A 72089-nucleotide genomic window follows, 5' to 3' on the forward strand; every position below is an offset into this window, starting at 1 on the left:
CTACTTATTAAATAAAACCGCATCAAAATCCGTTGCGTAATTTTAAAAGCATACAGACAGCGGGAAGCGACTTTGTTTTGTACTAGGTAATGATATTTACGTTATTTTAAAGAATTAATTTTTATTATTAGTGTAAATATAAATTTCTTAGCATTCGTATGACGTGTTTGTTTTTTAGTTCAAAGCTATTTGGGTAATTACGGAAGGTACGGAAGTACATGAGGATAAAAAAAAAAAAACAAAATTATCTCACATCGATCATATATGTATATACTGTAAGTACGTGTATGATCCGCGTATACAGGTAATATTCAAAATAATATATGTTAAATAAAATACAAACGCATTGTTGAGGAACCTAAACAAACTATAGACACAGTCATGCTATTGGGAGAGGTTTGATATAAACTATTGTTTGGTGCGACATATGCGTAAATATAATTATGTATATTATACTACATAGTCTATAAATATACCTTTTTTTTACGTGGGGAAAATCCTTCATGGGTTAATAAATATACCTGCCGCAAGGTATCACTCATAATAATAATATCGATTTAAAATGGAATTGGCAAATATTTAATACATATGTATTAGACTACTACTGATCTAGCTACTGAAATACACAAAAGAACCTTTGTTTTTTATTATTTTTGTGTGAATAATTTTATTTACATTATTGTAAAATTAAATCTAATAATACAATTATAAAGAGGTATAGTTTATTAATTTTTTTTGTAGGTTTGTAGAAGCTAGTCTTGTACTACCGAAGCGATGGCATTATTCTTAAGTTCCTTAATGTTTTACTTTTGTAAATCTAGAAGTAAAAGAACTACTGCGTCGTTTTATCTGTTTGTTTATTTTGACGTAATATATGATACTCTAATATGAGGTATAACAAAAATGTTAGTATTCGAAAAAAAAAAAATAACTACACTACTAGGTAGGTAAACCACACGGAATTTTATGTGAAATGTATAAAAAGCAGTAGTTATAAAGATAGTGATTTATGTTGTTCGAGCACATACTCGTAGTTTAAGAGATACGGAAAGATGAACATTGACGTGGGTTACGAGGTCACCGGAAACTACAGTATCTACCGACTAAACTCGGAATAAACCCACAGTAAAATAAGTTTGACGCCCAGTGAAGTGGGCAAGGGTCAGGTGGTACGCTATACAAAGAAAAAAAAAAAAGAAATGATAAAGTGTATTAAGCCAAAATTACACACTTGAATACAGCTAATAAGTAAATATTGATTTCATTATCTATTATAAAGGGTACCTTCTATATTCTTACAAGTTTTATAAACATAAGTATATAAAACCTCCCTCGAGGTTATAGTCGTGTTAACATGCATAAAATAGGAGAGGAATAATATTTATATGGGACATTACAATTAGATATTACAAAAAAAAAACAACAACAAATAAGTAAATCAGACACAGAACAAGAATCGATATAATAACACAAACAAAAAAAAAAAAAACGAATTGAACACAATAATTAGAAACTGTATAGAAAACAATTAATCTAAAATTTAAAGAAAGTCTATCATAGGTGCAACGGCGTCTTGTTTCAAAAAGATACACCACTTAGTTTAAAACTGGATTAAGGAATCAAAAGGCCGACTTCACGAGTTGTTGATAAGGTTTATCCAGCAAATAAGATCCGACGACGGCAAAAGGTGGAATAGTCCGTGAGGAACTGTTTCTTCTCAATAATTAAACTACAAACCTTCAGATTCATATTTACGAATAGAAATATCTTATAGACATAGTGGAATTGGATGGTAAAAATAATAATACATGATAAATTGTCTTTCGGATACCGGTGACATAGGCCCCAAATCTGCATTGTAGTTACGACAGTGAGGAATATAGCCACCCCCTCTCTTCCCGTGGGTGTTGTAAGAGGCGACTAAGAGATAACACAGTTCCACTACCACCTTGGAATTTAAAAAGCCGACCGTTGGCGAGATAACCATTCAACTGCTGGCTTTGAAATACACAGGCCGAAGACGGGCAGCCGCGTCTTCGGTGTGACAAAGCCAGCCCTGCGATCACCAACCCGCCTGTCCAGCGTGGTGACTATAAGCAAAATACATGAGTGTTTCCTTGTAGAGGCCTATGTACAGCAGTGGACTGCGATAGGCTATATCATGTGCCATTTCTAGATGATCTGATCTATTATAGTTCTTAAAAATATTATACCATTATGAACACCAAGAATACGTGAAGTGTCCAACAATTGAAATGACATATTTGAGAACTCTCTTAGAGTGCAATTTTTAAAAAGTATTTTAAAGCGAAAATAATTAACAACAACGTTTACACGACGTGAAACAAAAATATAACATAGAATATTTGGAGAATGTTTTAAACTTATTGTGATCAATATTTCAAAGTTATCTTCAGACAAACAATTTAACAACAATTTTCAACTGCCAGGATCAATGTCGTGTTAAAAGTTACTACTTAAATAACTTTTAATAAGACAAAACAAGTATTATTGTTTATATACTTGAATTTTGTTTGGTATGGAATGAATAAGCCATATAGGCTTTTCTACATACTCGTACAGCAAGAAATAGTTTAAAAAGAGTCAAACTCATAACTATAAACTATTTTACGTACATTTATTATCTTTATTAATAAATTTGAAAAAATGTTTCATCTATTTTACGATCATTATTATGTTCCTTTAATTAATGGCTTTTACCATCTTAAAATGTTCTGGCAAGTAATATTTTATGGAACAAAAAAAAAAACTAACAAATGGGCATTTTTATTGAATTGTTCTGCGCTCAGTAATATAAAATAATTACTGTTTTTTCACAAAGCTTTAAGTGTATTTTAAATTCATTTGAGGAAAACCATGGTATGATGAGCCAGGAAAAATGAAGGAAATAAGGTTTTAAACAGAACCGATTCATTTTATTACATTATGTTCTAATTTCAAGCATAAATCTCGGAAACAATGTTCAACATACAAATTGCTAAAAACTTCGATGTTCGACGATGTAAACATAATTTTATTGTTTTTATTGTTATTGCTTTTCGGTTAAGGAATATGATAAAAGAAATGGAAATTTGTAATCAAAGAATTTCTTTAATTCAGTAGGTCGGAAGAATTTTGTATATAACTAAGGGTTATGTTGGTATCCCACGGCCGGCCAGGTTAAATTAATGGGCCTTTAAATTACTTCCTCTGAGATTTTGTTAAAAGCGTGAATTCCTTCTCTAAATTCTCGCAGCTGGTAAATAAATGTAGCATTTTCCATATAATCGATACAAATGAAATTTATTCTTTGGGAGGTTGACGTTAAATAAATTATTATTAAACAGGAAATATACTGGCTGATTCTTTCTCTTATTCTATGCATTATTCAGGATGATTGATGTCGTACGAGTTATCCTTTTATTTCACGTGTAATATGATGTTACTTCCATTCTTTTATTGTCGTAATATCGTATCGAACGTTCAGTGATAAATGACAATAGTAATAGAACATTGTTTTATTATGTTTCCTTAGAAAGGAAATTCTGAAGCCTGTGTGTTATTGAGTTGTAAATTATGATTGTTCGAAGGTAAAGTTTACATTTAAAAATATGAAGATAGTGTTATGATGCATTTTTTGTGCTCATTATAGTTCAACGTAACGTTATAGTTCAAAGCACTGGTTTGTGGCTATTGCGCTGGCGGTTGCGAGTTGGATCCCCGCACATGAAAAATATTTGTAATGGCCATGCAGATGTTTGCCGTGGTCTGGGTGTTCGTGAACCCCTTCCCAACGTGCTTCGGAGAGCACGTTAAGCCGCCGGTCCTGGTTGTTATCATTTATACCTGATAGCGATCGCTACTCATAGTAGGGGGAAAATATCACTGCCAACTTAACTAATGAAAATCTTAAATATATCGGCCAACATGGATATATTCCCTACTATGAGTAACGATTGCTATCAGGTGTCTATGAAGGCAACCGGGACTGACAGCTAACACGTGCTTTCCGAAGCACGGTGGGGACACCCACAAGGGCAGACCGGAAATAAATATTTGTACGCTGCGAGAAGGAATCGAACCCATAACCGCTGGTGATTAGGCGCCTATGCATCCACGCATGCCACGCATCACTACACCAGAGCAGTCGCTGTCATGTTATAATCATAAAATAGCAAAAAGTTCGTTATATTGTAACAACTTTTAATGTAACCTACTAATTATATTACTAAGACGGGCAGCAGCGTCTTCGGTGCGACAAAGCCTGCGGAGTACTGCGGTCACCAACCCGCCTGCCCAGCGTGGTGACTATGGGCAACACACATGAGTTCACGCATTTTTTGCGCGAACTTGTGGAGGCCTATATCCAGCAGTGGACTGCAATAGGCTGGAATGATGATGATGATGAATTTAAAAAAATCTGAAAACATAATTTTTATTTTTATTTTTCGCTCCTGACTGTTCGAGAGACATCGTGTGTCGGATCAAAAGGTAAATAATAAAAAATCTCTATGTATAAACAGGGTTTAAATATGACTGACATACAGATATATATATATACAAATGAATTGCTGTACGTTTGTCTCGCTTAAACTTGAGAATGGCTGAACCGATTTGGCTAATTTTCTTCTTGAAATATTTGTAGAACTTCAGGCATGGTTTATACGGTGAGAAACATAAATAATAATTAACGTGAAATAGTAAAAAGAACAATTTAATTTTCCAGTAAAAAAATTTCCTAGCTGTGAAAAATCTGATGTCTTTTATCAAAAAAATTGTCACTTGGTTGTCAAATATTTAATAGATGCGTTCAGAAAGCCTTTTGTCCATATTTTTCACAAATATATGTAGGTGATAAGAAGTTCATCGGGCTATTAAATGGTCGAATAAATAAAATTCAACATAAGATAAGAATAACGATAGAAAATGTGAACGCAACGTTGGACATGTCACTGGATGCTAGATACAGAGCTACAAAATTCTATTACTTTTTACCACTAAATAAAGATTTAATTCTTTCGAAGCTTACATTTTTACGACCCAAGAAACCGGTTTAAGGCTTTCCGAGTTGACCTTCTTTTGTTTGTCGCTTCATACTTCAGATGAAATATATGACCGCCATTCCTTAGGTATTGTTTCTTTTGAAGTGTTCTGTTCAAAAACGAATGAAATTTATGATTAGTATTTTAATTTCGTGAAAAGGATAAATTCACTTTTATGTTTTTGGTGATTACGTTGTAAATTTGGTGCCTATATTTGAATACACATTATAATATACGTTTGACACAGGGCATAACAGGAAATATTTTGCGCAAAATCTGGAGCAGCATGTCTTGGTATGTATTTATTTATTTGCACACCAGTTCATAACTGACAAAATATAGAACTTGTGAGTAACACAGTCGCCTCAGTTCTTCTAGGCAACCTTTGGGCAGAGGACTGATGTAGAAAGTGTGGAAACTAGCATTATTGCACGAAAGACTACAACCGAATATCGTTCTCAAGTAGTTTTCTGTTGCTGTGATGATTAAAGTAGTCAAAACTCCTGGGAATACACTGTGTTGAAAACGGAGTAAATCCAGTAACGGGCTAGTGATTTTTATAGGGTTGCAGGCGTCCATAGGCTGCAGTTGCCACTTAGTATCAGCTGGAACGTATACATTTTTACCATTTACGTTTAACGTTAGTGTTATAAAAAATAAATACAAAATAATAATTTAATTTTTAGTTTATAATATGAGTTAATACTGTATGCCCTGACCAAATCACGATAGCGTATCCAGGATTATTAAAAAGTTTTATGCGTGTTAGAGGGTTAGTTCATATCGTCATGTTTCCATACTAAAAATTTTATAGCGACTGTAACTCTGTTGAAGTTTTACGTGGCTAAACTACGAAAATATTAGTATAATGTTTTGCACATAAATAGAGATATTGGGCGTATACTCTAGCAGTTATAGAAGACGAGAGTTGAACATCAGACGGTCGTAAATTCTGAGCCGGAATGACAAAAAATTAAATCGTTTTCGGCTGTAATGAAAAATACCATAAAACAAGTTGCGTGTTTCGAAAGAAATTCTGAAATGTTAACGTATAAATTGAAGTAGAATTGCGTTGCGGAATATTCTATCGAATAATTTAACTTATGGAAAACTATATCTATTTTCAAGTTACTATTGTGTGTACGATTTTTATTTTTGTGTTACCCACACATTAGGAATTCTAAATATTTTTGAATTTCATATCAAAAATTGACCGCTCCAGCGGGATTCGAACCCGCGTCTCCGACTGACCGTGTCGGCGCTCTAGCCAATTAATAGGTTAATAGCCAATAATAGGTTCGCTTAAACCGAAAATAAAAACCATAATATTGAAAATTTCGCTCTAGCGGGTATATCGTTCCATAGCTTAATTGGCTAGAGCGCCGACACGGTCAGTCGGAGACGCGGGTTCGAATCCCGCTGGAGCGGTCAATTTTTGATATGATATTCAAAAATATTTAGAATTCCTCATGTGTGGGTAACACAAAAATAAAAATCGTACATATTAAAAATAGCATGGTGTCGTCTCCTGTCAAAGATTTTCATTGTAATATGAAACTTTGAATAGTTACGGGTCTCTGTAAAGAACTCACTATAGACGGCGCCACGGTTCGCTTAAACCGAAAATAAAAACCATCATATCGAAAATTTCGCTCTAGCGGGTATATCGTTCCATAGCTTAATTGGCTAGAGCGCCGACACGGTCAGTCGGAGACGCGGGTTCGAATCCCGCTGGAGCGGTCAATTTTTGATATGATATTCAAAAATATTTAGAATTCCTAATGTGTGGGTAACACAAAAATAAAAATCGTACATATTAAAAATAGCATGGTGTCGTCTCCTGTCAAAGATTTTCATTGTAATATGAAACTTTGAATAGTTACGGGTCTCTGTAAAGAACTCACTATAGACGGCGCCACGGTTCGCTTAAACCGAAAATAAAAACCATCATATCGAAAATTTCGCTCTAGCGGGTATATCGTTCCATAGCTTAATTGGCTAGAGCGCCGACACGCTCAGTCGGAGACGCGGGTTCGAATCCCGCTGGAGCGGTCAATTTTTGATATGATATTCAAAAATATTTAGAATTCCTAATGTGTGGGTAACACAAAAATAAAAATCGTACATATTAAAAATAGCATGGTGTCGTCTCCTGTCAAAGATTTTCATTGTAATATGAAACTTTGAATAGTTACGGGTCTCTGTAAAGAACTCACTATAGACGGCGCCACGGTTCGCTTAAACCGAAAATAAAAACCATCATATCGAAAATTTCGCTCTAGCGGGTATATCGTTCCATAGCTTAATTGGCTAGAGCGCCGACACGGTCAGTCGGAGACGCGGGTTCGAATCCCGCTGGAGCGGTCAATTTTTGATATGATATTCAAAAATATTTAGAATTCCTAATGTGTGGGTAACACAAAAATAAAAATCGTACATATTAAAAATAGCATGGTGTCGTCTCCTGTCAAAGATTTTCATTGTAATATGAAACTTTGAATAGTTACGGGTCTCTGTAAAGAACTCACTATAGACGGCGCCACGGTTCGCTTAAACCGAAAATAAAAACCATCATATCGAAAATTTCGCTCTAGCGGGTATATCGTTCCATAGCTTAATTGGCTAGAGCGCCGACACGGTCAGTCGGAGACGCGGGTTCGAATCCCGCTGGAGCGGTCAATTTTTGATATGATATTCAAAAATATTTACTATTGTGTTCTAGATCTTTTGATACATAATAGAAACCGTAAATATAATTGGAAACGATCCACTTGTCTCAGATGCAATAGGCGCTTGGTTGCAATATCGGTTACATTACAATATTATCATCTTCGTCTAGAAGCAAGTTTTTTTTAAGTCAACGAGCTAGCAGAATTTGAACACGGCTTTATTTTTATTGCAATGTTTGGTACAAATGTCCTAATTGAGCCTCCGTAAGTAACTCTGTTCAATTTAATTTTTTAATCGTAAACTAAGTGATCTTATCTTGTACGCTTCCTTTATATAAGTGACTATAAAATTAAATGCTCGGAGCTTCTTATTAGAGGTTGCGACTTGCACTGGTCTTAAAAACAACCCCAAATTGTTGTAATTTACTGTAATTTTATATCACTTTTTTGTCCTTTACTTTGTTTACCCCAATTCGGTATGGATTTAACTTTACCACAAAATTCTTTATCTGCTAATAGATTATTAACTGGTCTCCTAAAAAATCACGTATACGTCTGGCAGATGTTGAAATGGAATTAAACCTTTGGCTTTATTAAATGTTACAACAAATAAATTAAAGTGATGTCCCTAGAGTACCTACATCGAGAGAGAAAAAAGTCGGAGAAAAAACCCTCGGATGATTTACTGTGTTGATTTATGACTTGATTGATTACTATGTGTTTGTAAATTAGTTTATTTTTCATTCTATTATTATAATAAATATTTTTTCACGTAATAAATAACTTTAATCATGCAAAAATGTTTTTTAGCCTATTAGCAATACGCCATTTTGACGTTTCATAGACAAAGTTGCCATATCTATTTTAAATTTAATTACAATTGACCTAAAGATTTTGACTGTGAATACATCCAAAAATAGACATAGATAGAGACTTATTCTTGTATATATAATAATATAGATTTATTTTAATATTTTCGTTGAATCCTAAATTGTTCATATAAAATATCATACCTAATACGGCGACCCTCTGCGACTGGGAAATTGAAAATCATCGAATACGATTTCGGATTTCAGCTGAGGTCATAAAATATATCCGGTGCCGGCACTACGCTGAATAAAGCATTCGATGCCGTAGGAACTATTTGTTAAAATGTTTGTTTGTCAAGTGGATGTGTGGTAAGCGCTGATTGTGTTTACGACTCTCGATTCGATTTTAAAGAGCCGTTGCTATATTCGTTTTTAAATGTTTTATTCCATACGTAAATGATTTTAACTTTATTTAAGATTATTTAGCAAATTTGAGATTTTTAACGCATGCAGTGTGTCAAATTTCTATTTCTAATAAGTAATAATAGGAATTGATAGTGTAACTTTTAGCCTTTTATATTATTTTCCAAAAAAAAAAAACTTTAGAAGACCTAAGATTAACACATATCTGAGAAATTCCTTTCAGTGGAGTAATTCAGTCTTTATACTTTTTATATTGTGTATTTAAAATGTTCAGTACAAGGGTTTTTATTCTTTATTTGTATTTATTAATACACTAGTTGTGCCCACGACTTCATCCGCGTGAAATGGTGACTTTGGACAGCATTTTTTGAATATAGGCTTTTGGTTTATTTTGGATTATAAACACCGTCGTTTAGGTAAATACCCAAACGACGGAACATGTAAATACATGTTCAACGTGATTCTTTACATTGAAATTGCTGTTTTATTTACGAACCAATTGACATGAAACAAACAATGCTAATGTTAAGTGAAGCTTACCACAATATATTAGTGAAAACCGCATCTAAATCGGATAAGCTGTTTCTGAGATCGTGCAAATATTACATTTACATTTTATTATATGTATTGATGATTATGAACTTAGCCTTCGGTGTCTACTTAAACTAATCATTTTATTATTTTAATAAAAAAAAATAATAAAATCAAAAGTAACCACAAAAAATAATAATAACAAAAAACAGAATCCAAATGTATTGTTTCAATCAGCGCAATTTCCATCTTTATTTTTGTTTTTCAATCCATTTAATTTATTACCGAAATTAATTATTCCGATCGCTTTATAATAAAATAATATCAATGACACCGTTATCGTTCTCCAAATATCATAAATTTATTATCAATTTGTGTTATTTACTATCAATTTTAAGCTGCAAACTAAAGCATTTGATGAGGGTCAAATGCTTATTAAATTATTATTTCACTCTGCGGTCAATATATGCGGTCAAATGAGAATAGCGAATCTATAATTTACATTTTCATAATATAATTATAGAATTACAATAATCATTTAACTGTTTATAAAATGTACTAATTAAATTAAGCCATTTATGTCCCTTACTGTAAATGTTTATTGTGATTTGTATGTGTAAATTATAATTCTTTTAGAATTTTAAGTATTATTGGTTGATTGGTTATGTAATTAATTTACTAAAATCATCAAGACTTAAATAGTAGGACCAATTCTTGAGAACTAGAAGAATTAGAAGTCTTCTTTCGCAATTGATTATTGATACACTAAGATTGAAAACTTGACCATTGTAGAAGGAATATTAGGTATATGCTTTTATTAAAAAAATCTTAAAGTAAATATAAAAATCATAGTACTCAAAGGTAAATAACGTATACATACGTACATGATATAAATAAATCAGAAATATTAATTGATTTTTATTTACAACTAATGTTTTTGTCAAATATTTAAGATGGGTCGTTTGTAAATGACGATATTATCAAGTTATATTTATATTTTATTTAGTGACGCATTTGCAATCGTTATGAACGTTGTAAAAAAGAAATTGAACATTAAAGGACGGTCAGTAAAAAAATCTATCAATAAATTTCCATCTGTTGCAAGGTTTAATGAATAAGGTAATTTGAAAGGGTCTTATATTGGAAGCATACGAACTGGATCGACCATTTTGTAAATATTTGAGAAATAAAACCTAAATTTAAAGATAAAAAAAGTTCGCGCTATTATCATCATTCATCATAATTTCAGCCTATCACAGTTCACTGCTCTACACAGGCCTCCTCAAGTTCACGCTAAAAATAGCGCGAACTCGTGTGTTTTGCCCATAGTCACCACGCTGGGCAGGCGGGTTGGTGACTGCAGGCTGGTTTTGTCGCACCGAAGACGCTGCTGCCTTAACGATGATGTGATAAGACGTTTCTGTCGTAAAGCCTTCAAAACATTTAGTATCATGCCAGTACGACGTATTTAAACGTCAAGTCTATCTATATGATTTTTTTTATTGTGTCATTCTTGAACAGTGTTGTGCTGTGTGGCTACGGCACTAAAGAATTTAGCCACCCCCTCTCTTCCCGTGGGTGTCGTAAGAGGCGACTAAGGGATAACAAGGTTCCACAACCACCTTGGAACTTAAGAAGCCGACCGATGGCGGGATAGCCATCCAACTGCTGGCTTTGAAATACACAGGCCGAAGACGGGCAGCAGCGTCTTCGGTGCGACAAAGCCAGTACTGCGGTCACCAACCCACCTGCCCAACGTGGTGACTATGGGCAAAACACATGAGTTCACGTTATTTTTGGCGTCAAATTGTGGAGGCTCATGTCCAGCAGTGGACTGTATAGGCTGTAATGATTGAATGATTGATTCTTGAACAGAGATTCCCATGATACTGTCCGCGAAGTTGTTAAGATTAAGGCTTAAGTTAAAACAATTTAAAATATCGAAATATATGAAATTATGACAGGAAGTAGAAGCGGGATAGTTAAAATATCAGTCGAATAAAATTTTTATCAAAAGGTAATGCATACAGGTGAAAACGAACGGAAGCTTAGTTTTAATGTAAAACCTTATCTTTTTTCTTTATGTCTGTGTATATCTGCAGCGAAGGTTTATTGACGCCGACATCTGGCGCCGTTAGAATAACTAATGTTCTTTTCCGATCACTTAAAATATCGTCTTTTATATCACAATTTGATGAGTTATTTTTTTAATAGCTGGTGGCTAAATGAGGATGTTATTATTATACTTAAAAATTAGGTTAGGTGATGCTGAAGATCTTGTAGCGACATCTATCTAGTTATTGTACAGTATATCTAAGGGTCCTCAAAAGTTTATACGAAATTCCTTCTATTGTGCTGCAAGCACAAGTCTATAGTTAGTAGACGTCCGCTAAAAATAGATTTTATTTAATTATACCTTAAGGGTAAGGGGGTTGAAGGTTTGTAAGACAAGTCCGTTATTTTTTCCAAGTTGAAACATGCGATTAATTATTGAGCTACTGATTTAAAATGAATAAATACTTTGTAGTATACTAAGTTGTATACGTTCTAAGTATATATAGCTATGTTGTATACCTTATAAGCCTTATATTTAAATGTCAGTAATAAACATGCAGTTTTGCTATGAACACGTCTTTTTAAATTAACACTCCTCAGTCCCATCCGTACAACTTATTAAAAGTTATCCTTAAAGGGGTGAAGAGTTCAAAAGTTTAAATATTTCTGATTGCTTTTGAATGAAAACTTTTGGTTTATTCTTAGACTAGGTTAACCAAGATTAAAAATAAATAAATAAACAATAAGTCCAGTCTTAATGTAATTTTAACTGCACAGTATATACCTTAAATTTTGATGTTTTCGTGTTATATAGGATATTATTTACTTAATTATATTTTATGATCTATACATACAAATAAAATTGAAATGTTTTTCTATGGTTTCAAAGTAACTATTGATTTAAGTTTCACAAGAAAGCTTCTTTCCAACGGTCTTTCTAAAATTATACGTGCAAATAAAAAAATGGAAAAACAGGAAACAAACTATGATGAGATCGAAAAACAAACAAACTTATTTATATATTAAACAAATTAATAACAAAAAAGTAATTATTATTATTTTCAATTTAAGTTTCCCAAGTTAATAAATATAGACAACATGTTAATAAACTCACGTCCTTCGTTTAGGCGAAAATAGAGATACATGTCGGCGTACCGAAATTATAAGTGAAAAAAATGAATCATCAGTAAGTTACAGCTGATGATGATACTAGGCCTTATTAAAATCGAAATATTAAAAAAAAATGTTTAGAAGTCATGGGTAAAGAGAATATAAATCACCGACTTAACTGTAAAACTCGGCTGACTGGGTCATTGACACGACACTTAAAGAAGCCGACCATTTGGAGGACACTGCAAGATCACTAAAATATGATCTTGCAGTGTCGATTTCAAAATAGATTTTTAATAGTTATTATCGCTTCAATAGCTTACATTATTTTTACAATTATTTAATAGATGAAAGTTTGGTTAGTTTAGTTAAATAGGCATTTACATTGATGTTATATTTAAATATTTATTTGACTTGGCTATTGAGTCGATAATCAGTTTAGTTTAAATAATAATAATAAAAAAAATCAAATACGTGTTTGTACAAAGATAAAAAATCTTGACAATTATTTTATTTCTATTTTATCGTCAATTTTCTAACAAAAGCGACAAATAAAACGTTAACTTTATAACGAATCGAGGCCTCGTGAGATATGGCCTTATTATTCAGAACAGTCGTCTTGTAACGACGAGCCGCTTGTAAATTGTGTGTTTTCTTTGATATGATAAAGTGTTTTTAAATTGACGGTTCTGTATTCTCAAAAAATATTTATTATCATAATAACAAAGAAAGATAAAACGATTTTTTTTGTGTTTTTTCGTGTGACAATCTGTGAGTAAAGTTGGCCACTTGGAACTATTAAATTATTTCATTATTTGGTATTAGAATGCGATAGTTATTTCATTCAATTCATTAGAATTTATTTCAATAACTTACAATATAGCAAGTTATTGCTAGTTATATAATAGCTAAGGTTTGGGACCTTACATGGGTTAAGTATTGAGATCGATCTACACGGAAAAGACTTTGCCAAGCATCGGTGTCATTCATTATAAACTGATTTAGAAACTAATATTATAGGATCTAAAACAAATATCAAATATCAAAAAATTCAAACGGTATTTTGTATAGCTATATGGTTTATTAATTTATTTTGACTCTCTTCGAACTAAAGCTTTCAACAATAACTTATAGAAAGTTATATAATATCTATATTTTTATTAAGAAAAAAAAAATAATAAAATTAGAAATACAAAACCAATTAAAAATAATTTTGTTTTGTTATATGTTTTATTGATACAATTTTACAAAATATTAAATTGACTCGCTATTATTTGAGGAGTTTGCAGAAACTGAATTTAACTACATCAAGCTTATTAAAGACAAGTTGTTTACGGATCTCTAAGAGATTTGTCGGAGTTATAGTCTGGTTATTGAGTTGGGAATAGGAGGAACTTAAACCGGATTCGTCACCTCTTTACGAGCTTCTGTCACGATAGTAGAATATGACGGAATCTACTGTGACTTTAACTAACTACATGAAGGGAGTATTTGGTTTAACGACGCATAGACAAATAAATTTTTATACAGTTTTTTTTTATTTTTACTCATTTCTTTTTCTTTCTAAAGGTTAGTCACAGAAGGAAATCGATTGATTGAATCAGTCTGTAGTATCCCACTGCTAGACATAGATTTCTTTCTCCACGTAGGAAACCCTTCTCTTATAGAACAAAACGTCTTGCTCAAAATTTAGAGTTACCTGACTGAAGAAGAAGTTACAGAAGATCACAGCTACATACTGTTTTCAAGTAGTGTTGCATTCCTCTGGTGAGACCTTGGGAGTAGGTCGGCAACACGCTTTAATTAAGGTGACCAGAGCTCCTGAGGGGGATTGGGGGTAAGTCGGCAACACGCTTTAATAAGCTGCGGTAATCGCTTACCACCAGGTGAGTCGTACGCTTGTATGCCGACCTAGTCGTATAAAAAAATAAAGAAAACTTTCAATAAGACCTGTTTTTGTAAATCATGATCGCCACTTTATCTCGACCTTTGAACATAAATCGGGATTATTATATTAAAATCACTATCCTATCAAAACAACTTAAGGCTTACCGCGATCTCCTTCCTAGGTTGAGAGACAACACCTAGAGAAAATAAACATTGACTTTGTCAACAACGGACCCGTGAGTAGACCGTGCAAAGAGCTTAGCGATATTTTAAGGTTTTTAAATAGAAATTCGAGTTATACGGCGGTTAATGAAAACACCACTTCAAGAGAAATTTTATTTATTTATTGCCAAAAATACACTTCTATTACAGGTTTATTACCTAATGCGATGGTATTCGTACATACTAACATATTTTAACCAAAACAACCACTAATTATAAAGTATAATAAATAAAGCAGCCATTGTGAATTAATTCAGAATGCAACAGAATAGGTCCACCTGGTCTGACGTAGATATACTCGTAGTATTAGATATGTACTCGAAACGCCAGTAAACGGAAACATTATAAATATATTATTTTTTACAAAAATCGTGTTTGTGTAAAGAGTTTCAAGCCTAGAATTAATCGAATTTCTCAAAATACAACCCTTTTATCGATTGGGTTTAATGGTCCTTTATGTTTTATTCTTAATAATAAAATTTCATACTTTTAAATTACAGTTCATTATACTAAGATTATTATGTCATTTCGTATTATATGTTGTTTTTTGTGTTTAAGATGGAAATGAGCATAAGTTGATATATTAATATTACCTTCTGTTAATAATGTAATTTATCGTTATTAAATTATTATTAAAATGTGGTAAGTAGTTTTAGAAATTACTAGTGAAGTACAACTGAACAAACCTAAAAAATTTATTATAGTGCCAAAGACAACACTCAATGTACCTACCTAAGGTTCATGAAATTTGAAATTGAAAACACAATGCGTTTTGAGGGCTTACAATGTGGAGCACTAAATGCCAGACATATAATCGCGGTTATGTTTTATCACATGAACGAAACCTCTTTAAACAACCTCCGAGACAAAAGTTTAAAAAAAATAACATTAAATTTTACCCCGTGCGTGCTGTCTGAGAGGGTTGAAGTGGACAGCTAGAACCCTCCATGCTATTGTAGTGCCGTCTTTACTTGGTACGTGTAGTGGCTTCGTTGCAACCACTGTTTAAAGTGAGACTCCTTCAATTCAAGGATTAGCTATGGTGTCCATGCTTTTATCTACTGCTTTTGTTGTGCTGAGTGAATGTTATTATGTTTTAGGGTATTATAGTAACTTTTTGATTCTTTAAATATTTTTCTATTTTTTTTTTACGCTTGAATATTTGTTGTATTTAAAGGCATATTTCACTGAATAGTCTAAAAAATTATTGTCGAGTAAATTTGATTTTTGTTAATCTATTTTTTGATTTTGGACTACTTTATGTAATTTTTATGGACAAGTTTATAGGTTACAAAATGATGACCTTACGTAATGGAGCAGGACCAGAAATGTATATATGTTACCCATCCCGGTAAAAAAAATTCAACCAAGAAAAGTACATAAAATACTTGTACTAAAATAATCAAAATCTAGAATCAGCAAAAACTTACAACAAAATTGACTAAATTCAAATTAACCGTCAAAATCTCACATGCTTACGACATCTCAAATCATTTCCGTCGAATTTTTGTATAGGTTGATATCGGCAAAAAGAGTGTAATTGAGCAGTAAGACGCATGACGTCGAGTATTTAATATAAAGCGGATTTGTGAAGTATTATGGGCTCCTACTGAATGAGACCTAGCGCGCACTGACGAAGATACGCACGCGATTCGTATAACCGTCCTGCGTAAATGCATCTCTTATATATCATACTAAGTGATACATTTAATTTACATTGCTAATTATAAACACTAACATTGTTTTATGTGCACAGCAAATAGAATCTAAACGAAAACAAAAATACATTTGCTACCAAAAAAACGTGTGGTGTTGCGGGACACCGGATAGGAACGAAATTACTTATTATCACTACATAGTATAAAACAAAGTCTCTTTCTCTGTCCCTACGTTTCTATGTCCCTATGGTATGCTTAAATCTTTAAAACTACGCAACGGATTTTGATGCGGGGTTTTTAATAGATTGAGTGATTGAAGGGAAAGGTTTATATGTATAATAACATCCATTAAATAGTGGAGAAATACTGTTATTTTTGAGGTTTCTAATGTGATGTCGTAAATAATTACATTTTTTCCGCTTACATTGCAAACGCAGTCTGAACCCTACGAGATTTATCAAAATATTGTACTAAGTATTGTACACATTGAAAAGGTCTACAGAAAACTCCGCTATGGTATATGTCTATCTCTTATGGATATCCCACAATAACATTTTTTTGTCATTTACTTTTTACGACAAATAATGACTCATTTTCAAAGCGATTTTAATCAATACAGCATTAATCCTTATCCTTATTAAATACCTTAAATGCGTTGTTGATTTAATATAGATCTATATGGCTCTTTACAGTGTAGCATATATTTTTATTAGCACGTAGTTTCGTTCCTGCTGATGTATAATAGCACAGTTATGCATTAGCGTTGCTATTTACTTTTTCTAGGCGACTGATTTAAATTTTTGGAATACCCTCGTATTGTATTACGTCGCGGTTCACCTTAGGGGGTAGTTGTGTCGCGACGCGCTGGGTTTGCTGTATATAAGCCTCAGGGCGAGTGTTTGCGGCCTTTTTGGGTTGGATTCTCTCGCCGACTTAAGATCTGGGTGCAATTTATTGTGGGTGAGTCATTGTAGTTTCTTATGGTATAAGCTTTGCATTAATGTAAGTTGATTTTGTGAGTTTTTGAAAAAAAGAAGATTAAGATTCTGGAGGATTTTTTTTACTCTCTCTCTCTCTTGTAGTCTCGTGTTAAGAATTGTGGGTGACTCTCTCTGGCCCAACAAACAATTTTTTTAACACGTAGCAACAGCATATGATTTAATGAATATTTTCGAAGATATTACAGATTTAAAAATTGCGGTACGTAGCGTTTGCCGCGGTTCCGGCCGGCTTTTACTCTAAAGTTAACGCGTGCGGGCCACGGGCAGTAGTGAATAAATCAAAACTCAAAATCAAAATCGATTTTAATCATTTTTTCAGTGAATGACATAGGCTATAATTATATTTTATACCCGAGCGAAGCCGGAGCGGGTCACTAGTGGAAAATAAATAAAATTGCGCAGAAAATTGGAAAGTTTCCGAAAAAAGTAATGATTATTTGAAATTTCGCAAAAAAGAACAACGTCTGTCGGTCAGCTAGTAAAATATTAATTTCAAGTTCTGTTCGAGGTATAAAAAAAAAAATAATTATTCGGGTATACATTTTTACATATAAAATGTAGAAGAATTAATTAAATTGCTGCTGTGTGGTTACGGAGTAAAGAATATAGCCACCCCCCCTCTTCTCGTGGGTATCGTAAGAGGCGACTAAGGGTTCCTCTACCACCTTGAAACTTAAAAAGCCGACCGATGGCGGAATAACTATTCAACTGCTGGCATTCGTTCCTATTCAACCCTTATAAAATAAAACGCGCTGCATTATATCGCTATGTGAGCTAGTTTTTATACACGTCAATGCTGAAAATCTTTTGAACTGCTGAGTCGTTTTAATATTTTTTATTATTATTAAATTTTGATTTCCGTAATATTCGTCAAATTGATACCCAGCCAAATTCACTTTAATAATGCATAAAAACTCTAAGCAAAAATTTACAACAATTATCTAGTTACATTCTATTCTATTACCTTTACCTCTACGAGGTGTAAAATTGAGTTTGCTCGTAGTTGAAAAAATCTACTTCAATATCGACGCACCCCCGTTTGGCGCTTGTTTAGGGAGATCTCGTGGGCGGCCTTCTCTGTCACCCGCTCGTTATTCACCTTTTGAGACATTACTGTCTTGGCAGAAGGAGACCATCACCCTCCACAACTCGTCGTCGCCGAGCATCTCGGTGATGACGCTCGGCGGTGACAAGTCCCCTCCGAGGACTGTCGTCAGATCGCGACGCAACGCAGCTCATCTCGGGCACACCTCAAGGATGTGCTGGACCGAGTCCAGCGCCGCGCCACAATCGTGACATCCAGTCGTAGGCTCCCTGTGGGCCGTCTAACACAAGTAGTCACCAAAGCAGTCGTGCCCGGTGAGAACCTGCCTCAGACGGAAGGTGAAGGGCTTGCGCTTACGGCGCATCCACCGCTCTAGGACTAGGTGCAAGGCAGCCGTTACGCTTGTGTCATACGGCTGCTCCGTCAGGTCCTCCCCCCACCTCCGCATTAGTGCTTCTTGCCCCATCACATCATCATCATCAGTATCTGCAGCCCACGACACCGTACGGTACCCCCGAATCACCATCAACGAGATGATCCTCTGCGCAGATCGCAGCGCGGCCTTATTCCTCGCAGTGAGGCGATGCGCTTAAACCGGGGCACCGTACGTCGCCATACTCCAACAGACTCCGAAATATAGTCAAGGATGAACCCCGGATATTTGATTTGGGGGCTCATCCTGACCCTCCTCTCTCCGATCTGCAGGGTAGCCACCGGTGGGGGTCCCTTGTGTTCGGTCCCGCGGAAGAGAGGAGGGCTTCGATCTTGTCAATTCTGTCGTAGCTTAAAACAGAGATTAAGACCTTAATTAACTATATTGAGTTGCAGAGTTGTGCACCTATCAAGTTAGTAGTTTCTGCGTGACTCCGAAATAAATCAGACTACATGTAACATGAAACTTTCCCCTACCATTACTGCGTCACGATGACACGCTGTGTTTGATACGATTAAGATAGTAAGGAGCTGTTACACTGATTGCTTATTATATGAAGCTCTCTAACTTATAGCGTAATAAAATTTAAAAAAGCAATAATTTCATTTTTTCACTATCAATTCCAGTACATCTTAATTTGATTGTAATTGCAACCTATAAGTTCAAAAGCTGTGTTTTATTTCCTACTTGCAAAGTATATATAAACTCAGGATAAAATTATATTAGAAAGTTGTAAAACAGGCCACAGGCCTCGTTTAATTTGTTTATAAATACAGCTTTGCATTCTTTTTCTTATTCTTGTATTGACAAGTCGATACTCGTGTGTTTAGTTAGATATTACAGTCGCTTTTGTAATAACGTGTCTTTAATTAATAATATTTGTTTTGGGCGCAGATTTGTTTATATAATTCTAGTTTTGCATTCATGACTACATAATATAATAAATGTACTGTATATAGTATAGTCATTTTGGAGAATTATGTTTGTAGGAATTTCACACGTCTTTCTAGGAAAAGATCCGGCAACTATGATTGATAAGATTATTTAAAACATCGTCAGTAAGAAGAACATCTTCATGTCATGACTGTTTACGATGTGTGTTTAGACCGTGTGCTGAATATAATTTAATTAAAATATTCAGAAAATATTTCGAATTTAAATTTTTGCCTGTAATTTGGTCATACTTAGGTTTTTAAAGTTGATAAGAATATAAGGATATAAGGCTGGCGCTGAAAATGAAGACACTTCTTTAAGAAAACCTAATTTGTTATCGCAGCGTCAATGATCTTAAAATTCCTTCTTCGTTTTCAGCGCATTTGTAACTCACATCTATCGCTATAAATTTCTAATTCATAATGAGGACGCAGAACATTATCTAACATTTTTCTATTGAAGAAAGTTGTTGATCTACTTATACGTATATTATTTACTTGTTACAAATATATTTCAAATAAGTAACAAATTTTATGACAAATTTTCATGAAAACAAAATCTTCAATGATGAATATACCTCAGCTTTTTTTATTAAAATTGAAAGTATCGACAATCATTATATCTAAATACTAGCTGTGCCCGCGGCTTTGCCCGCGTCGAAATCAGTTTATCACAAAGTTTTCCCGGCAAATAAGGAGGTACTATAAGGAGCCTACGTGCCAAATTTCAAGTTTTTGGGTGTTATAGTTTCGGAGATTTCGTGATGAGTGAGTCAACCTACCATACCCCGTTTTAACCCCATAAGGGAGTTAATTTCAAAAATACAATATTTGGACACCTTCTCACCATATTCTATAGAGCATACATTTTAATTTTCAAGTCTCTTACTTCAAAAACATAGGACTTTCATACAAAATTCCAACCCCCCTTTTACCCCTTTAGGGGTCGAGTTTCGTAAAATCCGTTCTTAGCGGATGTGTACGCCCAATAAGGAACCTACCTGCTAAATTTCAAGCTTGTAGCTGTTATAGTTCCGGAGATTTCATGATGAGTGAATCAATCTACCCTCCCCCGTTTTAACCCCAAAAGGGAGTTGCTTTCTAAAGATACATTATTTGGACACCTTCTCACCATCTAAAGAGCGAACATTTTAAATTTCAAGTCTCTTACTTCAAAAACATAGGACTTTCATACAAACTTCCAACCCCCGTTTTACCCCCTTGGGGGTCGATTTTCGTAAAATCCGTTCTTAGCGGATGCCTACGTCTTATAAGGAGCCTACCTGCTAAATTTCAAGTTTGTAGGTGTTATAGTTTCGGAGATTTCGTGATGAGTGAGTGACCTTTCGCTTTTATATATATAGAGATTTATCGTATTATCATGGATTGGTATCTCCAATACCTTCTAAGTGAGTGTCATTTAGTTTTTTTTTTTCATTTTTTTACTGTAAATTAATGAATTTATTGCATTTTACACTTTTATTTGAAACAATCATGGCAAGGTGCTATATTTACGACATAGCCGATTAACAATCCTGTTAAGGTTTAGTTGGTGGAGAGGTAAAGTAATTACGGTTAAAAAAATTTAAGGATTAATATATCTTATATATAAAATTCTCGTGTCACACAATTTTAGTTACCATACTCCTTCGAAATATATATATATATATATATATATATATATATATATATATATATATATATATATATATATATATATATATAGCAGTAGATACCACGAGTATTAAAAACCACGTTTCAGACAATGTTCAATGTTCATTTTCGTTGTTATGGTTATGTATTAATCTTGAAATGAGAACGAATATACTGTGGTTATACTTATGGAAGAAGCATTTTGAATTATTTGTAATATATCCTTGATCTTTTTTATATTTTCGTCTTACTGTGCAGACTGAAATAACGATGTAAGCCTAACGAAATTTCGCTCAGTAACCATCAATAATGTAAAGTTGCTGATTCAGTGTTAATATCGAAATTTGTACGAATATTATACAACCGAAGAGATCGTTTATCCGAATGCTTAATCTTAGCAACTTCCTGCTGAAGGAAATATATCTTATTTTGTCGGAAGTGAGGTATGACTGTTAGTTATATAAGGTAAACAGAAAAGGTCTGGGTGTAAGTCCTCGGTGTCGGTTGTAATTATAATAGCTGATAGCGATTGTTAGTTTTGGTGAATTATCCACCAACCAGCAGTGGAGTAGGGTGGTGGATTTTTTTTTGGTATCGCAGGGGAACCCATTTACGGGTGATATCCAGGACGCCCAGGTAGGCAGTCATAGACCGTATGTCGGCTTCAGCACTTGGGGGTACAATACCCCCTGCGGGAGCCTTCAGTCGCTTTAATTGGAGGGTCCCGGATCTGCAGGTAACAGGATCCCTCCAGCGATCGGCTGGCCTCGGCGAAAAGGCCAGACTTCTCCATGGGGACTGTCCGGCTCACCTCTGAACAATCCTGACGACGCTATGTCTAGTAGGACCGGTTTCCCATCCCGGCCCGACACGAGCACAGGGGCGTTACTGGAGGCGCATTAAGTAGCGCCTCCTACGCACCCCCGTTCGTCACCTGCGGACGGAGGCCTCGTCGGTGACCTTCTCTCTCATCTGCTCGTCGTTCTCCTTCTGGGACGTTACTGTCTCGCAGAAGGAGACCATCGCCTTCCAGGACTCGTCATCGCTGAGCATCGCGGTGATGACGCTAGGCAGTGACAAGCCCTCTCCGAGGACTGTCATCAGATCGAGACGCAGCGCCGCCCATCTCGGGCACACCTCGAGGGTGTGCTGGACAGAGTCCACTGCCGCGCCACAATCGTGACATCCAGTCGTCGGCTCCTTTTGGGCCGTCCGACACAAGTATTCACCAAAGCAGCCGTGCCCGTTGAGAACTTGCGTCAGACGGAAGGTGAGGGGCTTGCGATCACGGCGCATCCACCAGTCAAGGACCGGGCGCAAGGCAGCCGTTACGCGTGTTCCATACGGCTGCTCCGCCAGGTCCTTCCCCCACCTTCGCGTTAATGCTTCTTGCCTCATCCGGCGCACCCGTAGGATCCCGTCCAATGTGGGCTCACCGAGAGCCCTCCTACCCGAGACGTATGAGTAGGTCTCAGCAAGGAGCTCCTACGGGGGTTGCCGGCTAGAGCACTAGCTGCAGCTCACGATACCGTACGGTACCCCCGGATCACCCTCACCGCGATGATCTTTTGCGCCGACCACAGTGCGGCCTTATTCCTCGCAGTGAGGCGATCCGCCCAGATTGGTGGATTGAGCTACCCCAATGTGAACGAGAGAACTTTGTAGAATGTATATGTATATATCTTAGTAAGCATCAACTTTTTATATCTTTAAATAAGGTTAAATTTTTTTATGAAGTTTAAGTTTAGACTTTTTTTGTACTCTTTTCATCGTATTCTACATTTCTTTAGCAAGATTATCCGAATGACTTACAATCACAATTAGTCTAGTTAATCAAGTCTGCAGTGGACTTATAAATTCCCCATTCGCGATTGTACTAGATTCTTTTTTGTTTTTCTTTCATTTATTTCAGTTCGAGCGTATAGCGTTCCCCGTAAATCTTTTCCTGTAAAAATGTGTGACTATATAAATAAATGGGTTTTACGCAAACGTACGTAAGGCGCGAAATAAAAATATTTTAAAAATGCTTTTGTATATCTCTATCATGCAAAACTATATTATAGGCTTGTTTTTTTGAAACTTTTGGTTTCATAGTTGAGGTTTTCCATGAAAGGGCGCGTATTCTTTTAGAACTTAAATTAATATATAATAAGAGATAATAAGAGATTGCTCTTAAGCAAAAAGGCCGCCTTTTGTACATTTTTTTTTCTACAAAACTAATGTTGCTAGCTTATTTTATTTGTTTGGTGTACAATAAAGTGTTAAATAAATAAATAATAAATAACTTTTAGACCGTAATGAGATCGGTACAGCGTCTAATAAAAAAAAGTATTATTTTCCAGCTTAATTTTGAACATTATTTTATTCGTGTATATTCTTTCTGCGAAATGTATTTATTTTATTATTTTTTAAGCATATTGATGAAAATTCAGTTCAGGATGAACCGATTCCGAACCGATATTCAAATATATTTTTTAGTTAATTGTACTTATACAAGCATCAAGATTCAAGTTAAATATTGAAAATAAAAAATGCTATTATTTTTAAAATGTAATAATTGGTTAGAAAACTGTTTTATTCCTAGTACAATCTTTATACTAGGAAAGTAGCTTAAATAACTGTCAGGTTTCTGCTGTTGGCGTGTTCCGCCTTAATCTCTTTAAGTTACTTGATATATTTCTAGAATTATAGGACTTAGCGAATTCGCAAGATTTTATCTTTTTATAATTGGCTTACTTATATAAATAAACATTAAATTTTGGAAAGTTTTATTTATTAAAAATTACTAAAACAACAGACGTGTGTATATATAGAAATAAATAAATATGTATAACTAACACAGGTTCCCTGTGTGGCTACGGTAGTAAAGAATATAGCAACACCCTCTCTTCCCGTGGGTGTCGTAAGAGGCGATTAAGGGATAACACAGTTCCACTACCACCTTGGAACTTATAAAACCGACCGATGGCGTGATAACCACTCTACTGCTGGCTTTGAAATACACAGGTCGAAGACGGGCAGCAGCATCTTCGGTGCGACAGAGCCAGCCCTGCGGTCACCAACTCGCCTGGCCAGCATGGTGACTATGAGCAAAACACATGAGTTTGCGCTATTTTTAGCGTGAACTTGTGGAGGCCTGTATCTAGCAGTAGACTGTGATGTTGAAATGATGATGATGATGATGATGATGAATGATGAACACAGGGCTGTCTATTTCTAAATTAGGTAAATTAACGCATGCCGGGTCGAGGTGGCGAATGCAAGCGCGACCCCATCTCGCCCCACCCAGAGGGGCAACTGCTCACACATAGTGGTTTTTTAGTCAGTAGGAGTCTGACATAATACCCTCTGGCGCCCCCGCGCCGGAGGGTATCCTTGATGGATTTTCCCCACGTAAAAAAAAGAAAAAAAGTTAAATAAGCGCATGCGTTATAGATATAGGTGTACTATTATTTATGAATTTTTAGGTAATATGCATCATATATAGTTAAATAATTACCTGAACCCTATTCTGAACCGAAGTGAAAATCGAACCTACAACCATGGAATATAAAGAATTAGGTACTGCTAAATGAGCTAACGAGATAGTTAGAGTATAATTAACAAATGAATATAGCTTCAATTTGTAAAATTGCGATCCAAAAGTAAATAAATAATAATAATAAATATTTACAACAAATGTTTTATTTATTATAAAGTGCTTTATTGAAAAGCAATTTTCGCATAATTATCGTGATATAATTTCCATTTTAGTTTCAAAACAACTTCCCAAGTCACCAGAGTAATATGAAAATTGTAAACATGACATTGTAAGATAAATATAACAAAAATATACAAGCGTATAATATCATTTTTAACCAAAAAAAAAAGAAACAATCTAAATTATATAAAGACAGAATTGCAGCGAAGCCCGTCGAGAGAAGTTTCGTTATCTTTATTTCGGCAAGAACTGTCCGGATCATTCTAAGTCGAAATTATACATCGTAAAGAAAAATATTAAGAGCACAGTAAGTACAGAGTACAATGGAGGCGCGTCTTCGCCTCCCCTAGACTGACACGACAGAAGAAATTACTTAAGAATATTTCCTCAAGATATTATCTTTGTAAAGAGAAAAAATATCGCGAACCAAAGCACTTTCCCTCCGAGGGCGGGTTTTTGAGGGATTTTGGCCCATCTCGCGTCCGACGACGACCCATTCTCGGTTTTAATGAATTGTACAGTAACTTTGTAAAGTGAGTATACCATGAAGGTTTCGGCGATAAAGTTTTTATAGGAGTATTATTTAAATTTTATCGACGTAAACAATTTCAAAGCGCGAAGATGTTGTTTAAGATCGTTAAGAGACAACGCACGGATTAAGATGTGATCCTTCAGTGTTTCTCTTGCTATATTTCATCATATTTATCCTAGATTTCATAATGAAAACGATTCTTATGAGCTGTTATATCTTTTATTACGAAATTTAAAAATTTACTCATTTAATTGAGATTTTATGTTGAAAATATTAAAGATACATTTTGAGAAGATTAGACATGTTGTGAAAACAGTAAGAAGTAGGTAAGAATCGTACTCATACCTAATACCATAACATGTACGGGTTCATACTATTGTTAAATTTTTAACATAATTTTTTATTATATACCATTTCTGACACTTTTTTTTTAAATTTCATATATATATTTAATATTGTTTGAATTATAGTAGCGATAAATAGTGATAAACATTTCGTGAAGTTTTTAAACATACGGCTCTGGCGGTTGACAGAATTGTGATCTTCAAACGAGGGTGGAGTCTTAGATACCCGAAAACCAAATAGATTTCAGGAACATAATTTTAAAGGTAATGTAAGTTATATTATATATTATGTGATATTAGCTATAATAAACCGTGTTTATATTAGCATATATATTACATACACAGGATTAATCATGGATTGTTAGAACATCGGGATTTTATACGTTAACCTCATCTTAGAGTAAACCGGTTAGGTACTCCTCGAAACACATATATATATTTTTTTTATGTTTTGCTGTCACTCAGTAGTGGAAACTACGGACCGCTTTAGTTCGATTTAAGTATGTCTATTAATTAATATTATATGTTTTTAAAATATTGATAAGATTTTCATATATTATGTAGTATGACGCCGCGTTGGCGCAACGGTTATAGCCATGAATTGTACCCGTTGCGCTGGCGGTTGCGGGTTCGATCCCCGCACATAACAAACATTTGTATTGGCCATACAGGTGTTTGCCGTGGTCTGGGTGTTTGTGCAGTCCTTGTGGGTCTCCCCACCGTGCCTCGGAGAGCACGTTAAGCCGTCGGTCCCGGTTGTTATCAAGTACACCTGATAGCGATCGTTACTCATAGCAGGGAATATATCCGTCAACCCGCATTGGAGCAGCGTGGTGGATTAAGCTCTGATCCTTCTTCTACACGGGGAAAGAGGCCTATGCCCAGTAGTGGGATATTACAGGCTGAAGCGATGTAGTATGGGAATAATAATATCGCCGTACGAGTTACATCTTGTGTAAAATTAACTATTATTTACAATAATATATTATTTATATATAATATATTCTCTGTTTTATGTAACGCTGTGTACTTATGCCAAAAAAATTGGTGTTCATATTAATTATACGCTCTCATCGAGAGAAGAGACTAGTACTAAGTGCAAGTATATTTTTGTCTTATCAAATAATTCTATACCAAGACAAGAAACCTCTCATGAATAGTAATGAAGCGAAAGCCGCGGTTTGTTTAATAGCTATGTTCTGTAAAAATAGTTATTTATATTTAATCCATTTGGCTGGGCTTTGACATATTTGCAAATAAAGCACAAGCTTATTACTATACAGACAAACCATTGTGATATATTGCTGCGGAGGGACGCCCTACACTTAACCGTGTGTTGTAAAACTGAAGATGATCTGTATCTTTTTCGTTCATATCTGCAACTCTTTTTAACCGATCTAAAAATAATCTAATAATATAGTTTATGGTTAATAACTCATTTTGCATGAAATATTTAGGTAGGTACTATTTTCGTTTATTTATTGTTATTACATTTCACAAATATAAACGATAAAAATGTAACACAATATATTCGGTATTTAAATCAATATCTTGATTGTTTTGGCAATTTTAATAAATGGCACATGAAATACTAATAAATATTTCACTCAGGGTTACCTTTGTTGATTTCTTATAGCTTCTTTTCTTTATTGTTCGATGGTTCAGATATAGTCTTAAAAAGCTGATATAGATACTAGAAGTTTCATTTTATGTAATTAAATATAAGTACTTATCACAGAATTATGTCACACGTTAACAGATGAGTGTAGCTTTACTCCTTCAAACATCAAGTCAGACTAGTATACAGAGCGATACGATTTGCAAGTCGAAACAGCCGCAGCATAGCTTTGAATATTTTGCGATTCAAGATTTGACTTTAAAATTTGTTGCAACCGCCTATCAAGCGGGCTCGCTTGAGTTGAGTTCTCCGTTATTACACTTGTTTGTTAAGCCCCTTTTCTTCTACTTGGCGCTTTTTCTTTTTTTTTGGATTTGCTCTCAGCCCCTATTGAATCAATGATGATCAATGATGTACTTGTGTTGTATTGACAGTGCTTTGCTTTGTTCATCGCTCGGGCTTCTTTTTACTAAGTTCAAAAACTGGAATTGTGATACGAAAATGTTTTATTTGGAGTTTGTTTATTGATAAATACGCAACAAGGCCTCATTCAGGATTGATAATAAAATTTTGTCACCCAAGAATTGTTGTATAATAAGTAAGAATGAAAATATTTTCGGAGCATATATTATCGTTTTATTATCATTTTAAGAGGTTACTAACGGATGATACACAACCATAACAAAATACTATACAGAAAGGTTCATTCACTGTGCTCATTCATATATAGAATCACAACTAACATTTGCATTTAATTACATATTTTCATGTACAACATAAATTTTTAGGTAATTAAGTCGTGGTAGTGTGCGTAAGCGATCACATGACGTACTCAGTACACAGGTACTACCACTCAGGTAGCGGCGGAAAAAAGATGTGGGTTTTAGTGGATAGTCTGGCATTGCACTTTAGGCTGGGAGTTTCATACTCCCGTCACCCTTGCGTGGCAGAGCTAGTGTGTAAACTGCATTTCTTCATCTATATAATGTCACGGTTCCCCTGGTCTATTAAGGATGTAAATAAAACCAGGGTACCATGAACTAAAAAAAATTTATTAAATTAATTAACCCGGTGAGGTAGAATAAAAATATATGTATATGGGCGGGGTCGAGCACTCAATTCACACAAGCTCCAAATGCAGTTCGGCTCAGGTACTCTCCTGGTTCGCCGTGCAGGTGGTAATCCCAGGAGTCGCGTGGCAGGATTCCGCTATCGACCGGGGGCGGCAGGAACGGGTAGTTCAAGACCCGGCGGAGTGCACTCTCGTCGTTGGGGTTAGGTGGAAACGTCGAAATTGGTGACCCAAACGTCGAACTTGGTGACCCAAACGTCGAAATTGGTGACCCAAACGTCGAACTTGGTGACCCAAACGTCGAACCCTGGAACGCGCCATCAAAACACAAAAAATAAGCGTTCCAGCACTATTCGCAAACATCCACGGCACTGCGTTACAAAAGAAAGCACCTAAATTGTAGCAGTAGTGCCGTGGAATCATAAAGCCAGAAGCGGAGATAATTATTTTTTAAAAGTAGGTTAACTTATATTTAAACATACAATTATAATAAAAAATATTAAAAATGAGGGTAGACTTGAAAGATGAAATCTAAGAACATAATTGAGATGAGATTTATGCTACTGAATACAAATATTAAATTTTACATTAGGCATGATTACTTGCATTAAAACTACATAAATTGCCCGCCATACAAAAACACCACTTACCCAGTTTGGGGGCGATAAACACTGACACTATATATATTTGTTGAATCGAGACAATGCTAAGCAAGGATCACACAATTTTATAAAGTACGGTTACGATGCTTAAATATATATTAACCACCGCATAGAGACCGTAATAAAAGGTGTGATGTGCGTTAACTATTTCTTGAGACAAAATTCCAAAAATGAATGACGCGGCGGCGACCAGTACTGCCGTTTTTATAAGCCGAGACAAAAGATTCATTTGAATTTTTGAAAAAGATAAAATGTTGCCCGCGCGAACATATAAATGCCGGTTGATGAATTTATTATTTTTCGGTAGAAAAAAAAAATAATTTATTATAAAATAGTGTATCATAAATTACTGTAGATTTTCATTTCATTTAATTATAATAAACTAATGTTTTTTTTTTTAAAGAAAAATCATTTCACGTATTTAAAATATTAAATTTAAGCATATTTTAATTTAGCAGCACAAATCATGTACGTATAAAGTTACAATAAAAAAGGTAATTTAATGCTATTGAATTTTTACCGTCTTGTTTTTTACATCATCAATCTAAACTTGTGTTATTTTTAAAATTTCACACAAAAAAATGTGAAATAGCCAATACGTTGTCGGTAATACTATAATGTAATCATTACATATTACTAGAATAAAGAAATGCATGGAAGTGGGCTCAAAATATAAATGACTGCATGAAATTTTACATCAGTACGTGTAGAACAAGTATATTGAACCTTCCATTTTATGCACGAAAAATTTCTTTTATTTCGTCAAAAGAAAGTCAAGTGAACGAAATGAGAATGAATATAGATTTTGTGTGAAATTTTTCGTTTGCTTTGAATTATACCTTAAACTCTCAGATAATAGACTTAATTTTTCATTAAAAAAATATTTTAATTAATTCTTGAATTAATTCTTCTGTAATATAATCATTTCCGGTGAAAGTAATGAGTGAGTGTATTTAAAAGATATTATGTATAATATTTTAAAATTATAAGTAATAGTTGTATGAGTCTAGTTAAGTTAGTTAGTTAGTTAGTAAGTTAGTTAGAGTAATAGTTGTACGATTATTATCAATATTAATTTGATTGGAATCAACACTTTAGTTCAAAGCTAACTTAACTTACCTCAATTGTTACTTTGTGATTCCGATATTTACAACAGGGTGTTATCCCGTAACAAAGGCGACTGTCGCTAAAATAATTGCGCCGTTTAAAATTGGTAATGATTGGAGTTGAGCTAACATAGACAACGTCTTATCTGCTTCAATCTTTTTACTCAAATAATTACAAGCTTAAAATATCTGTCATTTATTCAAAGGAATACATGGGTAGTATTTGGGGTGCAAACAACAAACATCATCAACTAAATCTATGGTATTGTTAGGGGACATTCATTAATTATGTGAGCTCAGAAAAGGGGGGCGGAGTTCAATGAAATCTCATTTAAACCGAGGGGGGGATAATCGGAAATCTCGGAATAAAATAATTTAGTTTCCGCTTTGTATTTCATTTATTTTAAATAAATTAACTATAGTATACTTGAACAGTTTATTTTTTCCCGTCAATCTCAATTAAATTCAACGTCAATCTCACGTAAGACGAGGGAGGTAAATCTCACTAAATCTCACCTAAGGGGGAGAAGGGTCTACACTGATCGAAAAATAGCTCACGTAATTAATGGATGTCCCCTTAGTTACATCATTGTTCATAAGGGTTTATATTTCTGAATTTACTTGAATTTGAATACCCTTTGAATACCCTTTGCACAATTCTGAAATCAACTAGCAATGGACATCTGTCAATCATATTTAAATGTAGAATCGGTCGGGGAAAAAGTCTTTTCGTATTTTCTAGTAAAAAGTTACAATAAAATCTTTTGATTGTTTTGTTTGTAGTTGACTAGTTTTGATACCATGAAAAGGTAACATTTTCAAAAATACAAAACAGTCCCGTCACTTTCAAAATGGGTGAATTCAACTAAGAAATTCGGTACATTTTAAAGTTTTACTTTAAAAAGGGAAAAAGGCGCAAAAAAATCTTACGTATATGGGCTAAAATTGGATAAAAAATTGAGAGCCTTAGACTGCGTAGTTTTAATGTATCCACCATATAACCCCGATCTTGCACCCTCAGATTTCCATCTGTTTCTGTCTCTTGAAAATTTGTACAGCAATCCTGTCCACTACCTACGAGATGACGTCAAGTTTTATACCTAACCGACCTAATACATACTTATATGTGTGAAAGTAAATTATAAACAGCGCTACATCCGCTTGATTATTTATTAACAGTATAATATATTGGTGGTATCATAGATCAAGTAAAAAAAGGTAGATAACGCACCTAGAACAGAAAACTGAAGCCACTTTTTTAAAGATGTGTGAGTGAGTGAAGTGTTGACACCTTTTAAAAAAAGTCCCTAAAATTTTTATTAAACAATTAATTTAATATAGGTAAAATGGGTATGTGAAAATAAAAACATGTTTATAGTTTTAAATAAATTTACTAAAAATAAAACAAAAAATCGGTAGAATAATAAAAAAATATATTCGTAAGATAATCGTATGAATGGACACTTTCTATCCCCTCTGTTTATTTGTTTTCAGTTTGCAGTCGGTTTTTTTTTAACTATTTTTCTTAAACCTAGAATCCTTTATGTTGTATAAGTTTTTTAAATTTTTGTCGCTTAGAACTCAGAGTCATCGTCATTGTTTGCATTTTACTAATATGATGTAGTCTTATGTTCAAATATTTTTCAATCACTAATCGTATTAAATTGACTTTATGCGCATGGCCAGCATAATCGTGGTCATTTTCTCAGTCTTACAGCCGCTACCCATTCACCTCTTATTAAAATATTCGTTGGAAACCTAAAACCATGAAATTTGATAGTAAAATATGGGTACCTAGTTTACTCAAAAATTGTAAAAAGTTAAAACATAAAACAAACGAGTTAATAATTCATAAATATATTTTGATTTTTTTATTTTCAATTTATGTAACATAAAATAACACGAGAAAAAAAAACAATAATTATGTCTACTTTTTACTTAATTATTTTTCTGATTGCGTACAATTTACTTACCCACATTTTGGGGTATTGAAAAAAAGAACTACTGGCAACACTCCCGTGGTACGTCATTTCGTGACATTGAAATTATAAGTTCCGAATAACCTCAATATTATTTTGGAATAACAATAAATTTAAAGTTTTATATGTACTTACGTGTGAAACGATATTCCTTCAGATTTTTTGTTTACTTTGGTATTGTTTTTGCACCATTTAATCACACAAGACGGCATTTTATAAGCAAAGTTACTGTATGAAGTCTCGTGACATACTAACGAAAATGAGCGTAGTTTGATGCATATGTGTGCGTGAGCGCGTGTATTTACTTGAAGGAGCCGAGTTTTGTGGCTTCACTAACAACAAAGGCCGCGCATTATCTACTTTTTTTTACTATATCTATGGGTGGTATACCACGTTATACCACGTTTAAGCTATTTGTTATCTGTGCTGAGAAATGTCAAATGTTCCGTGAAATCAATGGCTTCTGTTACAACGCGTCCTGCTTTGTAAACAATGTCGATAATATAAATATTTTATTGTAAGACCAAAAAACGGTATGTTCGGTAAAACAGTTCTCTTCTAGCGAAAATTTAAATGAAAATGATTTTTTTTTATTTCAGTACCATCGAGTTATTTTACCCATTGTGATTGACTCCCTTAATTAGGTGCAGAAAGCACCTGAGTCAGATGGAGTCGTTCTTCCATTATTCAGTTGAGAAAAAGAATAAACCGCAATAGAGACCTTTTATACACTAATTTTTATATAAACGCGTGAAATATGTACGTAAAGACACAATCATAAAAATTCAAACATGTTCAAATGCATAAATATAAATAAAATTTATATAATTAATTTAAAAAAGCACTCCTGTATTTTTTTATTTGTGGAGAACAGCACAACCTCCATGAAGGCGTGCGATGCAAGACAGAGGATGAGAAAATTATTCACAGAAATATAAACCTACAGTAAAAATGTACTTATTAACTCATAATTATGAATTAGGATAGTGATCTTTATTATAAATTTTAAAACTATGTAATGCCTGTGCTCATCTTATTTGCGCAGAGAATATCACATACAGTGTTATACATACATATGTATGTGGCAAATCAAGTACATCTAAATAGTTCTCAGTGACTTAACATGTCTTGTGTCTGAAAAATCATGCGGAAAACAGTTGGATTCGGTTAGAACCGGTTTGAGCCAGCGGTGGTACCAGTTATTCATCAGTTATTCCGTGTGTGTAATCAGTATTGCTTTGTTTCGGTCTGAAGGATGAGTGAAACAGTGTAATCTCAGGCTCATGTGACGTCGCTGCTCACATATCGTCGTTGACAGCAAACAAACATCCTAAGTTGTCGTTAATACCTCATTTAAAATTAATGTGTATGCACAAAGGTTTTTGTTTTGTCTGTTTATCTTAGCCTATGTTTCTACCTTCCTGTTGTCATAACCGTTTGTTAATTCAAAGTTTGGTAATTTAATTGTATTGGATATCAGAGAAAAAAAATTGAAATTGAAAATTGTACTTTTAAATGTTAAAAACTTGTACTACACATGACAGTATTAAGGTTACAATTTTTTTACGTCTGACATATGAGCGCTGTTTCATTTCAAATACAATGATAAAGTATTGCTAAAATTATAGTTTAAATGTCAGTTGGCAAATATAATCTTTTAAATATTATGTATATTTTTAGGATACAAATATTAAAAAATATAAATTTGAAAGAATTTACGTTCCAAATCAGTGGTAGCTTTATAATAATTAATAAAGTAATTTTTTTTTTTGTAAAGTGATGATGAAAGGCGCTTTAAAAAACTTAGTTTAGTAAATTAAGGTTTGGTTTCATTCATTGATTACATAGGTTGAAATTGAAAAAAAAATCTGGATCGTTGTATTAAAGATTAGTAATCTGAGGCACTAATTTTTAAAACATGTGTAGCAATTCGTCACATTCGTTATAAACTTCAATATTACGTTAATATTTAAAAAAGGATGAAAAAATATGAATAATAAATGTATGAAATTGTGTAATTATTAGAAATAGTGATAAGAAAAAGTAAAACCTTATTATTTATTTCAAACACAATTTCATATAACAAAATTTGATTATTAAAAACTGTTGACAAATACACAAAGCATAATTATAAAGGGACAAAGTTAAATCCAATTCTCAATACTGGATAGTTCGAATATGATCAGGACAACAAGAGAAAATTAAATTACAATTATAAAATTTATGAAGTAAACAGAAACAGTAACGTGTACGAAATACTTTTCAATGTTTTATTATGAACGAACCTTCACCCTAGAACAAGGGAAATTAGCATCGCAAAACAGAACGGACCGTGCCTTGAATATTTCGCGGATTACAAATTTGAATTTGAAATTAAGATAAGCTAAACGTTGAACATCTTAAATATTACATTGATTTTTAATAATATAAAATATATAAACTCTCTGGAATAAATTGACAACAGTCAAAGCTAGAAAATTCGTCGACGGAAATATTAGGTCAGAAGTATTAAAGGACAATAGGTATGGAAGGAAAATGGAACTACTTCTGTTTGTTTAACAAAAAAAAAAAACTATTTTTAATCGCATTCAGCCTGTAATATCCCACTGATAGATATAGACCTCTTTCTTAATACACCACGCTGCTCCACTGCGGGTTGGCAAATATGTTCCTTACTGTGAGTAACAATCGCTATAAGGTGTAGCACAGTGGGGAGACCCACAAGGACAGACATCCAAACCGTAAAGAAATATTTATACCTATACAAATATATCTTTTTCTGTAATAATATCTTAATTTTTTTTACTATACGTTTTTCCTTCTTTTTTTGGTTTAGTCTAAATATTATTGGTATATACTGTTTTTAGTATATGCGTATTGTTGGCCCTTTTTAGAACGATGCCCTAAAAAGTTAGAAAGTACAGTCTAGAATGAAAGTAATAAATCTTTTAAGTGAATGGTGAGGATTAACCTTTGTGTAATGTTTTTAATTAAATGAATACTTACAAAGTTCAGGTTTATTTATTGCTTTTTAATAAAAATTCTTACATAAACCATTTTAAATTAACTAATTTTATTATGGCTTTTGAAAACTTATAAACTTTGAAAAGTTAATCTTAATGGATAAATTGTCAAAATATTAATATTACTGTATTGTCAACTAGCTGCTGCCCGCGACGTCGTCTGCGTAAACGCTATACAGCACCAAAAATACCTACGATAATACCTTTTAAAATAACATTCATTTACCCGTTTCTTCTTTATATTTCATATCTACAGAAAAATCTCATAGATAGCGCTGCTTTCAAATTTGTCTACTTATATTCATTTAATTATGTTTATCGGCTTAGTTACTTATATTGCGTGATTTTTATAGTGTGAAGCTAGCTTACATAGCATGGTTATTAACATAATAACAACAACATTCAAATATGCGTCGTTAGATTACACGTTGATGCGTTGAGGAAATAAAGGTTCACTGCTTATTCCCGGTAGGTGATAGCATGATAATATGTAGCCTATATGTTGATTCGACTTCTTAATAATATTCGTGCCAAATTTGAAGTAAATCCATGCGGTACTTTTTAAGTTTATCCCGGACATACATACAGACAAACAGACAAACAGACAAAAATTCTAAAAACTATATTCTTGGCTTCGGTATCGATTGTAGATCACACCCCAAGTATTCTTTTAAAAAAATATTCAATGTACAGTTTTGACTTTCCTACCATTTTATTATTTGTATACATAGAAGTAATGATAATTTTGTTTATAAATAGTTTAAGCTTCCGTATTTTTTTTACGAATGAACATTGCTTAACATATTTGGTTTCATTAAAAAAAAATTTTTTTTTTAATATTTCATAATTATATTTTGTTTTTCATTTGAATGAAAAACTCAAAAACAAAAAAAAAGGCTTTTTTACTTTCGTTGCTCGCTCGCTTGCTTCAGCTTGTAATATCCCACTGCAGGGCATAGGCCTCTTTCCGAATGTAGGAGAAGGATCAGAGCTTAATCTCACGCTGCTCAAATGCGACTAATAACCAGATTGTAAATAAATATGTGTATAAACACAAATATGCACTCCGAGTTGAAATCCAACCCATGACAGTCGGTAATGAGGCGCCGCAGACACGGCAAACACCAGAGCAATTTTAATATATTTACTATATATATATTGATCAAAATAATTTGCATCCAAAAAATTAGATATAGATATAGTTTCTAAAAATTATACCATTTTTCTGTTTTATTTGTTCGTAATCATAATATTATCTCTGATTTTGTTACATTAAATATACAATTTAATAAATGTTAAAATAAAGACAGTAAATTTACGAAAAAAAAAAAACATTATTTTTTGTACCGTAATTATCTTTAACAATATATATTTAAGTTCTGAACACAAAATAAATATTGAATAAAATTTATTTTAAAACATTAATTCATTTTTTCTGTATTTGATAGCCGATTTTAATACATTATCCGAAGTAACGTTTAGTAAATGCGATACGGGTCCGTGGAGAGTCAAATTTTCCCTCAAAATTCAATAAATTTAATCTTGTTTCTCAAAGTTACCTAGCGAAATTAAATTATGGCTGCGATCAAAATACAAAATAAGCAAAGAGATTGTTTTAACTAAAAATCATTTTGGCGCTGGCTGGATATAAATTTATTAAAAGTGAAATTAAATTTTACTAAATATGTGTTTTTGCTTAAACTGTCTCGATCCAGTAACACTTTAGGTAAGGGTAGGTAGAGTAAGATGTAACTTGCGTATTAAATCAAGTCTTCAAATAAATCAATATATCAATTGGCTTCTAACTTTCGAGTTATATTGTTATTAATTTTTTGCATTTGAATTTTTTATAAGCATAAAAATGTTAAACGTAGGTATTATGATAAAAAGCTCTTTTACTATAGAAGATAAATAATATTCATTAAAAACGTGGAACACTTTATTTTTCCGCATACTTCATTTCTTTTTTTTTTAATTTAAAAAATTTACATCGATGGGCTTAAAAATGCCCGTGGCTTTTGTAAAACATGAATTATAATTATATTAATACCACAGGCAATTTGTCATACAAACTACAGATCAACAGTCCTGTGACTGCCTAGTAAAACTAGGTCGTGGTCCGACGCTGACAGTTTTTTTTCCTTACAAATACTCTTTATAACTCATTAATCATTCATTTATAATTTCTGAACATTTTATTCATTTCCTTATCTATACACGTGATTAATTACTATACAAGCGATTAATTACTATACGGAAGTTTCTATAAGTTTAAAAAAACAAATAAGTACTTAAATGGTTTTATAAGCATTCAATATAGTAAAGATTAAGTCAATAAATCAATCTTTTCTTAAGATCTCATTTTAAGAAGATCTCATTTTTGATTTATTTATTTTACTCATCATTAATTTTAAGAATAATATTTCGGTACATAATTTATTTTATATATTTCTATCTTTTAGATACATCAGGTTAATTTAGTCGTAGATTCCATACTTTATAAATAAGAAAACCTCCTACATCAAGGTAGGAGTCATAAATAGCACCTGTCTGAACATCAGCGTCAATCAATATTGAGATCGCGATTCATAGATTACGAATGTTTGGTGTCTTATTCGGTATCACACGTTACTTAAAATTTATGGCACATATTTTATTAGGACTAGTGGCGAGATAATTGTGTTTGCAAGCAAACGAAGAAAAACCGACTCCAATTATATCGACAAGTAGTACAACGTAGGTAGACGAAAAAATAGTCAAATAAATACGCATTATCAAAGATTACTCCAAAATTTGTAATCAGATCTCGATGAAATTTAAATGTGACCACATGATAAACATCGACTTTCGATTAAATTAAAAATCATCAAAATCGGTACACCCAGTAAAAAGTTATGTGGATCCCATCATCCGATTCTACTTTTTTAAACTTGGTACCAAACTAGGGATATCTCCTTTCCAACAAAAAAATAATTATCAAAATCGGTTCATAAACGACGGAGTTATCTCCGAACATACATAAAAAATATATATACGGTCGAATCGAGTAACTTCCTCCTTTTTTGAAGTCGGTTAAAAATAGGCTTAATTAATAAATTATTTGGATAAACTTTATTTAGCTGGAGTTGATGACAGATAGATACATGTTTTTTTTTATTTTTTTTAAGTGAAACTTTTTTTGGCGCATGAGAGTAAAATTTTTACGGGTGAAAAGCAATAATAATAATATTTGCGTCACGAAGATGTACAAAGTTGTCGAACAACAGAGTCACCTAGCGTGTAATACAGAAACTACAAAGATTTTTCCATTAATATCGATAGTTTAGATTACGTTGCAAACTAACTAAATGTCGCTAGAACGGAAACCTAAAACTTTAGATTTGTATAAATATAAACGAGACTTAAAAATTAGTTTACCAAAGAAGTTTCACTTCTGATATGTGTACTTTGTACGCACGCACTTTTTTTGTAACTATTTATTGTTAAAGTATTACATTTTTGGATGATCTTTGCAATAGAGATACAGAAATACTATTTCTCCTGTCAGTTTATGATGAACCTAAAGAACTTTACGATTGTAATCTTTTTACGCTTTTAAAATTGAGAATATCTAAAAATAATCGCGCTCGTGCTTAAATATCCCAGACTTTTAAAAACAACAATCTTTATTTAAGCCGTTTCATTAATTCTTTCGCTCAGTGTAATTTTAGTTAAATTTTGTCGGAAAGCTGAGTCTTAACTGCTCTCTGATCTCAGCTTTTTAGTTCCATTAGCGTACCGTAATATGAAGTTAGCGTCTATTAAATGCTCGCTTTGGACTAGACCCTTGTACTATAATAAGTATTAAATTGTACATATAAAATCTTTAACTTCTTCATTTCTAAATTACAATTAAATATTAATATTATAAAAAATGTATAGACTAATTATAGTTAAAATAAGATACAAATAAGTTTTTTGACGTTCTTTAAATGTGTGTCTTAATCACCTTATGGCGTAATAAATATTTCCTTTTCATTTCATTTCATTAACTCCATCTTAACTTCGCGTTGCCGTAGTTTTATACACATAGTCCATACAGATGTTGCCGTTGTCTGGGCGTTTGTGCTTGTGAGCTGTGGGTGTTTCCGAAATATCCAAGGGTGAAGTGTGCAAAGAATAGTACCCGCCATAAAAAAATCGTCCGATATCGCCGCACTCTACAATGCACGTCACTACGTGTCACATTAGATTTGGGCATCGCGTTGTGGGGATAGTGTTGATCGTGGTAATGTCGTAACTTTAGATTAAGCATATTTTAATTATAACTACAATAATGCAGTTTAAAATATAAAATATTAAAAGATGCTTGAAATGTTAATTTTTAAAAATAAAATTGAACTTTTTTTGAAGTAAGAAACTTGGCAGTGGGTGCTCGTGTATAAATCAAAAAGATAGGTGTGTATGTTGCACAAACTTGAGACAGTCGTCGTTAACTTGAGAGCTCGTGCACTGTGTACTACCTCTCGGCACTTTTCGTTTTACTAGAGTTTTTCTAATTTGAGTTTTTTCTTTTTACGATTAACATATGTTTAAACTTATGTTAATTGTAAAATATTCGAATGTATCACATATAACGGTCTTCAATATTATTCATATTTACAATTCCCAACTTAAAAACTAAATATTTAGAGATAGTTATGATACAAATCATGTCCGCGTGGGATGGTGCCAAGAATGCTACGAAAGCTATGAATGCCGTTGAATCGCTATGGCGATTCTCTGGGCAAAAAATGCACCAGTCCTCTTGTCACCAGTGGAGGCAATAAGGCGAGGAGTTATCTCACTTAAAAATTTTTTTAGCACTGCTACTCCAAGGTCCAAGTGTTTCGACTGCAAACGGCACAAAGATATAATTTACAAATTAGTGACGAATATTTGTGCCATTTAGTCGTTTCAGCTTTTTCCGCAGCGGCTTCCGCTCTAAAGTTTGTTTCCCTGGCATGAGACAGAGCAAGTTTGTCAACAGATGCGTCCCATAAAAGCGCCCGTCCCCTTTCCCAGAGAACAAACGTCAATCCATCAGGTCTCTTGCTATAATCGCGACTAATTCCAGTAGGCTCAGTAACGAAACGTCGATGGTGGCAAGAGCTCTTTTTATGGTGTCATTTAGAGAACCGTGGCGGGAAAACCTACCTGAACTCTTGTAGCAGGAAAGGCCGTGTAGTCAGAATGATTAAGCCTCCTTTCCGCATGGCCATCTGTTGTAAAATTTAGTCTTAAATATTTATCAGAAAGAATTCTCGTATAATACATATTGTATATGGATCATTTAAGTAGCACAATTTCCCTGTTTACGTATAGAATTGTCTCGCGAGCAGCAAGAATGTTCATTCAATACAATGAGAAACAGAACACGTAGCACCATCCGTAGCATTTGAATCATTTCCTTTAACGCCTTATCGATAAACACATCAAACAATAGGTATTTTTTTTTGAAGTGTAATTTTAATATAAACATAAATTAAATCTAATATATTCTAAATTTATTAGAAAATAAATCATCACTTTTGAAACCATAAAATTTATTTTAAGTACTATTTCGAGAAAGCTCGTAAAGCTAATTAAACACACCTTCCCAATACAGAGTTAATTTACGAATACCTAAAAGTTATTCTTCGCAAAAGAAAAGTTCTTTTTACAAATTACGTTATTTTGTATAGGTGTTGTGTAATGAAAAGACCCAAAAAGTATTTATTGATTCCGGCTAAGGGTTAAGCCTAGCAAGTGTAATTTATCCGCACACGGACGGGTTGAGAATATCAACGAATGAAGGGAAATTGGTAGAATCTCAGATAAGCAATATAAGAGAAATGGTAAGGATCCTAATGGTATTAATGGGTGATACTGTTGTCTCAAAATTGTAATCGTCGAGAATATAGATCTTAGGGAAAATTGTGAAGATTAAGGAAATTAAGTTTGTCATAAATCTATAAGCGTTTAGATGTAAAAGTTGTTTAGGGCTTATTTTAATCGCATACAAATTTTGAATAGATTTAGTTTATGACATTTGAAAGTCGTATATAATACTAGCTGACTGAAAAATAGAGGTTGGTGTAAGAAGGGTGAAAATTTAGGGTTGTATGTATTTTTCAACGCCAAACCATTATAAAATAAAAAATAAATTAAAAATATTTAGGGGTGGACTACCCTTAACATTTAGGGGGATGAAAAATAGATGTTGTTCGATTCTCAGACCTACCCAATATGCACACAAAATTTCATGAGAATCGGTCAGGCCGTTTCGGAGGAGTTTAACTACAAACACCGCGACACGAGAATTTTATATATTAGGTATTCAATATTATTTACCCTCTTTAAATATAATAACGCCACACAAATATACATAAATATCTCACACTCAACGATATCAGTAATATGAAATTCTATGTGAGTTTCGGAAATACATATGCCCTAACCATGCAAATTTTATTGACCTGCGAATCATGAGCACGGATCATGAATCATGAACACACGACTGCTGCACAAATGCGTCGTCAAAAAAGATATTTTCCATTTCACTTAAAGTTTGATATCATTTCCAAAAATAGTGTTCCGACAATGTAACATACCGCAATAGGTAATATGTTTGGTAATATGTGTTTTGTTAATACTTACGACCGCGCTCTGTACTGTATTTTGAGCGTAACATGGAATCATAATGAGACGTACTTCAAAAGTACTCGTATGAAGTCATCCATCTATTTTGTAATTATATATCTTCATTTAACTGTGTTGCAGTTACTATGTTATACTATTTTTCATTGTAAACGTCCCAATGGGCGTAGCTTTCTTTTTCTAACAAAGATTGGTTCTTAATTCGCAACGAGGGTCATTAAGGATATTTCCCTTTATTGCCAAGTATGAGAAGAATTTCTAAGCAACTGTTATTTTATGACTTAGAATAATTAACCAACAGATGCATTTATTAAGTTTTATTCTTGTCAAATTGCTATCAAGATGATGCGAGCAATGGCGATGTTCATGTATCCGTAGTAGTAATCCATGACTTAATATGTTAGTACGCACCGCTTAAATTTCTGTTACGCAATTTTTTTTGTGTAAAATATAGCAATTAGTGAGCGATTAGCAATGAAACTCGCTGTAACTATGCGATCATGCTATAATCATAGTTTTAAATATTTATTTTAGCTCAAATGTGTAGCTTGATGCATCATTTAAAGTTTGATTACTGTTTATTATCACCAGCGATGTTATACTTTCAATTACGTAAAAAAATTAAATTTTTCTAACAATTGTTCTTGCTTAAAATATCTGTTCACCCTTACCTAAACTTATTTTTTAATTCGTTATTTACAATAAAAAAAGCGTCTATAATTAACATTAACTATATTACAACTATATTTAATTAAAAATAGAAAAAAAGAGATTTTATTTTGAATGCGCTAAAAATAATAACACAAACTTTTCCTTTCAAACTTTTACAATCAACATCTAACGTCACCACAAAATTTATATGGAACTAGCCGTGCCCGCGACTTTGTCCGTGTGGAATTTAACAAAAAAAGTTCTGTTCGCAGAGTTATAAAATAAATAACGTTCTAAAATAAAAGTAGCCTTATTTACTTCTTACTATATCAGCTGTCTGCCAGTGAAGGTCCCGTCAAAATCAGTCCAACCATATCAGAGAATAGCCGAAACAAACAGACAGACAGACATCAGATTTTGTTATATGTATCCTGTATACATACATATGCATTTAGTTACAAAGCGGTTATTTTAATATTACAAACGGACACTCTAACTTTATTTATTTGTATAGATAAAAGATTGTCGCGAAATTCTCCCACGTAGATAAACAAGTAAATTAAATACCTAAGTAATTTCAATTTTTATAATTTTCAAACTAAGTAAATCTAAGTCACTAGAGTTTTTTTATAGAGTTTTTTTATAGAGGCAAACGGATAGTTGGCTCACCTGGAGAGGATCAGCAGGCGCGTTGCCGGCCTTTCAAATAGGAGTATGTGGGGGTTCTGGTCACCTTACTTACCAACAGGAACACAACACTGCTTGAAAACATGTGATCTTCTGTAAGGTTGAGGAACTACCCTAGTCGGGCTACTCCATAGCTTAAGCGGGAGCTTTCCTTCCGTGCGCTACCTTCAGAGTACTTAAATAGCGCGATTTTTTATTTTTAGCTTTCGATAGACAGGTTTCTGAGTCTGGTATTTTTAAGCAAATATTTTCATCATAACCATAATATAGGAAAACATAATAACTTAATCTGCCATCTTTAGAAGTACGCCATATTGTATTTAGAGTAGCGTTTCTTTATTTTTCGACTTACTCTCAGCAAGACCTATCATTTGGTACCCATATTGAAGGAAAGCATAAAAGTTAATAGTTAAGAAGTCTAAGATACTGGATTTAAAGTAAGGTCACTCTGTTTTTTGAGTTACTCTACGCAAGCCTTTAATTTGCTAACAATATTGTAGGAGTGCACTAAAAATAACTAGTTCGCCTTCTTTACAAGTTCACCATAATGGATTTAGAGTGGCATCACTTCGTGTTTCAAGCTATCTCTCATTTGGTAGCCAGTGATAGCTGTGGGAATGCCTTAAAATAGCTACTCCGCCATATTAAACATTCAAGATGGACGCCATGTTAGATTTAGCATGACGTCACAAAGCTGACCATGCATTATCATCCAAACTAAAGGGGCATACAAAATTTCAGCTGAAATGGGTCAAGATGAATGCTTCAAAATTGAATTGCAAGATTTCACACTCACTAACATATAAAAATTTATACATACGTATAAATACATTGCGAGTTAAATAAAAGCTTTAATAATAATTTAAAGATGCGAATTTCTGTTACTTTAGTAAATAACAATTATTCCAGATCTTTAAGTTTCAGGTTTACAAAATTAATGGAGGTTTATTAAACCCTAATACTAGCTGTAATAACTCCGAGTGTATCGACTTAGATTAAGATTAAGCAAAAACAAAAAAGAACAATCTTATCAAATTCATGTATTGTCATTGGTCCTCGATAAGGCTAACTGAACGTTAGAAGTGGGTCAAAATGAAGTCCAAAGGAGACGGTTACAAATAACAATGTACTTATATAACGTATTTCATTGCGACTGCTATCATAGACTTAAACTTTTGTATCATAAATATACCGAAATGTATGGCAGTCAAATACTAAAAGCTCGTCGCTTATGGTAATCTCAACCTGACTGTCTGTATGTTCGTTGCCCTTTATCAGGCTTAACGTCCGTGTCTATTATGAAATTTAATATGAATATAGTGCGAAGTTTAGGAGCGTACATAGCGAAATAATATCGGGTTATACCGGATAATGCAGGTACAAACTGGATACATGTTATATGTATAAAGGTTAAATTATACACGGATGTAGTATTATGAGACTATTACTATTTTGCAGATAAAGCAAATGTCACTATCATTAATAAACTTAACCCTTGTAATTCTTCAGTGCCCGGTCGTGGCAATTAAATAACAATTATACAATCAGAACCGGGTATAGCCGGGACATGTTTAGAATGCGGATATAATATTCTCAGCCAAAGTTAACACAATTAACTCGCCAAAGTTAACTGTGACCGTTAATTAAAACAGCCTCGGTTAAGAGAAAGTTAAGTTCCTTAGACGACCGGTTTTAAAATGAAACGGCGATTACTTAAATAATGAACGAAGTGACGTTATTAACATTTACAAAATTACTTATAAAATATTTATGAACTTTTAAATCATTTTTTTTTTTTTTTTTTTTATTCTTTATTTATAAAGCCATACACCTAACTTTTAAATCATTTATTCATGAAATATTTCTGCTGCTTTGCACTATTATTAATTTTCATATGCGTACAACACTTTAAATTATACGATTTCAAATTTTTGTGTGTACCTGTTAACCTTATAGTTTATCACTGACTATGAAGATGTGTGTGTAAAACACTCATCAGGATCTCAATACCTTTTTAACCGACTTCAAAAAAGGAACAGGTTACTTAAATCGACCGAATATAGAATATATATGTGTGTGTATGTGTATTTTTTTTAAATATATATTCGGGGATAACTTCGTCGTTTATGAACCGATTTTGATAATTCTTATTTTGTTGGAAAGGAGATATCCCAAGTGTGGTACCGTGATAAGGAAACCAGGATCTGATGATTGAATCCCAGATGAATCGAGGGAAACCCTTGAAAAATTTACTACTTGTTGATGTAATTGAAGTCGGTTTTTTTTTTTCATTTGCGAGCAAACATGATTATGTATAGTCAAAACTCCACTTCTAAACGTATACTCACTTATGATGTACATGGATACTACATCAGACGAAGAGAGTTATTGTGAAAATGATGCCCAAGTTTATACAACAGATATTGCGTAATGTGTAAACATGGAGACAGATAAACATTTAAAAAAATAGTGTGTGTACATATGCACGCGCGTAAGAAATTATACTACATTGTCTAGCTAACTTCACGTTGCTAACTTCTTCTTCGTTGACTAGTTAACTTCAGGCTGTCAGTTTTTTGGTGACGGTGTACACGTGAATTGTAAAAATCTCCTCTCATAATTTTCCCCGAACACGTCAGAAGAAGTAGAATTTCAAAAATTATTTTATATAAAGACAGATATCTTATACATTTACTTATGGGCATATATCGGCTCGTTACAATTTTAATACATGTGTAAATAAATGTTGTTAGTAAAACCAAGACAGTGCAGTAAAGCTTAAAATCAAAATGACTCCAACATACACAACAGCTTCGATTCAAAATACTTGAAACAACTATTCCGAAATGTCTTTAATAAATTAGAGCAATACATTACACAGAATCTATTAACCAGTAAAAACCGGTAAGAACTTCGAAAAGTAGTAGTTAGTGTCCAGTGGCCATTCAATAGATCCGGATAAGTGGACCGTTAGTCGTCCGCCAATATCCGGACGGAAGCGGAAAAAACCAGATTAAAAAGGTTACGTTAATGGCGGTGCCGTGAAAAGTGATGCAATTACAAGAAATTGATTCTTTTCTTTGTTTTACGACTTTTGATTAATGGTACACTGTGAAGTATTACTTCAAATTTTCGCTTTTTTCTTTTTGTTTTATAGAAAGTGCAATAACAGTTACGAGCGTTTTGAATTATATTCGAGTTCATTTTGAATATTCAAATATTGACTCGACTTTAGTTGAAAGGAGATGGATACGATTCCATACATTCTTGGGCCAAAATGTAATGAAATGAAAATGGTATCAATTAATGCATTTAGGCTTATTGATCCCTCGCTGAAAATTATCTATATTTTGGCTATCTGAGAGCGCAGTTATTAGACTTTTTGTAAAAGTGAGGTTATGTTACAATGTCTATAAAAAAACCCGATCACTAAGTTCTTGTAGCAATAATGTTTGTTATATTTAGTGAAGACTGTTTGAAAACTCATTACAAATATTGATATACACTTGAAACCATAAATAAATATCAGGAATGGACTCAGAATGCATCTGGAAACAGTAAACACGAAACGAGTGACGGACACAGTATTACTGTTAGTCAGCTGTCAGAGCTGTCATTACAAATATGATTTATTTTAAATCGATACGAAATCGATAATCATTTTGGTTTTTCAGATATTAATTGATATTTTCGATAGTAATGTAACTTAAATGTAAATGTAATTTAAATGTTCTTTATTGATTACAGCTTTAATTGTGCATCAAAATATCTTAAACTTCTTTGAATTAATTTAACATTTTAAATTCGTATCTTATGTTAGTTGTTTGAACAAAGTCAAAAGCAGAAATTATTTTAAACTTAAATTGCAAATTTTGTACAGCAATTATCGTGTAATGTCATACCAAATATAAAAACAGACAGACAAATATGATTAAAATAATTATTTTGATTTCTATTAAGAAGTTCATTAATTAGTTTTCAATATCTTTCATACGTATTAACATCGGCTGGTTACATATACCTCCATTGTTTTAAAAAATGGTCGTATTCTTCTTGTCAACAGTAATGCGAATTACGAAATTTTCATTTCTAACGAAAAACCTTGACATATTTACAAAATTATGGTTTTAAGAGCATTAAAATTGTCAAATTTTTACTTTTAATATTTCTATGGTAGTAATATTGAATAAAAATCTTCTCCAACTTAATAAAGTGCTAAATTACAGAGTGGCCTCGCCATCAACAGGTGGAAATTGTAATAAAAATTTAAGTCTACCCTAAATTTAACGCAATAAACGTCAAAGCAGCCATTAAGGCATCCTGACAACTTTACCCCTAGCACTTTCTAATTGTATACTAGTAATTTATATCAACAAGCATGACCTCTAATTGTTGAGTTCCGGATAATGATTTTATTAAAAGTTTATTTATAGTTTAATGTAATATTACAGTTTTTGCAACTTTAGAATTAAAATAGGCAAGTGAAAAGATATCGTGTAATATTGAAATAAGCTACATGGCTTAAGCTATGCTTGGTTAACAAGGTGGTGACAGGACTGCGATTTGTAGTAATTTATTAATCGCCTAAAGGCAAAATACATCATATTCGAAAAATAGTAGAAGATCCGATCCTAAGTCGATCTTCACCGAGCTAATACTATTGTTACGTGTTAGGGTTCGAAGGATTTGGAGAGAAAAACCTGCTGACTCTTTTCAAGACTTTATTCACTAGCACTAGGTGCAACACAAAGCACTAGGTTCAAACACTAAGCACTAACGATGTCCTAAGTCCTAGCCAATGTCGTAGGTTTCGCTGGTACCACTCTTGATCACTAGTTTTCACTTTAAAGTCGCCTCGAAGATCGCTCAAACTGAACTCAACTCGCTCACCTCCCTGCGGCTATTTAAATCGGCCGAGACGAGGCCCAGACCATTCTGGAAAGTTCGCGCATGTACCCGGTTTTCGAGACTATACTTCTATATAGTTCCACAGTAGTTCCTCTAACGCCATCTAGTATTGAGTAGGGAGTTTCATGCTGTCTCTGTCTTTGTGTGGTTTCAATGGTTGCCGCTAGATGGCGCTAGTTTCTTTGTGTGTTCGTAACACTACTCCCCTCTTAGAGATGCTCGTCCCGAGCATCGTTGTTACTGCCATGGTAACGCGCCAAACGGTCTATGTGTACCACTTTGAATGTCCCTCTAGGTTGCTTTTGAATCCTGTAAGTCACATCATTCAGTCGGGTAACCACTTTGTATGGACCGTCCCACTTGGTCTGCAACTTTGGAGATTTCCCTTTCCGGCGGGTTGGGTTATACAGACACACCAGTGACCCTTCCTTGAAGCCGCTCGTGTTCGATTTCCGGTCGTATCTGGTTTTCATGTTCTCGCTTGACTGTAACCCATTTTCCCGAACCAAGGCGTGTATATAGTGCAATTTTTCCCTTTAATCGTCATAGTCTTGTACGGTATTTGGTCCCTCCGGTGCCCCTCCAGTCAATAGGTCTATTGGTATTCGTAATTCTCTACCGTAATTGACATACGCCGGGGTAGCTTTTATGCTCTCATGCTCGGCGGTTCGGTACGACAGAAGGAAGAGTGGTATATACTTGTCCCAATCCTTTTGTTTGTCGTCTACGGATTTCGCCAAATGCCTCTCAAGGGTCTGGTTAAATCTCTCAACCATTCCATCAGACTGTGGATAGTACGGGGTGGTCCTCGTCTTATGCATGCCCAAAATTCTGCACACTTCTTGGAATACTTGCGATTCGAAGTTCCTGCCCTGATCAGAATGGATTTCTAGAGGCACACCAAAGCGACATATCACTTCTTCGACTAACTTAGAAGCGACTGTTGTGGCTTCTTGGTTTGGTATGGCGAACACTTCGGACCATTTGGTGAAGTAGTCCATGACGACCATAAAATACTTGTTTCCCGATTCCGTTACAGGAAATGGCCCCGCTATGTCAACTGCAATTCGTTCCCACGGTGCACCGACGTTATACAACCGCAGGTTCCCACGGCTCCTGGTCTGTGGTCCTTTTACAGCAGCGCAAGTAGTACATTTGCGGCACCAATCCTGTACATCATCTCGACAATGCAACCAGTAAAATCGTTCTCCCTCTTTTGTTAATGTCCTCTTGACACCTAGATGACCTCCTGATACGCCATCGTGTATTTCACGGAGAACATCTGGTACTCTCGTTCTTAGGACAATTATCTAAAGGTGGAACTCTCTGCCGTTAGTCTTCTCCCATTTCCGGTAGAGTATTCCATTTTGAAGTATCAGACTGTCCCATTGAGCCCAGTACGCCTTAGTGATAGCGCCAGTGGGTGCAACCTCACTCCAGATTGGTTTTACGTCACCCCGTTTCTTCCATGTGATGATGTGCCGAAGGTCGTCATCTCTTTCTTGAGCTTCCCTCATAGCATCATTCTCCCAGATACCCAAGGGACTTGTTCTTGTTAGCTTTAATGTTACTTCATTAGATTCCTGCTTAACACAATGTTTGCAGACTTCCGGAAACTGCCTTCGTGAGAGTGCGTCGGCATTCCCATGCATCTTTCCGCTGCGGTGTTTCATCTTGAAGTTATACTCCTGAACCCGGGCAGGGGGCGAAGCCCCTTGCTTCTTCAGCTCCTCTATTTGTTCCTCGATCCTCTTCATCCTTGCTATCTGGGTCTTTTTCTGCGGACAGTTGAGCTGAAGATGGCCCCACTCGCCGCAGTTATAGCACATAACTCCAGCACTTTTTTTGTTGGAGCCTTAACCTCCTTGACTTCCTCAGAGACCTCGCGGATCTTATGGGTCTGCCGTATGTCATGGCGAACAGCCTTGACCTCCAAAGCATGCGCCAGTGCTTCCTTTAAAGATGTATGGTGACGAAGCCTCACTGCAGCTCTGACCTCCAGGTCTTTGATTCCGTCGACAAATGCTTGAACAATATTCGTGTGTACCATCTTGGTGTCTGCTCCTGGGTGTGCCTTCCTGACGAGTTTCTCAATTTCCAACGCCCATTGTTGTGGTCCTTCTCCTGAGCATTGGACTCTGTCACGCAGTTGGGCACGGAACACGTGCTCCAGGTGTCGCTCCCCGTATCGGGATTCAAGTGCCTCCATCAAGTCTTGGAACCCATTTCCTGTATGTGGCAGTGCTTCCAGAACCGACAAAGCTTGCCCTCTGAGCGCAACAGTGAGAGCGGTCAGGCATTGCTCTTCCGTCCATCCGTTGGCAGTAGCAACCGTCTGGAATTGATGACGATAAGCGTTCCACGGAGTAATGCCGTCGTACGGAGGCACTTTTACTCTTGGTCCTTGCGCCACTCCGGTACTTCCACTAGACATCGCGAAAGCCGTGGTTTCAAGGCGCACTACTTTCTTCTGTAGTTCAGTGAGGCCGGTTTTCACATTTTCAACATCCAATCCTAACCCGCTAACTCGTTCTTCCACTACGTCAACATCTTTTCGAAGCTTAGTCACCGCGTCGCTAACATCTTTTATAGCCCAAAGCGTTTTTTCTTGGAGCTCTTTTTGTTGCTCTTGTAATTCTTGCAATTTGAAACTTGTTTGCTTTTGTGATTCTTGCAAAGCACTACGAATTTCAGCCCTTTGCAGCTCCATTAATTTAATTAAACTTCCTAATTGAAGAGCCACTTGAGGGTCTATAGAAGCTACAATGTCGTTGGTGGGCGTGGTAAGGTGGGCGGATCCAGTGGGCGGGGCTTGAGACAAAGTAGGCGGGGCCTGAGTCTGAGTAGGCGGGGCCTGAACCTGAGTGGGCGGGGCCTGAACCTGAGTGGGCGGGCCTGATCCCGAGTGGGCCTGAGTCCGAGTGGGCGGGACCTGGGGGCGTGGTCAGTGGGCGGGACATGATGGGCGGGGTCAGTGGGCGGGGCTTGGTCCACGGTGGGCGGGGCTTGGTCCACGGTGGGCGGAGCTTGGTCCCCAGTAGGTGTGGCCTCCGCAGCTCGTTGTGTCCTTGAAGTCTTCTCTTGGAATCAATGGCATCTCCAAATCTCACTTTTGACACCAGTTGTTACGTGTTAGGGTTCGAAGGATTTGGAGAGAAAAACCTGCTGACTCTTTTCAAGACTTTATTCACTAGCACTAGGTGCAACACAAAGCACTAGGTTCAAACACTAAGCACTAACGATGTCCTAAGTCGTAGCCAATGTCGTAGGTTTCGCTGGTACCACTCTTGATCAGTAGTTTTCACTTTGAAGTCGCCTCGAAGATCGCTCAAACTGAACTCAACTCGCTCGCCTCCCTGCGGCTATTTAAATCGGCCGAGACGAGGCCCAGACCATTCTGGAAAGTTCGCGCATGTACCCGGTTTTCGAGACTATACTTCTATATAGTTCCATAGTAGTTCCTCTAACGCCATCTATTATTGAGTAGAGAGTTTCATGCTGTCTCTGTCTTTGTGTGGTTTCAATGGTTGCCACTAGATGGCGCTAGTTTCTTTGTGTGTTCGTAACAATATAATGAAACATACTTTATAATAAATTAATAATAGTATATTAGATAGTATATTATAAATGCATTGCCTAAAAATCCTATGTTGTATGTATGTTTCATTTACATTAGGTTCGGATCTTAGACTTAAAAGAGCGCGCGGAATTCAAAACCCGTTTATGAGAGGTTCACTTAAATTATTACGTTTTTGAGGACAATTATTTTTAAATGTATTGCATTCTTTCTGCAAAGAAAAAACTTTTTGGGAAAACCAACAAGGGTGTTAAGAAATTCTCAGACATATGTACCTGACAAATGGAATAGTGGTACACGAATAACCATTCTTGTTAAGTGAAGTCGCCGTCAAATATATCTGTTAGCCTTTGCCATAACTTAGCTAGTGACGTGATTTGAAATTCTATTAGCGGTTTAATTAAAGTTATGATTGCTTACTGAACTCCTTTCGGCGTATAATTGTTGCAAACGCTTGCAGTGTTTGTGCCTTGCCTTACCGCAAGTAATAAAGTCGGTTCTTTTGTCTTTATTTACGAAATGGCGTTACTTATTATAAACAATACTTTATTCCATTCTGTTTTGTTGTTATGAAGTCATTTAGAATAAGTTGCTATTGCGATTGAATTTCTCCTGAATAAATTAACTTCAATTTACCATTGAACTAAAAATAACAGTTAGTAAAGTTAAATATTTATGCTGAGTTTACTTTGAACATAATGTACGAAACGTAAACTGTACAGTCGTATTATATTACGGCCTGTAGGACCTTCCATGGTTAAACATTATCTACTCACTATAGTTTTGTGGATGGATGGTTGACGGACAAATAACATTAATAAATCATATTACTTATATTGCAAAATATTCAACTTCCCTTATAAATAAAATCGATTCTTAGTCTGCACGAAGCGCACTATCGAGGTACAATTACAGAATATTTTCATCTTATAACATATTTCTCGCTTATCATCCACAATGATATTTTAAATCAGTCAAACAATCTCGTACGAAGAAACGTTGTTTCCTTATTCATAACACGTACGTCTGGGGTAAAAGGAGCGCGAATTTAACCTATCTTATCTGCACGAACAAAACGGGCATATTTCAAACCTTTATTGCTATGTTCGAGAAAATTCCCGGTCTCTAATTTGCCAGTTTTTTTGAGATCCGATCTTGTCGATTGCGTTTAACAAACATTAGGAACGTGAATGAGGTTTTCCTGTTTCTTACCTTGTCGACTGCAAATGGGCTGCCTTTATAAAAGCTGTTTATATAGCTAAGTATGCTTTCCCTTTATGTGTAGGTTCAGTTTATAAATATAATACTAACTGTATGTGTAGTCTTTCTTCTTCTTTCTAGTTCCTTTCTTCCCGTGGGGGGTCGTAAAAGGCGACCGAGGGATAAACCTGGCTCAAATTTATCAGGGTCCTGGAGAAGGAAAACTTCATTTGAAACCCGAAATGGGGTCTCCGTCAAGCATTCGTAGCATAGCTCTAAAATGCGAAAGACTCCTGCAGCCGAACTGGCTCCACACGTATCGACTCGTCGTTCTTGTGGGCCTAGCCAGTGAGGTCGAGAGGGTGGCGTAGAACTTAGGCAACTCTGCGTTTTCCTGAAGAGTGGCCTAGGCAACACAGTGTCTTTCTGATACTGTCTAAATTATCTGCAATAGACGGATTAAGGCCAGTGATGATGATGTATGTGTAGTGTAATGAGGTGTGAAGTTAGGTTTACTTTTCTATTTAGTTGAGTTACTTGAGTATCTAACAGTTTTTTTGAATGTATTAACTAAACGCAAATTCAGAGAGTGCCATCAGCTTCATCTATTGTGATTAAAATTATGAGTCCTTAAAATTATCACAGGTTATTTCCTAAAAATATACCACAATCTCATATTTTGGTTTTTGATTAAATGTTGTAAAACCTATTTTTACACTCATCTGTTATTCGCCATCTAGCACAGTCATATAAAAATAACAAATTTGAATTATAATAAAACATAATTTTGTTTGCTGGTCAACGAAAAAAAAAAACCGACTTAGATTTCATAAACAAGTAATAGAACGTAAGTAGACGAAAAATTACTCAAGTAAATACGCGTTATCAAAAATTATTCAAATTGTATATATTATATGTGTATGTTGTATGGATCCAACCCGCAAACCACCAGCGCAACAGCCACAAACCAGTGCTGTGAACGATGAAGATGATGTGATTTTTATTACTTAATTAATGGAATATTTTATTCATATTTACTTCTATTTTATTATTTATTTATTTTATTTTGTACTTTATTGTACACCACAAATATATAACAAACAAAGAATAAAGATAGTTACAGACAGTGAAGTACAATGGTAAGTAAATTTTATGTTATGTTTATATATATATTTTTTATATTGTTACACAGAGCGTAAGGTGGATATATCACACTCGCTGACAGTTTCAACCCTTTTCACACAGATCACCAGGTCGTTATAGACTAAAGAGATGGCAATCGATGCTTCCTTACCTTTACCGTGTAGTTACTCAGACGCACAGAGCATAATAATAACTAAGCCGTCTGCCCAGCGTAGTGACTATGGGTAAAACACATGAGTTCGCGCTATTTTTGCCGTAAACTTGTGGAAATCTGTGTCCAGCAGTGGACTGTGATAGGCTGAAATGGTGATGATGATGATTAAGATATTGATCAATTTTTCTTGGTCTGAGTGTACCATACCTAACCTTACGCTCGCCGGGAGTTCTGAATGTTATAGGCTATTTTGTTATTCATACTAATTGTTCAAACTACACTTAGTATAAGTACTAAATAGTATCAAATATACTAGAAGCCACCTCATACAGCGATATAAGATTTAATTGTTTCATTGTTAATTTGTTTTATTGGAATTTGTTTTTAAATTGTTATATCTTTCAAAGTATTTGTATAAACTTATGCACAACCAACTTAATCCCAACATAAGGCCTTGGGTACGAAATATGTTTACATAACTTAATCAATATTTATACCACATAAAGTTGCACTTGAAATACGAAAATTTTTTATCGTGATATACCAATGAGTATACTTTAAAAGATAAATTTATCGCAGCAAATCGATTATAACGATAGTTCTATCAGACTTTATTCACTTCATTTTGAAATACAAAAATTATGTGGTGTCATGGGACACCAGGTAGGAACGAAGTTCCTTCGGATAGTATAGAAGCAACACAATTGAAAAAAAAAATGTTGAATCTTTTTTTTTTGTTGATTGGTTTTTAATTAAGTAACTAAAAGTATTTAGGAAATTGAGTATTTTAGAAAATAATAATTACCGTAAAATAAAATAAATCAAACAAAATAATAATAAAATAAAAAAACAAATGTATGGCTTTATTTATTTTTGTCGACAGTATAAAATTACGTGATTTTAAAAAAAAGTTTACTAGTAATATTTTAGTTTTACAAACGTCATATTATACAGTCGTTATGACTGATATTACGTCACTTCCGTTATATATTTTTCTTAAGGTTTTAGTATCACATTTTTTTTTCAGTTCGCTCGCCCAGCCAAATAAATGTCAAGCCTGCCGTAAGGAACTTCGTTCCAATAATAATAATTCAAACTATTCAGTGAAATAAAAAAACATGTCTTTATTTATATTTGTCCACAGTATAAAATTACACAAATAATTTAAAAAAAAAGTTTACTAGTAATATTTTAGTTTTACAAACGTCATATTATACAGTCGTGTGACTGATATTAAGTGAAAACTATTAAGAGAAATAAAAAAACATGTTTTTATTTATTTTTATCGACAGTATAAAATTAAATAAATAATTAAAAAAAAGTTTACTAGTAATATTTTAGTTTTTACGTCACTTCCGTTATATATTTTTCTTACGGTTTTAGTATTATATTTTTTCAATTCGGTCGCCCAGCCAAATGTCAAGCCTGCCGTAAGGAACTTCGTTCTAATAAAAACTTCGTTTAGAATCTGTTACGAGGTTTCAAAAAGAAAAAGAAAAAATACTAAACAGCGGATAGCAATTTGTTTAATACAATTTAAAGAAGAGCCTGTACTAACTTTTTGTTGAATAAAACATCTATGAAACGCTTTGATAACTTGCTTTTAAAAATCAAAGTCGCTATTTTCGCGGCACATTGTGCACAGTCGTTTGTCTTCAAATATATAAAAGCAAGGGAACAACGGGAGGCCTTTGGGATAGGCTGACTGGATAAAGAAATGAAAATGCATTCAGATTTTTCTTTATATTCGCCATTTCATTCGTAACATTGAAATATTTTCTTCGGTGATGACGGTGATGGTAAAGAGGAATTCTATAAATATATAAGTCTTTGGGCAAGTGTTATTTTAGGTATTACATTGAAAATTAACGACGCATTTTTTTTAAATAAATATACATCTTTAACATATACTTACCGTTGTTAGTTCTTAAGGTAGACGAGTCCTGTGTGATGTGTAGGTAAAAGACGGCTGACATACATATTTTTTAAGAATATGTATATATACATAGTACTATTTAAGTACATAAGAGGTGGACATAGAACCCGCAACCGTTGTTTCCGTTTGTGTTTTATTTGTTGAGACGAAGTATCAAATATTATTATTAGTTATTAGTATGATTTATCAAAGGCTGCAGTCACTGACAACGATGTAAGATGCATCTTACATCGTTGTCAGTGACTACATATCGTACATACGTATAAATAAAATTATATGACTCCATGTTAATACATTTACAAACTAAATTAACTAACAGTGACAATAAGTCAGTCAAACAAGAAAATGAAAAAATTATTAGATAATGGTAGATCCTTATTGAAACGGATCTATTGCTATAAAGTCTGGGGAACTCAATAATTTTCTTTTGGAATATTTTTTGTATCTGTATTGTAATTATAAGTGAACACACTGTTTCCTACTACACTTCGCTACGCTTCGCTACGCTTCGCTACGCTTTGCTACGCTTCAGCCTGTAATATCCCACTACTGGTCATAGGCCTCTTCTTCTTTTTCTTAGGGTAGGAGAAGGATCAGAGCTTAATCCACCACGCTGCTCCAATGCGGGTTGGCGGATATATTCCCTACTATGAGTAACGATCGTTATCAGGTGTACTTGATAACAACCGGGAACGACGGCTTAACGTGCTCTCCGAGGCACGGTGGGGAGATCCACAAGGACTGCACAAACTCCCAGACCACAGCAAACACATGTATGGCCAATGCAAATGTTTTTCGCCAACGCAATAGGTACAATCCATTGTTGTAACCGTTGCGCCAACGCGGCGTCTGTTTCGGTTGTTGTTGTCTGTTTTCTAATGTTTACGCGAATTTCATTCATTACGATGGAACAACTTTTTCAGATTTTATCGAGGTTTATTAATTTTCTTAGATGTCCGACACGGTAACGGGAGGTTATCTAAAAATATAAGTTGCTGTAAAGTATCCGAAGCGTTGGGCATCTAAAAAAACTTAATAAACCGCGACAGAATTCGAAAAAGTTATTTCATTATAACTGGTGAACATAATTTAATATTGACAAAAAAGACAACACTATTTCACAAACAATAATGAAGCACAGGACTCGTAAAGTCCTCAGAAATGGCCACAAGAATCGCATTATAAGAATTCCGGAGTATTTCAACTTGAAGTTCCGTTTAAATACGTTTCCTAATTATTGTGAATGATCACATACAGTGGGGGATGGTAGTTTTATTTTCTCTTCCACTTCTTTTATCTTTTTCTTACTTACCTCCTTTTTTCCTTGATGCGATTAATACCGTCAAAAAACTATCCTAGACGATAATATTAGAGAGATTATTTCAGAATTAGTTTCTAACTTAAACGAATTGTATTAAATATGACATGTCATATCATCAAAACGTTGAAATGATGGATTCGAAAAGCCATTTATCAAGTAAATAATGAAAGATAATACATTTTTTTGTCGAAAAAAAACTTCAAACCGTAATAGTCGTTTATATCGTCACATAATATTGCTCATTCTCTGAATAGTGTTTTTCTTCTTTACATGAAACGGGAGCAAATTTGATGACCCTTGGCGGTCGCGTTTTACCCTAGAGCTAGTAATTCTGTAATAAAATATTCGTTGGGGTCGCATTGTGTTTCTGTTTTTTTTTTCTTCAAATAATATTTTTAATAATATTTTCGTATATTAAATATAGTAACTAAAAGTATAGTGAGTAATAAATTGTATTCTACATTAGTTAAAAAAGTAACAGGTATAATGAAGGACATAGTATTATTTTTAAGTGTCATTACTTTTTGTCTTAAAATCTTCATTGTGATCATTTATCACACATTAAAGTTTTTGTATGTTGTTAGGTAAATTTTGATCTTAATATTCCTTTTTATCGTGTAGCCCAATCTCCGGATATATGCAAAAATATTTGTTTCGTATTTCTACTACACTTATTGATCAAATATCCCTAAAGCATAAAACCTTTTATAGACATACTAACAAGACAGTTACGTAGTAAATAGATACTATTCAAAGAAAATAAAACGTTAAAATAAGAATTAAATTCACCGTTTTAATTGCGATCTTGCTTTAATTCAAAATAAAATTCAGAAAACGAAGGATCGAAGTGACTTAGAGGCAATAAAACGGTGAGCAATAAACAGCATCCTTTGGGAAACATTAAAGAAGGACTACAAAGCGATAACCAAGATCAACTTCGATTAATCTGACCGTGCCCTTAACTAAATTGTAGGTACATAAAAACCAACCGTTTTTATAGCTCGATAAACAATTAACCTTGAATTGAAGATATACTGTTTATGAAAATTAATACTTACATTTTCGCGTGATTTTCTTCGTCTACATTGCGATATGCTTTTTTTTTATACAACTAGGTCGGCAAACAAGCGTACGCCTCTTCGGATGGTAAGCAATCACCATAGTTTATTTACGTCTGCAACACCAGAAGCATCGCAAACGCATTGCCGACCCTATCTCATATTCCCCCCAGGAGCTTTTGTCACCTTACTTACCAGCAAGCACACAACACTGCTTGAAAATAGTATTATTTAGTTGTGATTATAGAATTATAAGGTCGAGGTATTACCCCAGTCAGGTTGCTCCATATTTTGAGCAGGAAATTTCCTGCTGTGCTCTACCTCTGTTGCTGTCCCGTGAACTTGTTTTTGTGCGACAAGAAGACACTGCTCTTGCTGTAAACTTACCCGTACTCTAAAGTTTGTTTTAAGGCACACTTAATGTTAAATAAACTTCATGTTTGTATATCAACATAATAAAAGGTAAAACCGCGAGGGAAACTGTAGTTTAAAATAAAGTGAGAAAATTTCAAGCGGTATGCCTTAATTTAACTTCGCTATTTCTTTGCTATTTGGGAAAATGTAAGGAAAGTTTAAGGGTTGGGATTACTCTAAGCGAAATTAGGGTTTTCGGTCGAAATTTTTTGTATATTCAGTAATATGTAGTAAAATCGAATTTGAGGGCCTTGATAAAATTCAGCTGTGAAATTTTATAGACTGTTTATGTTTCTTTAAATATACTGAAAAAAATCGACTATTGAAGTCGTACTTGTACTTCAATTACAAGTAATACAACGTAAGTAGGCGAAAATATTCGAGACTTCCCTTCGATTTTTCTGGGATTCCATCATCAAATCCTAGTTTCCTTATCATGGTACCACACTTGGGATATCTCCTTTTCAACAAAAAACTAATTATCAAAATAGGTTCATAAAAGACGAAGTTATCCCCGAACATACATAATATATATATATATGTATACGGTCGAATTGAGTAACCTCCTCTTTTTTTGAAGACGGTTAAAATGCAAATTGGAAACATTCTTTATTTTAAACTATTCGAAATTAAGGTATGACGAAATTTAGTTCTGACTGATAAAATTATGGATTTTTTTTATTTACCCAAAGATTATAGAAATGGTTGTAAGGAAGTGTATAGTTACAATTTTTTAGTATTTTGTAAAGTTTTACAAGTAAATGAAAATTTTCAAAGCTGTCTAGATTTTTTTAAATAGTTTACCAAACTTATATATCAGTATAAATAAATACAATCACAGATTTATTTTACTGTTTATAACGTAGCAGGTAAATTATTCGATAAAATGAGATGCGGGAAGAAAAATGTTCATGACTTAGTTTAATATCTACTATAATAGTTGTTAGGCGCTGTTTCGATTTCCACTAGAAAATATAAATGTAAGCCGATAAAGCCCATGCATAAATTTTAGCTGTGAAGTGAAAAGGAAGTTTAAATAACAAACATACATTTTCACATGTAATCCTCATTCGAGTTAATATTGTTTATTTATCCCATCTCTGAGAGCGTTTATCAAAGATGTTTCTACGTGAGAACAGAGAATATGATAGAAGTAACGTGAACCTTGCGTATTATAAATATTTTTTCAATTTAATAATTATTTTTCGAAGTGAGATTTCACTGAAAGTTATCTTTTAAAAGCGGATTAATTTTAGAATATATAATAAAATATCCAAAGATTTTTGCGAATAAAAGATTTACAAACAAACAATATTTTTTGCCGACTTCAAAAAACTCAATCCGACCGTATATTTTTTTATGTACGTTCGGGGATAACTTCGTCGTTTATGAACCGATTTTGATAAATTGATTGAAATGATTCTTTTTTGTTGGAAAGAAGATATCCCAAGGGTAGTACCATGATAAGGAAACCAGGATCTGATGATGGAATCCCAGATAAATTGAGGGAAACTCTCGAAAATCGCAGTGACGACTAGTGCGTTTGTTAATTTTTTTCTTCTACTTTCGTTATATTACTTTTCGATGTAATTGAAGTCGGTTTTTTCGTTTGCCAGCAAAAATAATTATTACATTTTAACGAGTAGTTTCTTTTTAACTTTTAAGGGTATTTCTTTAATATTTAATTTGTGTTCGGTGTACGGTGCATCTTTAAACTCTTTGTTGATGTTTAGTCGCGAATCTCGCGTTAAGTTAATTAATTCTCGTTAGTTAATTAAAAATCAAATAAAAAGTAAATATTTTTGTGTTATTTTAAGTTTACATCAAAAGAGTATTTATCGATATAATTAATGTAAACAATAACATAGAGTGAATAAATTTATATGTTTTAGATGTATGATATCAGATATTAAAGGCTTGATTCTGAATCCTTGGATCAGAAACCAACAAAAAGGGCAATTTCTCTTGATGAGCTTAATGTTAACTTCTTCCAAAATTAAAAGCTTATTTGGTTATGAAATTAATGTAATTAGCAATTTAAATTAAAAACCTTTCAGCCATCTGTCTTTTAAAATTAAATGGACAGTTAACATGCAAATACACTTAAGTCAAAAAGTATTATTCTATATATTCTTTTTATAAATAAATCAACCGTAAATTTTTAAGTGCAGCTTAGAATGCAATACAGATAAAAGCGAGATAAAAAAATTAAACCACATATCCTAGTTTCAGTTCAGCTGTAAACCTAACTTATGCCTAAATTACATCTGTTTTATTATTTACTAGCCGTGTCCCGCGATGTCACCAGATTTAATTTGAGCAAAAAATTATATAGCTTTCCTCGCCAACACAAAAATATTTTCCCGATTCGAACATGTAATCTGAGATTCAAACAAACAAACAAATAAACTCTTTAGCTTTATAAAATTTGTATGCATGTAGATTAGAAAGTTACAATTAAAGTTACACTTAAGTCAAAAATAGTGCTGTGTGGCTATGACACTAAAGAATATAGCCAGCCCCTCTCTTCCCGTGGGTGTCGTAAGAGGCGACTAAGGGATAACACAGTTCCGCTACCACCTTGGAACTTAAAAAGCCGACCGGTGGTGGGATAACCATCCAACAGCTGGCTTTGAAATACACAGGCCGAAGACGGGCAGCAGCGTCTTCGGTGCGACAAAGCCAGCCCTGCGGTCACCAACCCGCCTGCCCAGAGTGGTAACTATGGGCAACACACATCAGTTCACGCATTTTTGGCGCGAACTTGTGGAGGCCTATGTCCTGCAGTGGACTGCAATAGGCTGGAATGATGAGATTAGAAAGTGTGTAACTTAGAAATAGTATATTATACGGTAAAAATTATTCGCATACGATGCATCTATTTAATGACAAAAAATTTACAAATTCTAATATTGAAAGATATCTTTCATTTTTTATAAGACAAAATTTGAATATCCTTTTAGATATAAACCTTTAACCCATTCATTAAACATAATGATGGTTCACTTTTTTTTATTTTTAGGTGTATAGTTCATTTTATACTTAACAAAGAACACATAGTTAACACGGGTAAAGAATTTATATCAAAGGTTATCTTAAAGGTTATCGTTATCTAAAGTCTTTGAGGTAATCCACTTAAATAATAAATTCTGTATTTGATCTGAAATGTGAATTGTTAAACCATAATGTGTTAATGCAGCGAATCATCAAAAATTTATATAAAAAGAATCAATACTCAGAACAAGTCATATTTGGAAAATCTGATTCTAAAATTATATTGATATTTTTTTAAAATAATGTTACCGAAATACCTTGGACTTTTTTCTTTATGATTAGTAAATTTTTCTAGCAAAAGGAATGAATTTTAAAAAGTATTTTATTTTATATACAGCAGTTATTTTGGTTCTTTCGCGGATTTTTTGTTCCTAATCTTATGTTTGAGATTTCAAGCATTTTTTTATATGACTAGGTCGGCAAACAAAAGTACAGCTAACCTGATGGTAAGCGATTACAGTAGCCTATAGACGCATGCAATACTAGAAGCATCGCAAGGGCGCTGCCCAGCCTACCCCCAATCCCCGCAGGAGTTCTGGTCACCTTGATCATCACAGGAACATACCACTGCTTGTAAGCAGTATTATTTAGCTTTTATCTTCTGTAAGGTCGACGTAAGTCCCCAGTCGGGCTGCTCCAGATTTTGAGCAGGATGTTTCCTAGTATGCTCAAAGCCAGTTTATCCCGTTCCCCAGAACGTTAAATAAATTTAAATTCGTGGTGTAATATACATTTTCTTTTACCATCAAGTAACAGGTTTCATATAGACTTCTTAAAAAAATGTATTTTTGTAGTGTCAGTCTTCGATGGCATTTCTAAAGGTCGTGCCTATCTAAGATGTCCACTATCTCGAAGGCAGCTCCGCGTCACAGTGGCTCATTTATCTCAGCCGTGCGATAGCTACGTGCACGTCACCAGTATATACTTGACTCGGAACATGTGATATATTAGTATTTATAATGGCGACTGTATACACTTTCCCCTTGCTTTATTATTTACTCGTCGCTTTATATTAATTTGTATTAGCACTCATTTTAATGTTATCATAAATTTGAAATTTTAATGATTTTATGTACTAATTTCATTCACATTTCGATAGAATTTTTTTAGTGATTCTTTATACATTCTTTTGTAATTGCGAAAATCAATGCTAAATTAGTAACTTAAACGTATAACTCACTGCACAATTAGAATTTGAATTATTCAATTCTCTAAATATGAACTTATTATTGTCTTTTGATTAAAACAATTAAAGAAAATTCTTGACTTTTGACTTGATTCATCAACTAAACTCGATTTCCATTATCAATATTCTTTCATTAAGGAAGTTCTATAAATTTAAAACCTTTTTTTTGCGCACACATATGGTACCAAAATACCCAGCTGTTTGCGCTCTATCTTCGTGTTATATAAATTTATACGTTTTGATTAAAAGGTTAATTATTAATTCTAAACTGGAATAGTTGTTTGTGATTTCAGTGTGAACATGACCAGTTATAAGCTTGAACACAATTTGTATTAAACATCTTAAATTCAATTTATTTTATTTCTTGTAAAAAAATAATAGTCGAGAACAACTTACTTAATTTGAATATATTTTATATAAAACTAGTTGTAGCGCGTGGGTACGCTTTTTTTCTGTCACCAACACAGAAACCTTTGTAGGCTCATGCACAACACTTCGCTGAAGATTATGACATGATCGAATGCATATTTTGCCATTCTATAAAGGATATACAGACAAACATTCATTTCTATATATATAGATAAACTAATTGCTAAGGTTGGAGGCGTTTGATTCGAGAATACGAACTGTCTTGGAATAAAAATGGCTACAGCATCTAATCTCTCAGCCCTCGCCTGAAGGGTACATTAGCTTTTCCAATACAAGATAATGTTGTACATAAATATATTTACGCATTTAACGTGATATTCGTATAAATTATTGTGACGATTAATATGAAAATTAGATTCATAATATATACACATACACAAATAATTTAAAAACAACTATTCAGATAAATGAATTCAAATATTTCTTCATCATCCAATAATAGTATCACGCTTTAATATTAGTGGTAAAAATTTATTAGTATAAATCTCTTCTGACGCGTCAGTAATAGGATAAAGGAAGAAAGAAAAACAAACGACGTGTACAAAACTTGAAGTATGGACGGAAATGATAAATATGACATCTGCCGTTTTGAAAATTAACAATTATATTTCCGGTTCGTTGGCATTCGTGTGTTGTCAAGAGATAACACGTGCTATGCCAAATTCTTTTTGTGTTGTCTTAGCTAAGTTTATTTAAATCAATGTTATAAAACTATAATTGGCTAAAGAGTGAAATTGAATTATCACTTCAATAATCGTAATTCCTAAAATAAAATAACAATATAAAAATGATGACAATAAGCTTTTTAAACATTACAATGTGTTACCGTAGAATATAAATTTCAATATAACGTATTAAAAGAAAACTTTTTTAATATGGACATACAGCATAAAATTCACCATAAAATTAATACACAACAATTGTAGTGTATTGTTACGATCACACAACGAAACCAGCGCCATCTAGCGGCAACCATTGAAACCACACAAAGACAGCGATAGCATGAAACTCTCTACTCAATACTAGATGGCGTTAGAGGAACTACTGTGGAACTATATAGAAGTATAGTCTCGAAAACCGGGTACATGCGCGAACTTTCCAGAATGGTCTGGGCCTCGTGTCGGCCGATATAAATAGCCGCAGGTAGGCGAGCGAGGGCAGTTCAGTTTGAGCGATCTTCGAGGCGACTTCAAAGTGAAAACTAGTGATCAAGAGTGGTACCAGTGAAACCTACGACATTGGCTACGACTTAGGACATTGTTAGTGCTTAGTGTTTGAACCTAGTGCTTTGTGTTGGACCTAGTGCTTGTGAATAAAGTCTTGAAAAGAGTCAGCAGGTCTTTCTCTCCAAATCCTTCGAACCCTAACACGTAACAATTGGTGTCAGAAGTGGGATTTGGAGATGCCATTGACTCCGAGAGAAGACTTCAAGGACTTCAAGGGCGTCAGGACCAGGGCACAACGAGCTGCGGAGGCCACACCTACTGGGGACCAAGCTCCGCCCACCGTGGACCAAGCACAGCCCACTGACCACGCCCCTCTGGCCCCGCCTACTCGGACTCAACCCTGCCCACTCGGGCTCAGGCCCGCCCACTCAGAGGCAGGCCTTGCCCACTTGGGCTCAGGCCCCGCCCACTTTGTCTCAAGCCCCGCCCACTGGATCCGCCCACCTTACCACGCCCACCAGCGACACCGTAGCTTCTACAGACTCTCAAGTGACTCTTCAATTAGGAAGTTTAATTAAATTAATGGAGCTGCAAAGGGCTGAAATTCGTGCTTTGCAGGAATCGCAAGAGCAAACAAGTTTCAAATTGCAAGAATCACAAGAACAACAAAAGGCTGAAATTCGTGGTGCTTTGCAAGAATTACAGGAGCAAACAAGTTTAAAATTGCAAGAATTACAAGAGCAACAAAAAGAGCTCCAACAAAAAGCGCTTTGGGCTGTAAAAGATGTTAGTGACGCGGTGACTAAGCTTCGAAAAGATGTCGACGTAGTGGAAGAACGAGTTACCGGGTTAGGATTGGATGTTGAAAATGTGAAAACCGGCCTCACTGAATTACAGAAGAAAGTAGTGCGCCTTGAAACCACAGGAGCCGCGATGTCTAATGGAAGTACTGGAGTGGCGCAAGGACCAAGTGTCGCATGTGTAAAGAAAGTCATTATACCTGGAAGATCGGAAGCTCGGGTGTTGGCGAAACTACCGCCAGCTGGAAAGAAAAAATCAAACAGATGCGTGCTGATCGAAGGTACACCTACCAAGACATCGGCGCAAAAACTGATGACGGCGAGAACCCTTGTTAGTGGAAGCAGTAACGCAGTGGTCAAGGTTTTGAATCTTGATGATCGCGAGATCTGCTTGAACAAAGGTGACGTCATTGGAAAGTGCGAAGAAGTTGTCTGGATGAAAAAGTGTAGTTCAATGACAGGCGCAGACTCGGCAAAGAGCATCAACTACGGTTTAGTGACTGAGCTACTCGATGATTGCAAGAGTAATCTTACTTATTCGCAGAGCATGAAAGCCAAGAAGTTTTTACAGCGCTACGCGAATATCTTCTCCAGTCACGAAGGGGACCTTGGAAGAACGTCGGTGGTCCAGCACAGGATAGATACCGGAAACGAGAGACCAATTCGTCAACGAGCAAGACGGATAACAATTGCAAAGGAAAAAGAAGTTGAAGGCCTTTTGGAGGACATGCGAAGGAATAAGATTATTGAACCGTCTGCAAGTCCGTGGTGCTCACCTGTTGTATTAGTGAAAAAGAAAGATGGTAGCACGAGATTTTGTGTGGACTATAGGCGTCTCAATGATGTCTCTAAGAGGGACAGTTACCCGTTACCTCGAATCGACGACACTTTGGATACCTTGAGTGGCATGAAATGGTTCTCAACCCTAGATCTAAAATCTGGATACTCGCAGGTGGAAATTCATCCAAAAGACAAGGAGAAGACAGCTTTCTCAACCGGTAAAGGTTTATGGCAATTTAAAGTCATGCCCTTCGGATTGTGCAACGCACCTGCCACATTCGAGCGACTCATGGAGTGTGTACTGGCAGGCTTAGTTGGAGAGGCTTGCTTAGTCTACATAGATGACGTCATCATTGTCGGCCGTGACTTCGAGGACCATTTGTAAAACTTGGAGCGAGTTTTCGCTAAAATAGTAGGGAGCCAAATTAAAGTTGAACCCAAAAAAGTGTCGGTTATTCAGGAATAAGGTCAGTTATCTCGGCCATGTTATCTCCAGTGATGGAATCCAGACAGACCCGGAGAAACTGGAAGCAGTCCAAAAGTGGCCTACCCCTAAGGACAAAACCGAAGTGCGGGCATTCCTCGGTCTATGCTCATACTACAGGCGTTTTGTTAAGGGATTCTCAGAGATAGCCAAGCCATTACATCGGTTGACAGAAGATAAACGACAATTTAGTTGGGATGGGACTTGTGAAGATTCTTTTCAGAAACTGAAAAAACATCTGTGTGAAACACCAATCCTGGGATATCCACAAACCGAAGGCCGGTTTATAGTCGACACGGATGCAAGCAACACGGCCATTGGAGGAGTGTTATCTCAAAAACAGGGTGAAAGAGAAGTTGTTATTGCATATTTCAGCAAATCTTTATCCAAGCCAGAGAGAAACTACTGTGTGACAAGAAGAGAACTCTTGGCTGTTGTAAAGACGCTACAACATTTCAACAAAAATCTCATCGGCAGACAGTTTTTACTGCGAACTGATCACGCAGCCTTGAAGTGGCTACTGCAATTCAAGAACCCAGAAGGTTAAGTAGCTCGATGGATTGAGCAGCTTCAGGAGTACGACTTCAAAGCGGATCACCGCAGTGAAAAAATGCATGGGAATGCCGACGCACTCTCACGAAGGCCGTGTTCGGAAGACTGCAAACATTGTGTTAAGCAAGAATCTAATGAAGTAACATTAAAGCTAACAAGAACAAGTCCTTTGGGTATCTGGGAGAATGATGCTATGAGGGAAGCTCAAGAAAGAGATGACGACCTTCGGCACATCGTCACATGGAAGAAACGGAGTGACGTAAAACCAATCTGGAGTGAGGTTGCACCCACTGGCGCTGTCACTAAGGCGTACTGGGCTCAATGAGACAGTCTGATACTTCAAAACGGAATACTCTACCGGAAATGGGAGAAGACTAACGGCAGAGAGTTCCGCCTTCAGATAATTGTCCCAAGAACGAGAGTACCAGATGTTCTCCGTGAAATACACGATGGCGTATCAGGAGGTCATCTAGGTGTCAAGAGGACGTTAACAAAAGTGCGAGAACGATTTTACTGGTTGCATTGTCGAGATGATGTACAGGATTGGTGCCGCAAATGTACTACTTGCCCTGCTGTAAAAGGACCACAGACCAGGAGCCGTGGGAACCTGCGGTTGTATAACGTCGGTGCACCGTGGGAAGGAATTGCAGTTGATGTAGCGGGGCCATTTCCTGTAACGGAATCGGGAAACAAGTATTTTATGGTCGTCATGGACTACTTCACCAAATGGCCCGAAGTGTTCGCCATACCAAACCAAGAAGCTACAACAGTCGCTTCTAAGTTAGTCGAAGAAGTGATATGTCGCTTTGGTGTGCCTCTAGAAATCCATTTTGATCAGGGCAGGAACTTCGAATCGCAAGTATTCCAAGAAGCGTGCAGAATTTTGGGTATGCATAAGACGAGGACCACCGCGTACCATCCACAGTCTGATGGAATGGTTGAGAGATTTAACCAAACCCTTGAGACGCATTTGGCGAAATTGGTAGACGACAAATAAAAGGATTGTGACAAGTATATACCACTCTTCCTTCTGTCGTACCGAACCGCCGAGCATGAGAGCATAAAAGCTACCCCGGCGTATGTCAATTACGGTAGAGAATTACGAATACCAGTAGACCTATTGACTGGAGGGGCATCGGAGGGACCAAATACCGTACAAGACTATGTCAGCGATTTAAGGGAAAAAATGCGCTATATACACACCTTGATTCGGGAAAATGGGTTACAGTCAAGTGAGAACATGAAAACCAGATACGACCGGAAATCGAACACGAGCGGCTTCAAGGAAAGGTCGCTGGTGTGGCTGCATAACCCGACCCGCCGGAAAGGGAAATCTCCAAAGTTGCAGACCAAGTGGGAGGGTCCATACAAAGTGGTTACCCGACTGAATGATGTGACTTACAGGATTCAAAAGCAACCAAGAGGGATATTCAAAGTGGTACACATAGACCGTCTGGCGCGTTACCATGGCAGTAACAACGATGCTCGGGACGAGCATCTCTAAGAGGGGAGTAGTGTTACGAACACACAACGAAACTAGCGCCATCTAGCGGCAACCATTGAAACCACACAAAGACAGCGATAGCATGAAACTCTCTACTCAATACTAGATGGCGTTAGAGGAACTACTGTGGAACTATATAGAAGTATAGTCTCGAAAACCGGGTACATGCGTGAACTTTCCAGAATGGTCTGGGCCTCGTGTCGGCCGATATGAATAGCCGCAGGTAGGCGAGCGAGGGCAGTTCAGTTTGAGCGATCTTCGAGGCGACTTCAAAGTGAAAACTAGTGATCAAGAGACCAGTGAAACCTACGACATTGGCTACGACTTAGGACATTGTTAGTGCTTAGTGTTTGAACCTAGTGCTTTGTGTTGGACCTAGTGCTTGTGAATAAAGTCTTGAAAAGAGTCAGCAGGTCTTTCTCTCCAAATCCTTCGAACCCTAACACGTAACAGTATTATCGTAATTTTTTATGTAAAATGAGTTTAAATAATAAATTAAAAAAAAATAAGCCGCGGCTTAACGTACTGTCAAAGCCGGATTATGTCTCTGGACTTTTATAATTCACTTTTAGCTCTTGTCATTGGCAAAATCATTGACGGAAAGTGATGTAGCTATAGTCTCTAAAGAAGATGAAGAAGAATCATATTTCCATATCATAGGTTTCAAATATGAAATAAAAACACCTAAATGTTGCATGTACTGTCTTCAAAAAGTATTCTAAAAAGACACGAGTGTAAATTTGTTTATATATTTATTTAGTGAAAAAAAAAAATATAATACCATTTTAAAAGTCTGGCACTTATTGCTGCAAAGAGCATTTTGTTTGAAGGATAAAAAATATTTACTAAATTATCAAAAGATTTTTTTTAATGAAGTTATAATATGCTATTACAAATATTTGACGGTTAGTGGAACACTACAAGTACTACGAGAATATACATTTTAAAATACTACCTACATCCCTCTAGCAGTGGTGTTACTGATTCTTAAATGTCATTGTGATTGAGCTTACATTTGTACTGTTAAAATCTCATTGAGCGAAATTAGAATTTCAATTTCTTATAAGGGTAAATTTTTCAACCACAAAATTACTATTTAGATATATAAATAAAAATCTAAACTAATATCATGACCGAAGTTGAAACGATATACAAACAAGACTGGAGCAGTGAAGAGAGAGCTCATTTAGCCAGCCGAGCGTACAAAAGAGCATGTCTCAAGCTTACCGCGAGTGCACCAGCGATGTAGTCTAAAACATATCAAATTAGCTACTTAGGTGACATAGTCTTAATGGGTGTCACGTACACTTGTATAATTTGATCGCGTCTTATTGTGGCTTTCTTCGTCTTCTTAATATATAGTTTCATATTTGTTTTAATTCTATCTAATATTAAGGATGCTTAGTTATTTTTTTTTATATAACTAGGTCGGCAAACAAGCGTACGGCTCACCTGATGGTAAGTGATTACATTAGCTTAATAGACGCCTGCGACACCAGAAGGATCGCAAGTGCGTTGCCGATACTATCCCCAATCGTTATGACTTAACTATAATTGTTTATTGTATTTTGAATAACTATTTAACTTCTCCAAGTTGTATTAAGATTAAATCTACACCAGATTTTAAGGCAGAGCTCTGGAATTATGCCAGTTAACATCGTTTTCTTTTTCATGCAATTTTAGCGTGAAAAAAAAAAACAAACAGGCGGAAACACATTCTAAAAAAAAAAAATATATTTTGGCTGTTATTATAATTAAAAATATCTTAATAATTTTTTTTTCTTAATAACACTCTTGTTTATTACAGACATACATCTTTTACAATTTCATTACATGAAAAAACTTTTTATGAAAGTTATGTGTTAGGTTCGGGCTGTGTACGGTGTCATACGAATTAAAAGCTATCGAAAAAGCCAAAGGGATGCAAAAAGAGAACACGAACCCGCGTGTTTTTGAAACTTGATCGTGTTTTATTTTGATTTGCTCTTCGTTTTCTACATGATTTTTTTATTCCAGGGGCTCTAGTGTATTTCAAACGTATACCAATAATCGGTTGACAAGGTTTACTATGTGAGGTTTGAATCACATTTTTTATTTGTTTTGTCGATGTAACGCGTTATGTAGTCTAACGGCTTAATAAAAAAAAATACAAAAAAATCGTTGCAGTATGAAGTTCGCTGGATCAGCGAGCTTATTATAGATAGATACAAATAGAATGAGATGGGTTTAGTCATTTACTTAAATATATTAAGCTTATATAAAGCTATTTAAAAATTAATTCGGCAAGTTTCATTCGCAATCATTGTCGTAAGGTCATTATAGACGTGTTGGAGCAGCGGTTACAGCATTGAATGTTGCGCTAACGGTCGCGGCGGATTCGATCCCCGCACGTGACAAACATTTATATTGGTCATATATTGTGTGTTTCTGGATCCCAGACACAGCAGAATATCCAACTGCGAGCCGCTGAGTGTGAAGCGTTTATTTATTATTTAATTATTGAGTTTAGAGATATAAATAAAATTCTATACCCTTTGGACTTTGAAAAATGCATACAAGAAATTTTAAATTCACCTCGATATAGTTCACGTTTGCTAGAAATTGATATCTTCTTCTTCTTTAAAGACTATGGCTCCATAAATATAAATTGATATTATATTTTTCGCGATTTACGATAACTTTACGATAAGGCACTGAGGAGGATATTTTATTTATAATCTGGAGCAGCCCGACTGGGGAAGTTCCTCAAAAGTTCGAGAAGATCTAAGCTCAATAATACTGCTTTAAAATGGTATCGTGTTCCGGTGATGAGAAATACTTTGCTCAAAAACTCCTGAAAAAATGATAGGATTGGGAAGGCGCTTGAGATATTACTGGTATTGTTGCTGCCCATAGACTACAGATACCGGTTACGATCAGACG

At 34.7% G+C, this 72089-nt stretch overlaps 1 long non-coding RNA gene across 1 annotated transcript; it reads right to left on the bottom strand.

The window, feature by feature from the left end:
* Window positions 1–12047: 12047 nt before the first annotated feature.
* LOC123661113 lies at window positions 12048–32762 on the bottom strand. Its single transcript, XR_006744298.1, has 2 exons — window positions 32731–32762; window positions 12048–12143 (listed from the first exon to the last, which is right to left on the bottom strand). It is a non-coding gene; the product is annotated as an uncharacterized LOC123661113 (long non-coding RNA).
* Between the last annotated feature and the right edge of the window lie 39327 nt (window positions 32763–72089).

This window comes from Melitaea cinxia, chromosome 16, assembly GCF_905220565.1.
Source record: "Melitaea cinxia chromosome 16, ilMelCinx1.1, whole genome shotgun sequence".
In the NCBI taxonomy this organism is placed as follows: domain Eukaryota; kingdom Metazoa; phylum Arthropoda; class Insecta; order Lepidoptera; family Nymphalidae; genus Melitaea; species Melitaea cinxia.